This window comes from Chanodichthys erythropterus, chromosome 22 (assembly GCF_024489055.1).
Source record: "Chanodichthys erythropterus isolate Z2021 chromosome 22, ASM2448905v1, whole genome shotgun sequence".
Classification (NCBI taxonomy): Eukaryota; Metazoa; Chordata; class Actinopteri; order Cypriniformes; family Xenocyprididae; genus Chanodichthys; species Chanodichthys erythropterus.
The window spans coordinates 36,087,115-36,159,203 of NC_090242.1; the positions used below are offsets into that span (position 1 = coordinate 36,087,115).

Genomic DNA, 72,089 nt, shown 5'->3' on the forward strand with positions numbered 1-72,089 from the left:
CCTCTCAGCATGGTGGCCCTGGTTCCCTCAGAACAGGGAAAGAGACACTGCATCTCTTTGCCATGCCTCCGGCCTGCCTGCTACAGTCCCTTCAGACGGAAAGCAGATGACATGTTCTCCAGGCACACCAGTATTTCGTCATAGGCTGTCGTCGGCCAATAGGATTGCAGTGATTCGACTATTGCTTCAGACACCAGTTGCGTGGAGGCGTTTCCCAAACGTGTCTCAGGATGCAGTGTCTCGTTCCCTGTTCTCAGGGAACCAGGGTTACAGTCGTAACCCGAGATGTTTTCACAGATACATATGAAAAACTGAACTATTAAGACTATGATATTACTTAGAATCAATGTGACATGAATTGTCAAGTCATTTTATTCCGAGCAAATGGGACTCGACATCATGTTCCTGTATCTGAAGCTTCTTAAATCAGAAGAACTCAATCAGTGTTTACTGTAGATCTGTCATAATAAACATAAAAACACACTAATAATGAAATTGAGTAAATACAAAGTAGGGATATGAATACAATAAATAGTGAAATATTACAAAATGCAGCACATAAAAAATAAAAGCTAAAAGATTTACTGTATTAATTTAGCAGGTGCTTTTATCCTCTTATATGAGGAATATCACAAGAGATTTATCACAGAGCCACAATATTCACAATATATAATAGCAGGTTTTATAGAAAGATAGTTTAGGAGATGAGCAAGAGCAAATGAGAAATACAGACAGTTTTGCTGTGGTAATCAATCTCCCTTTTGGTTTGAGGTTGTGGAGTGTCATTGCTGCATCAGCAGTTATGATGAAGCTGACAGTGATGTTTTTTAGAGGAACATAAAAAAAAACAAGTGATTCAGCTCTTTCAGTGTGATGTTAAAAACAGGACGACTGACTGTGCGTTCTTCCAGTATATAAACATTCACACATGATTCATACTGATACTGCATCAGCACCTTAAGCATAAGCAGTGGAAGAGTTTAACCTGCTGTCTGACGGTCTTCATACCGAATAAAAGCTGAACTTTCTGATATCAGAGCTGCGGTAAACGTTTCCTCTTTTCAGCTCATCAGATGGTAATTAAAACACTTTATCTTTAATTGCTCTGTAAAGAGATTTTGTCATTTATTTATTTAAATCCAGACTCTATTTCAGTAAAACTGAATGATTAATGTGCAGTACAGGATTACATTTAACTATCATTTTAATCTTCACTCTAAACTGAACTATTGTATTTTTTAGACAGATGATACAGAAGCAAAATGTATTAGAAATAAACACATGAGAGAACTGCAGAGTAATTAAACAGATGACAAGAGAGAAAGAGAAAAATGAAGGAAAAAAAGTTGCAATCTAATGAACCAAAAAAGAAAAAGACTCTAGTCAGAAAAAACAGCATTAACAGCGGCATACCAAACTGTGAGTATTTATGATGTTTGAGATCAAACACTGTTATATTTCATCATTAATAGTGTTTCATCTTCTGTGTGTCTGAATGTGTGAAATCAATTATAAACCTTTTCAGTCAATATATATATCATCATATATAAATCATCATTTACTCTTACAGTTATGGTCATAAGTTTATAGTTATTTTGTCTGGTGAACTATGAAAACGTCTGTTATTATGTGAAATTCAGTTCAAGTCTGTTATGTACGGTGGCCGAGAGAGCTCAACATGCTGCAAATAAAGAAAACATCTTCATCAGTTTGACAACACATGCACTGCAAACTCCACAACACTTACAAATAGACAAAGATGTTGTGGAGTTTGCAGCGCATGTGTTGTGCGTTGCAGTGCGTTGAGCTCTCTCGGCCACGGTAGTTATGCTTATTTGTATTGATTTTGTTAACTCACATTTTGTGGATTCTGTAAATTCTGTAAATTTATATCCACAACTGTATCCATTTGGCAGATGCTTTCCTTTAAAGTGAAACTGATTTATGAATTAGCAAATGATGCAGATGAACCGATGATACACAAAGCTAGAGGAATTGCTATAATCTGATGTTCATGTTTTTCTCATTCACAGTTTCTCATGTTTCACAGAATCAGATCAATTAAATTCTCATTTATTTGTATATTTCACAATACATAACACATTCTGGTGTTCCAGAGTCACAGATGAGGTGAGACACACACATCTTATCCGGGGAATAAAAAGAGTGAAAACTGATGTAGAAATCTGGTGCTATATTAATTTTTGTGTTTAATTTCTGTTTTTCTCCTTTTAGAAAGCAGCAGTTCTGTTCATCTAACCTGCAAAATAATCTTCATAAAATGTGTGTGAATGGATTTCATATTTATATAGTACATGTTTTTCTGAATGAATCTGATCTGAATCTGTATTTTACAGTAATATTTGATGTAATCAGTTACTATAGACAATTTTTTAGAGTTATTTTACTGGAACACATCTGCTGCCTACAACTGTTGCAAAATTCTTGTAAAAATTAAATACAAAAATTATTTAAACTGTTTAGTGTGTTAATATTTTTGCTGAAGGTGGGGGAATGAGAAGATTAGATGTACTGCAGTTTGCCCAATAGTTTCTCCTAAACCAGACTCTATTCCCAACACAATCCCAGGAGAGAATAAGGCTTAAATAATTAGCAAGTCAATGCTGTGATCCACCTGTAGACCTTATTTAGAGCATATATAAAGAGTCCAAAATCTTTTCCCAATCCCGCTCCAGAGAGCCAGCATCCTGCTGAGTTTAGCTCAACCAACCCTAACCAAACACCTCAAAACCAGTGAATCAAGGTCTTCAGAATGACCAGAAACACGTGTGTTTGGAGATAAATGCTGCGTGACGTTGGTCTTTTATCTGCAGAATTGGACACCACTGACCTACAGCCTTTTCATGTGTCTGCAGTTTGTTTAAATACAAAGATTTGCTGAGCTATTCATCCTTTTTTTCCATTGACATTGTTCATTTCATAAAGAAGAGGTCATTTGATAAGATCAGCTACATTTAGTGAAGATTGACATCAAAATGACATCACTCTGGTGTCGCCCTAACAGAATAAACTCCTACAACATGATCAGACACTGGTTACGCAAGTTCTAGAAAATACGTTTTTACAAATACAAACAAACTAGATGATGATGTTTCATTTGTTCACTTGTACGCCCTTTCAATTCATCACTCATAGCCACAGATTATTGTTCTGAATTCTAATTAATTTATAAGAATAGTCCATTATTAATTTGTAATAATTGACATAGAAATACATACCCTATTAACAATTCTACACAAATTTAAAGGTAAACTAATCTGATGTCACTGATGACAGAAAATAAAATCAGTGTCTTTCTTGTAAAAGAAACTCATACTCTGTTTTAAAAAAGTATCTTTTTTTCTTAAAAGGTTAGTTCACCCAAAAATGCATTTCTGTCATTAATTACTCACACTCATGTCATTTTATATCTGGAACACAAATTAGGATCTTTTTGATGAAATCTCAGAGCTTTCTGTCCCTCCATTGACAATCTACGCAAATTACCACTTCAAAAAGTTCATAAAGAGGTTGTAAAACTAATCCAGGAAAATAGAAAATTGTTTATCTCACTATTTTCCATATCATGTCCTAAGGAAGACTGGACTCACACTTTTACTTCAATGAATAGCCCAAATTCCCAATGAAGTCAGTTTATGCACAGACTCAAATATTACTGTCTTGACTACAAAAAAAAAAAAAAATTGAAAATTTTCAATTATTGTCTAGGTCATTAAAAACTTTGACACTGTAGTGGAAATCACACCTAGAACATATACCAAATAATTTTGTTAAAGGTTGTTAATAGATATTTTTACCTCACAAATTCTACATTGTGCCTTGTTTAAAATTATTTATACTACGGGGCTGTTGAATGCTCGATTCTGATTGGTTGACCAATCAGTTCTAAGATATTTTCAGGGAAGCACATGGCTAAATTAGGTCTCGACTAGGGATGCTCGCATTGACCGTTTAACCGTTAACCGAAAGTAAGAATTTTAACCGATTAATACTATCAGTTAAACGATTTTTTTGTTTTTTTTGCTGCATGGTTAAAGAAAAATATGCTATATATATACATATATGCTTATTTGTTAACTCACCGGGCGTTTCACACGTGCCAGACATATTTCGCTAAGCAACAAGCAAAATGAAGCGAGCGAAAAGAAGTACTGACCATTTCCAAGCAATCGATCACAGCGTGCTAACGTTTTAGGACAGGTCGATGGTATATAAATCGTGGCCGAACGTTAGCGTTTGTCAATCAAGCAAAACCGTCCATTCAGAAACCGAGAAATTTGACACTTTAAGGTAAGAGGCTGATCTCTCAGATTGACGCGCGAGCTGGCTTGACAGAAGGATTTGTAGTTTATGGACTGTTTTGAGTTAAAAGCATTGATGGCATCAATAAAAGAGATATCTAAAAGCGAAACGAAAATTATTGCCTCGACCGGCGACACAGTGGGGAGGACGCACGAGAGGAGACCTGCGCGTTTAATTGGTATGTGTATGCTACTGTAATACTGCATAATACAAAGCTTATCAGTGGCATGCACTTTGATCACGAAAGTGAAAGTGCCTTTTGCGGTCGCATAGCGGTGCCCCCGCGTTCCCATTTCTCTCGATGTGAACCGTGAGCTCCAGTCCATTACAATTCAGGGCCATGGTATACTTCATTTCCCGCATTCCGCTTAGTCTTGTGCGCGAGCCTTTCAAAGAAACTCCTTTGCCCATGAGCGCGGAAAGACGCGTTCGGTGTGCACACGTGCACCGTCCGTGGTCATAACAATAACAATCCTTGAGGTAGGCCTGCTATTTTTATTTGACGGAAAAAATGTCTAAAATACCGGTTGTTAAAAGCTTCAATGGATTCACCGTGTTTTTGTTTTGTCATCTTAATTTGTTAAACATTTAAGTGAAAAATATTTAGTGTAGGCCTATTTATTTTATGCCTTTTATTTAAATTATTTTTTTCTGCTGTCAGAAACGCTGCAGGTGTAACCCCCTCTTTCTGGTTCTTTCATTTGTGTCAGCCCTCCCGGAAAGGATCAGACGGAGACATAGGCTGAGCTCACTTGTTTACTGGAATAAACAAAATGGAAACACCATACAGACGTGTAATATAGTCAATCCGGTCACAAAACGTTCTCCTCAAAAGCTTATTGCGACTGATTTCCAGTTCAACAATCAATAAATCGTTTTTTCCAAATAATTAAGAGCTCAGTTTCTTTTCTTTTTTTTTTTACATAAAACGTAACATTGAACAAACATTAGTGCACCATACCTGGAATAAACAAAATGGAAACACCATACAGACGTGTAATATAGTCAATCCGGTCACAAAACTGTTGAAAATAAATACACATGAGAGAAAAGACCCTTAAAGAGAAATAAAAACATTTATAACAACACGTTATTTTAATTTGACCAGAGAGAGGTTCTACACCTACCGTTCTCCTCAAAAGCTTATTGCGACTGAGGAGAAAATGGCCGACCTCCTGATAAATTACCCTAGTCACCTGCAGGTGTCCCTATATCCCTTCTTTTAGGTGTATTTAGTTTGTTCTGTTCAATTAATATTTTAGAATTATTATACAGGATAAACAAACATTTTGGCACAATTCATTACAATTTTCTTTTCCCCGTTACATTCTCCCCCACTGAATTTGCCAAAATGTGGTTAACTTAAAAAAACAAAACACAAACGAAACTTCTTGTCTTTTTTCTTCGAAAAACAGAGAAACAAACTAGAATTGCTATTCTTAGCATAATGCTTTTGATCAGTAATAACTGTTCATATAAAGAACTGACAGGAAAAAGTGCTGCGCATATCACTCCTCCTTAATCATGACCCAAATGAAGTGCCTTTTACATTTCATCTCTGCAATTCCTACACACGCACACAGGTTGACACTATTCACCAAATTTAATACTTCAATACTTCAGACTAAGAACAGAAATAGACAATTTACCCAGAGTTTGCTTTCTATTTTGGAACAAAGTGTGTTGATTCATAGAAGAAATAAGGCGATTCACTGGTTTCAACAACCTGCCAAATTTTGACCTTTGACCCGGTAACTCAGTACATTCAACCGTACCATCAACATTAGGGTCAAAATTACATACATTACTGTCATCAAGACTTCCCTGACAGACTGGGTGGTCATCGGAAACACTTCCAGGGACCACATTTAGTGATGGAACATCAACAAATTTAGCTGAGTCATGAGTATTACCTGACCCAACCATCTGAGCATCATCGTCGGTCACAACTGGGCCTACACCATCAGGTACAGAATCATCAGAAGATACAGAACAGCCATCAGAAACGTCATCATCTACAGAAAATACACTTTCGTCATCTTTTTTCCCCACAATGTCACTTAAAGGGAGGAAATTTACACACAAAAGAAGGTTTCTATGTACGACCTTTAACTGACCAGATAAAGGGTGTTTAATCTTGTAAATGTGGGTTTTAGGATCGTGATCAACCACAGTATACACCACATTTTCCCACTTGTCTGAAAGTTTGCGCTTGCCGCGTTCACTTTTATTGGCTAATAGGACCCTATCGCCAACTTCAATTTTCACACCCTTATTTTTTCGATTGTACATGTGGGCTTGATGAGACTGTTCTTTTGAAGTGTTAGACTCCGCAACAGCAAGAGCATCCTTCAAATCCTTACTCAGGGACTCCACGTACTTGGGAAGAGAGTTGTCTGAATCATTCCACAGTACACTTTTGAAAACAACATCAACTGGCAGTCTCGGAGTGCGTCCAAACATTAGATAGAAGGGAGGGTACCCCGTAGTTTCGTGCACCGTACAGTTGTACATGAATGTTAAAGTATGGAGCATCCGAGGCCAATCTTGCTTTGGTCGAGGTTCAAGGGCTCTGATCATGTTTCCTAATGTTCGATTAAATCTTTCTGTAATTCCGTTTCCCATAGGATGATACGGTGTCGTTTGTGACTTCTTAACACCGGAAAAATCAAGCAAGTGTCTAATAAGCTCACTACAGAAATTGGCCCCTTGATCGGAATGGATGCGTTCCGGGAAACCATAATAACAGAAGTAGTTATCCCAGAGCTTCCTTGCTACTGAGTTCGCTGACTGGTCTGGGCAGCGAAAGGCATGGGCCAGCTTGGTAAAATGGTCAGTGACCACTAAAACATCAACTGACTTATTCTGTGAATCTTCCGCCGTCCAGAAATCAATGCAGACTAATTCAAGTGGAGCAGAAGTCTTGACACTCTCCAATAGAGCTCGGCCCTCGGGCTCAGGTGTTTTTGCAAGCACACAACGACTACACACCTTCACATAGTCACGAACATCACGTTCAATGTCTGTCCAGTAGAAGCGTTGACGAGACAGTTGGAGAGTGCGATACTGGCCTTGGTGTCCGGCCTCATCGTGGCATCCTTTCAGCACGTCAGCTTTCAGGGAAGATGGTACCACATACTGGAATCTTTTGTGACGTGACAAGGGGTCTCTCGACACACGATAGAGGACACCATCGTTCAATAATAGCTTCTCCCACTGCTTCATGAGCTTCCGAACAGCAGTGGGGTCTCCCATGCGCTCACGTCTCGAAGGCCTGCGCTTTCGGTCAACATAGAACATCACCCTCTGCAAATGATCATCCTCAAGCTGTTTGTCTCTCAGTTCTTGGCGAGAGTAAGAAGGAAGGGCATCAAATCCAACGTCTGAGATCTGTTGGACAAATCCAGCCAGAGGAGTGGCCCATGTTCTTGTTCCTTCATCCCAAGAGAGGTGATTAGAGAAGACAGCAGCCACTTCATCACTCGAAAAGCTCCCAGGCGCGTCCGCATCCGATTTGACTGCCAAATGCTCACAAGCACTTGCTGGGACCTCTACACTGTTAAGCACTCGCTGACTGGCATTGGACAATCTGAAAACATCTTGGACAGCAGCGCAGGAATGATTATTTGACTCCGCCAACAGCTTGTCATAAGGTTCCCTTACTATGCGGTGACTGACACAACCGTTGACAAAAGGCTGCCTGCTCAAGGCATCAGCAATGGAGTTCTTCGGCCCTGGAACATATTTGATGTCAAACTCAAAGGCAGCGAGTTTCGCCACCCATCTTTGTTCACAGGCGTCAAGCCTTGGTTTTGTCAAGATGTGTGTCAAGGGGTTATTATCTGTCCAGGCTGTGAACTGATGTCCTTTTAGCCAGTGGCTAAATTTATCACATACAGCCCACTTGAGGGCGAGAAACTCAAGTCGGTGTGCTGGATATCTGGCTTGCGCTCTGGACAGTGACTTACTCGCGAATGCAATGGGTCGAGCCCTGCTTTCCCCAGGACTCAGTTGCGAAAGCACGGCACCCAATCCCTCAGACGAAGCATCAGTGGCAAGAATAAAAGGTCTGGAAAAGTCAGGATGTGCAAGAACAACATTGGACAGGACAGCTTCCTTTAATGCCGATAAGGCCGCTTCACAAGCTGGAGACCAGTCTTCAGGAGTGAGTTTTCTGGACGCAGGAATCCCTTTTCGCCCAACACCTCTAGCTTTCCTAACTCCGCTAGTCAGAGCAAAAAGTGGTCGTGCGAGGGATGAACAATTCTCAATAAAGCGTTGGTACCACATAACGAGGCCAAGAAAGGACTGGATTTTCTTAACCGATGGGGTGAAACCATCTGGGCACATCAGATCCGAGGAAGTAATTTTAGTAATTGCTTCAACTTTTCCAGGGTCCGTAGACACACCTTCCTTCGTAATTAAATGGCCAAGGAATTTCACTGAGCGTCTTAAGAAGTGGCATTTCTTCGGTGATAATTTCAAATTGTGCTGTTTTAACATACCGAAAACCATCTCTAGCCTCTGCAGTGCAATTTCTTCATCAGGCGCAAAGACCATTAAATCATCCAGGTAGCACAACAATGACAAGAAATTCTGTTCACCAAAGATTTTAGTCATCATCCGCATGAAGCTTGCTGGTGAGTTACAGAGGCCTTGTGGAAGCCTATTATATTCGTGTAACCCCACTGGTGTTGTGAACGCTGTATACTTTCTGTCGTCCTCATGTAATGGAATATTATAAAATCCTGAGGTCAAATCCATAGTGCTAAAAAACGTATTGCCACCTAGGGCCGCCAGACAGTCTTCCTGGTGGGGTAGGGGGTGTGCATCCTTCACTGTCCGCGCATTAAGCCAGCGGAAATCTGTGCATATGCGAAGATTGCCGTCTTTTTTCCAGCACAGAACCAAAGGTGATGCGAATTCGCTGACTGACTTGCGGATTATTCCCCTCTCCTCCATCTCGTTCAAAGCAACACGCAATTTCTGGTATTGCGAAGGAGGAACTCGCCTGTATGGCAGGCGAAATGGCCTTTCGTCAAACAGACGGATCCTGTGAACAAAGTCCTTGACTTCACCGCAATCAAGAGAATGTCTGGAAAAGATAGACTCATACTCGAGCACTAGATCACACAGTTTTGTCTTCCAGAATTCAGAAACTTCACACTTTTCCAAATCAACAGTTTCCAATCCACACTTACGGAGCCTGTCGCACAGTGCATCAGACTTATTTGACTCAGTTACTGACTGTTGAATGCTTGAATGAAGTGGAAGCTCGGGCTTTGTTTCGCACACATCCTCCAGTGCAATACAGGGGTAAACGTCAGCCACTTTAGTGTTTCGCTTCAGCGTTACTAGCTTATCGCTAGGATTGATTAGCTTAAGTGGAATCCAGCCATCGCCCCAAAGCGGAGTGACAACACGACACACTAAAACATTCCTGGAGGCCGAACGGAGTCTAGATGGTTCCACCATAACGGTACTGCCCGGTTGGCTACAGGACTTAATGGGGAGTTTACCCCAGACAAGATGCTCTTGGCCAGGCGAAAGTTTAACTGTGTGTTGAAGCTTAACTGTACCAATGACATCAGGAATCACTCCGCCCTTCCATCGACATACACCAGCCATCATAGACAGGAACTCGTCACTCTCTGGATTATGTCCGCTGGGAGTAGAGAGGAGTTCCCAATATCTGTCAGAATTTTTTAATCTGTGGACAAGATGTTTGATGACGTTTGTCCCCAAAATGAGATCATCTCCTTGGCCTGGAACAACAAGACATGGGACAATAACATCACAGCCGTAAACGTCCAGCTTAAGCTCAAGCATGCACTTTGGAAATGTTCTCTTGCCACCACATCCAATTAAAATGACATCTGTATCTTTTTCATTAACAGCATCCAAAGCACCATGTTCTCTTAGTTTACTGACAACTGAATCATTTAATGTACAGGCCATGGAGCCGGTGTCTAACATTGCACTGACTGTGAGTGAATCATTAATACGAACAGGCGTGTAGAAAAGTGCATCTGAGCATTCAACGCGTTGTGTATTTTGAAAGACAACTTTCTGGGAGTCGGGACATACGTTCTTGAAAGAGCTGAATAAAGCTTCGAAATCTGTATCAACATTGAGGGAATTTTCAACATCACCCACACCCCCCCTCTCCAAATGTGGGTGCATTAGTTTTCCTGACTGTTAGGTGGTATTAATGCAGCGGCCGATTTTGGGAATCTTGCTGTGCAGTCACGTTTTGAGTGGCCAGCACCGTGACATCTAAAGCACAAATGATCAGATCTGCAGTGGTCAAATGTAGTGTGAGTTGTGTCACCACAAATCCTACAGTTCCTTGGTCCAGCTGTGTTCCTTCCACGCACTCTCCCAGAAGATACATACTCAGGTCTACTCTCCTCCTTTTTCTTCAAAACTTCGATCAGCTGAGCCAGCATGTCAGCCATCCGATTCAGACCAGACTGGTCCTTCACATCTAGTTTAGTCTCACCAGGTCCAGTGGTTCCCTGCTTAAGACACATTAATGTAGACTCAGAAACAACGTTAGAATTTCCACAGCTCTGCACAGTTGTGTGGGCATTTTGGCTGACTGGGTAGGCGTTGGTGCAAGTTTTTAACTTAAGCTCACGTTGGAAGCTATCTAAAAGCTCCTGAACATCTTTCGCAGTCCAGCATTCTAACGGCCGTACTTTAAAAGTGCGCGCTAGATCAGGGTCTGGGCAATTTCTCACAAACATCATTGCAACTTCAGAATTCAAATTGTCCATTCTTCTGCCCTGCCCTCTGAGACACTCGTCAGCTATGTCTGCTGCTTTATTAAGGCGAATCCAGTAGTCAACAGGATTCTCACCGTGTCTAGGCACTGTACTGTAAAAGTCTGCGAGTGGCATGCTGGAGTAGGACACCTCACTGAAGTGTTGCTTAAGTATGCTGTATATAATCTCAGGGTGACTTGTGCAGTCAAGCGCAGGGTTGCTACGTAGGGCCACTTTTACAATGTCTTTGGCCCTGCCCATTAGACGACTAATGATCTCATCAGCCTGTTCAGTTACTTTGACATTTCTCTTTTGCAGGTAAACTTGCATCATATCAACCCACTCTTGAATGTCACATCTGCCTGAACCATCCCCCCTAAACACTGGTGGATCTTTTTCATCTGATTTCAGAATGACATTCAACTGCGACAAATCAAGATTAGCACATTGAGAGCCTGTGCTGTTATCTCCCTTATTGGTTCTGGCAAATTCACCCCCTGACAAAAGTTTGGCTGTAACTGAATCGCCAATTTGTCGGCCCAATTCTTTAACTAAAGCACCAAGTTCACTGACATCTCGATCACTAGAACTTTCCGCATTACATGGCTTTGGAGTAGAAGTAAGAGGGAGAGTCTTGTGTACATCATGACCCACACAATTTCCCCCATTACCAGCATGAATGTCAGTCTTATAGCCAAATTCACTCAACCCTGGCTTGTTAACAGAAAACTGCATTGGGTATTTACCCCGTCCAATCCCAAGAAAAGAATTATCTGCACCACCCTCAGCCATTTTTTCAAATGAAAAATACTCAGAATGTTCTAGAACTAAACTCTAAATCAGATTAATCAAAACAAAACTGCCATTCAATTATTCTCACTTATCTGCAGTCCAACGTTTTTTTTCTTTTCCCTTTTGAAAGTTCCTCGGAAAAAAGTGTCTTTAACTGGAGAATCTGGCAACCGCAGTCCACTCAACGAATGAAGCACGTGACGTCCGCGCTGCTCTTTCCGCTACAGGCCTAGTCGTCCGTCGTTCCCCCGGAGATCGGCTTTGCGTTGATCGCAAACGGGAATCACGGCACCATTGTAACCCCCTCTTTCTGGTTCTTTCATTTGTGTCAGCCCTCCCGGAAAGGATCAGACGGAGACATAGGCTGAGCTCACTTGTTTACTGGAATAAACAAAATGGAAACACCATACAGACGTGTAATATAGTCAATCCGGTCACAAAACGTTCTCCTCAAAAGCTTATTGCGACTGATTTCCAGTTCAACAATCAATAAATCGTTTTTTCCAAATAATTAAGAGCTCAGTTTCTTTTCTTTTTTTTTTTACATAAAACGTAACATTGAACAAACATTAGTGCACCATACCTGGAATAAACAAAATGGAAACACCATACAGACGTGTAATATAGTCAATCCGGTCACAAAACTGTTGAAAATAAATACACATGAGAGAAAAGACCCTTAAAGAGAAATAAAAACATTTATAACAACACGTTATTTTAATTTGACCAGAGAGAGGTTCTACACCTACCGTTCTCCTCAAAAGCTTATTGCGACTGAGGAGAAAATGGCCGACCTCCTGATAAATTACCCTAGTCACCTGCAGGTGTCCCTATATCCCTTCTTTTAGGTGTATTTAGTTTGTTCTGTTCAATTAATATTTTAGAATTATTATACAGGATAAACAAACATTTTGGCACAATTCATTACAATTTTCTTTTCCCCGTTACACAGGTGCGTGACAATTTGATAATGTGAATCCAGGTTCTGTTGTTTATCTGTTCTATGCTGCTGTTTGCATGTTAAAATAAACCCGTGGAAGACACAGACACTCGTCAATTGTATTTTTTATTTAATGTCATATTATATAGGCTATACAATATTATAATCTTATCAGTTAACGGTTAATAATCGAATAACGAGCGTCGGTTGTCGGTCGAGAAATTTAACCGAAATGAGCATCCCTAGTCTCGACTACATTATCACTTCACCAAATGATTTTGTACTGTATAGCACTCACACAGAAAGGTTTTGTCAGCACTGCTCTGATGAATTAATCAGTAAAATAGTATAGCAACTGAAAAGATACATGAAGCGAGCTAATAACTGTGCGGTTCTTCAGGTAGATAAACTTATAGTTTCACTATTAGTACAGACACATGCCATTAGATCATGTAGGCTAATTCACAACTTACAGAGAGCTGTCATGACTGTAAAAATGTAAAATAAAATGTTTAAGTATGACTTTTGCATTTAGTATGACTTTTCCAAAATGAATATGATCCTGTTGTTATAGTTTTTATAATGTTGCTGAAGGAGCCAAGTCTTATACTTTGGCTACTGAGAGGTTTGACCCCGGAGAAGTTGGTTTGACTCACTTTTGGTTGACGACGTGTTACCTTCTTGATAAATAACGCTGAGACCATTCTTCTTCTTGCATATAAGTTTAGCTTTATTTTCCTTTGTTATCATCGTGCAAAAGGTTCCATTGAAGCATAATGATGCCTAACACCACATCAAGCGTGGTTAAGCGGTCAAAAACCTGTTTGCCCTTCCGGGTCAAACACACCTGCTTACTCACACAATGCAGGCTGCTTATATACACGTACACACATATACAATTCCTAATAATCACAGCGCCTCTCAGTGGTCATAATGAGAATAACACATTTGGCTCCTACACACCGACTCCTAATTGTTAATGGTATCATAACAATTCAAAAAATAAAGGAGCCAAAAATATTACCATCTTATTTAATTGTAAACCCTTAGTTACACTTCGCATAATAGACAAAGCTTTGTTATTGGTCTGTCAATAATACTGCTTTTTGTTTGCAACCTTACAGAACGCACCAGACCATTTTTGTCAGGAAAAACCTCTATAACCCTGCCAAGAGCCCAAGAACCACGAGGAGCTGATGAGTCCATAACTACAACAATGTCACCAGCACTCAAACTCCTTTTCTTCTGATTCCATTTTTGTCTTTCCTGGAGTAAAGGTAGGTATTCCTGAATCCATCTTTTCCAGAATAAATCTGACAGATATTGTACCTGTCGCCAACGTCTTCTTGAATATTGATCATGAACTTCAAACAAACCAGGGGGTAAAGTTGGTTTCCCTTTCAAAAGAAGAAGATGATTTGGCGTGAGAGGTTCCAAATCATTAGGATCGTCTGACAGTTTGGTAATTGGTCGATCATTCAAAATGGATTCTACTTCACAAAGCACTGTATGAAGTCCATCGTCGTCTAGCCTTTGTTGATGTAGAACAGAGCAGAGAACCTTCTTTACAGAGCATATCATCCTTTCCCATACACCTCCATGGTGTGAACCTGCTGGGGGATTAAAGCTCCAACGAATTTCAACTTGTGACAATACTCCTTGAATCTTGTCATGATTTACATTAGCCAATGCTTCCTTCAGTTCTCTTTGTGCTCCAACAAAATTAGTTCCATTATCAGATCTTAAATGTTTCACTTGTCCTCTTCTACTAATGAAACGTCGTAATGCATTAATACATGCATCTGTTTCCAGTGAACTTGCAACTTCGAGGTGAATTGCTCTACTTGCCATACACGTGAATATTACTCCATACCTTTTACAGATTACTCTTCTGTTCTTTACTTCCACTGGTCCGAAGTAATCCACTCCAGTGTTGGTAAATGGCGGTAAGTCAGGAAGAATTCTCTCCTTTGGAAGGTCTGCCATTTTTTGTTCAATTGCTCTTCTATTATGGCGTCTACAAAATCCACATCCAGAAAGGATTTTCCTTACCAATGCATGGGAATTGGTAATCCAGAATTTCCTCCGAACTGTTGATACCGTATGACTTCGTCCACCATGACCTAGACTTTCATGTACATGCTTCAAAATAAGCCTGGAAATATGTTGATCATTACCAAGTAAAAGTGGATGCTTGACTTCTTCAGGCATTGCTGCTTTACTCAGTCTTCCTCCAACTCTTAACAATCCATTCTCCAGAAATGGATCCAACCGATAAATAGAACTTTGTCGTTTCACTGACCCTTTCCCAGATAAAAGAGCCGCAATTTCCTCACTGAATTTTTGTTGCTGGCAATACTGAACGATGGCTTCCTCAGCTTCCAATAGATCATCCAGTGTCAACACAGAACCTTTAGTTGTTGCTACAAGTCTTGAGCACTTAGACAGTACACTGCAATCCTGTGTGTTCATTGGAAGTCCATCATTTATAGTCTTTTGCTCTTTTCTCAAGCGAATCCTTTTCAACAAGATTCTTTTCAACTTGAGGAACCATGCCACTGCTACTCTAAGCCTCCTCCACTCAGAAAAGTAAGTAATTAGCTGGTCGGTGGGATTAGATATTTCATCCACACTAATAACATTTACTGTGGTTTCTCGTTTGACCTCTAGATCATCAGAATCAATTGAAACATTCAATATGTCCATAGGCCAATTCTCCTCTTGTAACCACAAGAAGGCTGGACCACCAAGCCACCTGTTGTTCTTTAGAAAAGTTCCAACTTTCATGCCTCTTGAAGCATCATCTGCAGGATTATTCTTAGAACAGACATGTCTCCATTGTGAGGGTTTGACTGTTTCTCTAATGGTTGCAATTCTGTTAGCTACAAAGGTATGGAAACGTTTGTCCGTGTTGTTAAGATACTTCAGTACTGCTGTACTGTCAGTCCAGAAGACTGAATCTTCCAACTTAATATTCAGTTCCTCTTTCAGCATTGTATCTACCTTGGTAGCAAGAACTGCTGCTGTCAATTCCAAACGAGGAATAGTTATAACCTTCAAAGGTGTTACTCTGGCTTTACCAAGCAAAAAAGCGACATGAATGTGATTCTCCGAATTCAACACTCTGATGTATGTTACTGTACCATATCCATTTGTACTAGCATCAGCAAAATGATGTAATTGAGCATACTTAATCTCTCCAAAATCTTTAGGCTTGATACATCTATCCACAGAGAATGCAGTTAGCAAATTCAAATCCTCCAACCATTCCTTCCACTGGCATAATATGTCCTGTGGTATGGCATCATCCCATCCACAACCTTTCCTGCAAAGTTCTTGTTGCATCATCTTAGCAGACAACATAACTGGCGCCAGGAACCCCAGAGGATCATACACAGAGCTGGTTATTGAAAGCATACCACGTCTGGTAGAAGACTGCCGTTTTACCTCCAACTTGTATCTGAAAGAGTCAGTTTCCACACACCATTGTAAGCCCAATGCTCTTTCGAGCGGAAGTTGATCTTTGTCTAAATCCAATTCTTTCAAGTCTTTAGCTCTTTGATTCACTGGAACAGTGTGCAAAACTGCACGACTATTACTGATCCATTTTTCCAGAATGAATCCCCCTTTCTGACACAAAACAATGAGAGCCTCCATCGTCTTTATAGCTTCACTTTCTGTAGCAGAGCTTTTCAAGCAGTCATCCACATAGAAGTTTTGCTCGACAGATTGAATCACATGAGCTGGAAACTCAGACTGATTATCATCCGCTGTTTTTCTCAGTGCATAACTTGCACAACTTGGAGAAGAAACAGCTCCAAATAAGTGTACAGTCATCTTATATTCCTCAAGTCTCTCAGAAATGTTTCCATTAGGCCACCAAAGAAAGCGAAGAAAATTCCTATCTTCTTCAGCCACCTTTACTTGATGGAACATAGCCTGAATGTCACCCATAAAGGCTACAGGTTCTTGTCTGAAGCGAGTGAGAACTCCGAGCAAAGAGCTGGTAAGATTAGGACCCTGTAAAAGTTGGTTATTCAAAGATGTTCCTTGAAATGTAGATCCACAATCAAACACCACACGAATAGATCCCTTTCTTGGATGATGGACACCATGATGAGGGATGTACCATACTTTCCCATTTTCACAGTGCAGCTGTTCTTGAGGTATCTGTTCTGCGTAACCCTTACTGATGATATCATTCATGTATCCTGTATACTCTTGATGAAACTCATGGTTATTAAAAAACCTTTTCTTCAAACCAAGTACCCGTTGCTTTGCAACAGCAAAGTTGTTAGGCAAATAGACTTCTTGGGTCTTAAAGGGCAATTTTAAACAATATTTCCCATCTTGAAGAATTGCTGATTTCTCCATAATGTCCATAAACCTGATGTCCTCCCTAGACATTTCTTTCTTCACATTGCTTTCATTGAAATCATGATTGTATTGACTGATTAACATTTCCTCCAATTTGCACACAGCAATCTTATTCACTGTAGCAGTAGAAATCTCCATACCTGATGCACCGTTTCCATTCAGTGGACCATTAACAACCCATCCCAAGACTGTTCTAACAGCATATGGACCAGTCCCACAGCTGTTGACTATCTCCCAAGGTTCCAATATCTTGGGAGCATTGATACCAATTAGCAAGTCAACATTTGCTTTTATGTTTGGAATGCACACCTTTGATAAGTATGGGAATTTTGCCAAATCCTCAGATGTTATCAAGTTGTCAGTACTTACTGGCATTTTCTGCTGAGTAAGAACCTCAGGAAGTTGATAGAAATCATTGTCATCCAAACTGGATACTTCCAACCCAGACAATGAGTAAGCCGGAACTATAGCTTGTTGCCCCATTGTACTTAGCATAAATGTGACCCGTTTACCCGAAATATTCAGTTTCTGCATGAGCTCTTCTGAGCAGAATGTAGCTGAACTACCCGGATCCAAGAATGCATATGTTTGTATAACCTTGTTTCCTTTGATGGATTTAACTTGAACTGGGAGAATAGACAATGCACATTGGTCCTTACCGACTCCTGTATGACCACATACTTTGGAAGAACCGAACTTGTCAGATGAGAACTGTTTCATAGATGCTGATTGCCTTTTAATATGAAGCACTGTAGGGTGAGCTTGATGACAAACTTTGCAATTCAGGCGCCCTTTGCAATCCTTGCTCATATGTCCAGTACATAAGCATGCAAAGCAAACTCCTTTTACCCTCAGAAAGTCTATCTTGTCTTTATGCTTCTTTGAACTGAACTGATCGCACTCCTCCAATGAATGATTGTTAGAACAGTATAGACAATCATCCTTATCAGCATTCCCAGAGTCTGTTTTTAAACTCTCAGATCCCAATACTGAGTCCATGTTTGCTACTGTAATAGCAAAGTTATTTCCCTTCATTCTTTCTTTAGACTGTTTAAATCTGGTCAATGTTTTCATACCAGTGACACCAAATGATGATTCCTGAATATCACCGAACAAAGGGTCAGAAAGAATTCGAACATGACGTTCTATGAATGTAACCAAGTCAATAAAACAAGCTCTACGGTTACATGTTTCCATTATGTCATAAGCAGTTGCTCTCCATTGATCTCTCAGCTTAAATGGCAATTTGGAAATGATACTTCGCATGTTTGCAGGCATATCCATTTCTTGCATATACTGAAGCTCCTCCATTACATTACAACAGCCACGTAAAAACAAAGCATAAGCTTGCAGTGACTTTACATCTTCAGACTTCACAGGTTTCCAAGCCAGAGCCTTTTCAATATAAGCAGTAGCAATTTTATACTCGTTGCCAAAGTGTTCTTGTAAAAGATTCTTTGCTACTGTGTAACCACGTTCTGGAGCCATATGTTGACAGCTACGCACCAAATCTTGTGGTTGTCCACGAGTAAATTGCACTAAATAGTACAAACAATCTGCTTTATTGGCCTTTTCTTCCACACCTTGTTCGAAAGCCTTTATAAAAGTTCTGTATTGAAGTGAATCTCCATCAAATGTGGGAATATCTCTTGGTGGCAATGACATTGAACGTTGTTGTTGAAGTAACGCATTTGAAATCTCATTTTGCTTATGCATGATGTCAAGTATACCATCAGGTATGTTCTGACCAGCGACGTCATCATTTTTGTTCCTTGATTGAGAGGTTGTATACAGTGAAGTTCCATTTGCAACTGTTGTTTGTTGTTGTTGTTGTTGAAAAGCATGCTGTTGGCTTGTAAAAGTATCAATTCGACTCTCACTTGTTTTAGGTCGTACATCAAGTACTTTGCCAGATGGTAATGAACAGACACTTTGTTGAACCATTTTCACTGTTCCTGGATTGTATTCAGTTGCCATAGGATTTAATCCATTACCAGACTTCCTTTTAGTTCCTTCCTTTTCCAAGTCAGAATTCATGACACTGGCAGATCCTTGAGAAACGCTCTTTTGTTCAAAAGCTTCCAAAACAGCCAGTTTAGCAGTGGATGCAGCCAATTCAGCCTCCAAATCAAGCTGCTCCCTTTTCCTCCTTATCTGCTGCTCCTGCTCCTCAAGAGCATGCCTAACCTTCAAAGCTGCCACACGAGCAACAAGTGCAGCTTTGTCTGCTTCTGCTTTTATCCTTGTAGAGGATGTAGTACTGATTCTACTATTGCTCATACTGCTTTTATTTGAACGTTTACTTTCTATATTAGACACACTGTCATTAGGACCAACACCATCATCAATAACATCACATTCTCTTTCAAATGCATTTCCTTCATTACACATGACCCATTGATTTGTATCAGCAATGCACTCATCATTAAACATCATTTTTGCATTAAACCATGTCTCATGTTCTTCCCTTTCATCAGGTGACAATAAACCCAACACAGATTTGTGAATGTTTTTTGCATGATCACATACATCAATGAGCTCTTTAAGCACACTTTGTACCTGTAATACATCACCCTTTTTAACACACTCCTGCAAAGATTTTCTTATATTATCAGCCTTATTCAATGTGGCTTTTCTACCAGCTTTCAACTTATCCAATTTATCAACTAATGCTTTATATGAAAGCTTAACCACACGTTTTTCAGTTTGCACTTCCACATTGCTAACCACACTGTTTGTTTTACTAACAGTTGACACACCAGAACCCACAGCTGTATTTGATATTTCTTTGCATGTCTCCATAAGAATTAGTATGTTTCAAAAGTTCGTTGCAACAAAACAACCAATACCCAAGTTTATCATCTGATCGCGTCGGCGATCAGACCAAATTATTGTTACGTGTGCACACAACTGAATGGCCATAAAACAGTGTAGCGCTACACATACCTCAGTTCGTTGGGCGCCGTTAGATGATCCGTTGTTGCGATGTTTCTGTGGACAACTTTAAAAGCATAATCCAGCATAGCGATGTCCTTTAGAATGATGACAAACAGCAGGCAGAAACACTCTTTACCGCAGGCATTAATCCAGCAACTCCTGTTAGCACCGCGTCCTCCTTCCTCTTCGATATTTCCAAACGTGCCGAAGTTTCACACAAAGTCCCACACGATTGCGAGGGTTTCCACAAAGTCCCACACGATAGCATAGGTTTTTGACTTAAAATTGAAGGAGCCAAGTCTTATACTTTGGCTACTGAGAGGTTTGACCCCGGAGAAGTTGGTTTGACTCACTTTTGGTTGACGACGTGTTACCTTCTTGATAAATAACGCTGAGACCATTCTTCTTCTTGCATATAAGTTTAGCTTTATTTTCCTTTGTTATCATCGTGCAAAAGGTTCCATTGAAGCATAATGATGCCTAACACCACATCAAGCGTGGTTAAGCGGTCAAAAACCTGTTTGCCCTTCCGGGTCAAACACACCTGCTTACTCACACAATGCAGGCTGCTTATATACACGTACACACATATACAATTCCTAATAATCACAGCGCCACTCAGTGGTCATAATGAGAATAACACATTTGGCTCCTACAGTTGCAATGTTCGTAAAATCATGTGATTGTATAGTCATTTAAGACACAGACAGTAATTATTTCTGTAGAAGATGTTCTGAAATAATTACAGCATTTAATTGTATTAATAAATATTAAATGTTAGAATTTTACTTAATAAATCTGTAGTGCTTCAGGGGAAAATGAACCTGCATCACTCCTTGTTAAAATAAAATAAAAAATATATATTTACTTTAACTGCTTATTTGTGTGTTTATTTTTATGTTACACTCACTTTTTTGATGGCCAAATATGAGTAATATCAAAATTTCCCCTTAATTGATCATGTTCTGTGATGCTTTGCCAGATGATGATGATGATGATGATGATGATGATTCAAAAGGTTTCAAAACAAAAGTATTTTTTATATAAAATAAACTCAAGTGAACAACAGATGATGATCAGGAAACATGAGAGCGTTTAGCACACAACAACACCGGACAATGAACTGAAAACAAAGAGGAACTTAAATATACAAGGATAACAAACTAAATGTTGAACAGGTGCTGAGTGAATGAGTGTCCATAGAAACTAATGGCAGGAAAAATGAAAGAAAGGAGCACAGGCCCATCTGTAAAACAACTGCCTATTATGCACATCTGTCACTCAAGTCACTCATCATTAATTACCTATCACTTATAAATGATTATACAGCCCTAATAGCGATTATTAAGATTGATGTGGATTGTAAAAGGTAAAATGTGCCGTGAAAAATATATTATCAGAATATTGTCTTGCCTATTAATTATTCACATGCTGTATGATATGATAGGCTAGGAATCCATTACCCAACTGGAAATGCATTATGTGGAGGAAAAGAGTCGCCCAGTATTTGCATTTAGATTTGAATGTGAACAAATTAGAAAAGCAGGTGTGGCAGAATGTAAAGTAAAGCAGAGGAATGTCATAGAGAAACATTCACTACAGGCTTCAGAACAATACCAGCAAAGATCTCAAGGTGATTAAAAACACTTTCACTCTGAGTATTTTTTATACTGGACATTGTTTTTTAGTGTAACTGAAATGTAATATACAACAAACATTAACAGGTGTTAAACTTTAACTCTAAATTTTATCTCTTTTTTTTTTTTGCTATGTATAATGCAAAAACAGATTTAAAGTTAAGTGTTAAAATTATATAATATCGTTTCACATCACAAACCGCAGGAGAACTGAACATTTGGGCAAGAGAATGGCAACCAAAGAGATACAATCTAATAAATCAAGAAAGAAACGGATCCTGAGACGGTTCAGAAGGAACAGCATTAATAGTGGAGCACCAAACTGTGAGTCTTTAAGATGAAACAGTGTTATATATATTTCTCTGGTGTCTAAATGTGTCAGATCAATCCTGAACTGTCATTTCATCTGCTATATGAACTGTACATGAAGATGATCAGATGATTGTGTTTTAGTTTTTCATGATCCAGACACACCTGCACAGATTCATTCAGATGGAGATGAGGTGAGACACACACTTTATTTACAGAGAATACTGCTGATGTAGACACTTGTAATATTGGAATGAAATTATTTATGAATTTCACTGAAATGAATCTGCACTACCGCAGGAAAGAATAACGTTGGTTCACACTTCTTGTAAAAATAAATGCGAATTATATTTCTGTTCACTTTTGTGTTTATTTTCACGTTGTACGTTGTGTTTCTATATGACCAAAGGTCTGTTTTGTTCATCACTGAAGCTTTAATAAGCTGATGCACACATGATCTCACACTCTCCAACTTCTGCAGGAATCTGTTATGACTGACATGAGTGACGACGTTTCTGGATAATATCAGACATGAGCTCCTCAAAAGGAACGTAAATGCTGTTAAGAGACTATTTATTGAAGACTTCTTTATATATTATATCACATAAAAATACAAAAAAAGAAAGGAAAACTGTTATTAAAAACAATTTGCAATACATTATGGTGCACACTGTAAGCATACAAAACACAATGAAACAAATAAGAAATAGAGGAGCAAGCAGGCATTGCAAACCTTTAAACAATAGCTTTACCTAACACACCACATAGTTTGCATTGCATTTTGCAAAACAAATTTTGTTTAGTCCTTTTATGCAAAGTTGACATTGTTGAACTGGTAATGAACTGAAGATTGGTATCCAATAAAAGAATTGTGAAATGTCTGAAAGCTTGTCTTAAGATGTGAGCAACATTTAGTAAAAACTGATACAGATGTTCACAAGTCTTTCATATTAGAGTCCAAGTTAAGTCTTTTGTCAAGAGTTCAAGTCTCAAGTAATATTATGCCTTGCTAAACAAAAATCCTATTTTTATCCTAGTTGTGATCTGTTTTGCTTGTACTAAAGGTCCTAAGAAAGAATGTACAGCCAGCCAGTGTTACTTTTGTTATAATCGTTTACACTCATTCGGGCAACAAGACAATTAGTCATTTTTAATACAGTCTCTAAGTAGACACAAGATGGGTACAGTTCTTCATTTATTACTTGTCTGTGTTCGTTCTTTCAAACAACATGCAGAAAAAATACTTGATATATTTGGGCCAATTTGGACAATGTAGAGCGCCATTTTGTTCAGGAGCACAGTGCGTTTTATGTCGATGACGTCAAATGGTTGCACTCATTGCTTTACTGACACTCCCCTGTTGTGTCAACTCAAAATATTATATATGATGCCACATTGTACAGCTTTTGGTTGTAATTTTCACTCAACGTCTTAACTGCATCTTTGTTCTCTTCACTTTAGCCCTGATGCCTTTGAGGCTTTTAGTAGATCACAGCTACTGACAGAGCTTCCAGTTGCTGATAGATGTAAGTGTGTGCTTTAACCAAGCGCTGTGCCTGTTGTGGAGACTGACCAAGGTAAGCCTATAACACATCTGGACTGAGACAGACCGCCTCAAAGCTTGTGTGTCCCGTGATGCACGAGATATCTGTGATCACATAAACAGCAGCATCTTCTCAGCATAACTGTGTGTATTGCATTCAGGTGATCAGATGAATTTAACACATCAATCATACAACAGTATAGTGTGAATAGCCACAGAGACATTGCTCAGCTTCGATGTCTTCATCCTCACTAATGTTGCACTCTGGCTCAAATTGAAAAGGCTGATCTGGTTTTAAAAGGAACCCTGCAGATATTAAGACCTGTAAGCGTTACTAGATCACCATTGCACCAAAACATACAGATAAAAAGCTTCAGAGTCATCAAGACTAAAGTGAAGAGAACAAAGACGTGGATCTTTAGGAAGTTTTTTTCATCAACATTCTTCACAACTTTCCATTTGTTTCCCCTCTTATCGCTAGTAAAGCAGTAAAGACTATCTTCTCTTGTGGGTCATCGACTGAAAATTACAACCAAAAGCTGCACAATGTGGCATCATTTATTATATTCTGAGTTGTGTTTTGGTAAAAATAGCCATAGAGTAATGTAAGTAGCTGATAGAGTGCAACCATGCAAAATGGCGTCCCATTGTCCAAATATTTCATGGATTTTTTAAATAACGTACATTTTTCTTGGGTTTTCTACTACATATTTCAGTAAGAGAATTCATTTACGTTATATTAAGCCATACAAGTCTTGACACACCAGGGGTTCCCTTTAAAATATGTCAGAGCAAGTTACTTTCAGTTAAACAGATCAAACATGCATTTTAGTCTCAGACCAGGGGTTAGATTTAATTGTAATGCCTGTTTGTTCTGAAAACCCATCAGTGGCTGGAGTCACCGTGAATCAATTTGTAAAAATCAATCATTGTCTGCGTCAAAAAAAGGATGTTATTTACAAAAACAAATTAAACATATTGTTCAATTTTACACTTAGTTTTTAGAATTTTCAAGTTTTCACATTTGCAATCATCACAGTAAATTCCAGGATGTCTCTGGTCCTAAACTGTGAGAAAAGCTGCAAAACTATGAAAATATAATGGGACATCTCCAAGTGCAGGGAGATCTAGAGAAACACGTGGTTCAGCATGTCATACAGTGAAGTGTTGCTCTCTGCTGGTGATCATCAGCATTACACCAGGTCATTACAGCAGGTCAACAGCTGAAAGAAGATCACATGATCATCTAAATCATATCTGACTTCAAAAAGGTTTTATTTCATAGTCAATGCATTGAATGACTTGTTTTAATTAGATTCAAAAGTTTTTATCTATTTTAACACATTTTTAACTGTCCTCAGATTAATTAGCACTAATAAATATATAATGTGCCTGGTATTATGCTCTACATTTAATTTATGTTAAAAAAATAATAATAATAAAAAAAAATAAAATACTGTAAAAAAAAGAACTATTTCAGGCAAGGGAATGAACTATCAATCAAGAATAAATAACATTCAAACACATACAGTAATGAGAATGTTGAGGTAAAATTTAATTTTGACAATAATGTCAGATGAAATCCAAGAGTTTTTTTCTTTTTTTTAAATCCTCAATAGAAAGCAACAAAATTACCACTTTCAAGGTCCAGAAAGGTACATCATTAAATCAGTCATGTGACTGCAGTGGTTTAACCTTAAAGGTGCCCTTGAATGAAAAATTGAATTTACCTCGGTATAGTTGAATAACAAGAGTTCAGTACATGGAAATGACATACAATGAGTCTCAAACTCCATTGTTTCCTCCTTCTTATATAAATCTCATTTGTTTAAACGACCTCCGAAGAACAGGCGAATCTCAACATAACACTGACTGTTACGTAACAGTCGGGATCATTAATATGTACGCCCCCAATATTTGCATATGCCAGCTCATGTTCAATGCATTACACAAGGGCAGCCAGTATTAACATCTGGATCTGTGCACAGCTGAATCATCAGACTAGGTAAGCAAGCAAGAACAATAGCGAAAAATGGCAGATGGAGCGATAATAACTGACATGATCCATGATATCATGATATTTTTAGTGATATTGGTAAACTGTCTAAATGTTTCGTTAGCATGTTGCTAATGTACTGTTAAATGTGGTTAAAGTTACCATCGTTTATTACTGTATTCACGGAGACAAGAGCCGTCGCTATTTTCATTATTAAACACTTGCAGTCTGTATAATTCATAAACACAACTTCATTCTTTATAAATCTCTCCAACAGTGTAGCATTAGCCGTTAGCCACGGAGCACAGCCTTAAACTCATCCAGAATCAAATGTAAACAATATAACAGTATACAATACTCACATAATCCCACGCATGCATGACAAACACTTTGTAAAGATCCATTTGAAGGTTACAGCTGTGTAAACTTTGTTTATGCAATGATGGAGTCGAGAGCTCAGGAGGGGGCGTGAAGCACGATTTTTAAAGGGGCTGCATAGCATAAATCGGCTCATTTATAATGATGCCCCGAAATAGGCAGTTAAAAAAAAATATTTAAAAAAATCTATGGGGTATTTTGAGCTGAAACTTCACAGACACATTCAGGAGACCCCTTAGACCTATATTACATCTTTTAAAAACATGTTCTAGGGCACCTTTAATGTTATGAAGAGATGAGAATACTTTTTGTGCGCAAGAACGAAACAAAAATAACCACTTTATTCAACAATCTCTTCTCTTCTGTGTCATTCTCATACGTTGCTTACATCCAGAATCACACACATGTGTCATGCTGATCATGTGATCAGCTTTGGCCAGTACTGAGCTGGTGTTCTGATGTAAACACTGAAGCTCTGCTATGTAAATACCCTAGGAGACTGACAGGAGAGAGGTGAATTTGTTGAATAAAGTGGTTATTTTTGTTTTGTTTTTGCACACAAAAAATATTCTTGTCTCTTTAACATTAAGGTTGATCCACTGCAGTCGCATGACTGTTTTAATGATGTCTTTAGTACCTTTCTGGACCTTGAAAGACAGTAATTACATTGCTTTCTATTGAGGATAAAAAATCTCATGGATTTCATCAAACTAGCCCTTTAACTAATGTTAACAAATGTAAAGTGTTACATTTAACATCACCTTCACTCCAGACTGTTTTCATATGTTTAAAGTTCTGCAATTTTTTACACAAAATTGGATTTCAAATGCAAATCACCATTTCTAAAGAGGAGGATCTTTGTTTGTCTTCAGTGCGTAGATATATTTAGTACTGTCTATCCAGTTTAATGGTATACATTTTTTTTTATTGCCAATATGAAGAAAGAAAATACACTTTTTTTAATTCATTGTTTTATTCCACAAAAAAAAAATGTTCTAAAAAAAGGGGTTCTAAATGTGGTGAGTAAATAATAATGGACTGAGTAAAGCTCTCTGCAAATAAAGTGGAATGTTTGAGTCAATATGAAATTATTTTTAAAAACATGCCCAACCAGAAATATTAAATCAACAATGATTTTGCGGTGTTGACGCAGACAGTACTGACAGTTGCCTGTGTAAGATGCCTTGAGGATATAGCAGAGCCGGGGCCAGTGTGAAAGAAGTTTGGGAGAGTTACTGTTGCTGTCCCGATCAGGCCAGTGCTGCATCATCACAGGTGATTACCATTGACACATTATTTTTTTAACATTGCCAATTTAAATATTCAAGCACAAGAAGATGCAAGTGCGTGCTCTGAAAGCCATGTCTCAGACAGTGTGAATACTGAATTGAGTTCTCTTAAATATTCTTGCGCTTGAACACACAAATACACAAATTATGTCAAAATGTATTGTATTGTATTGCTTGTAATTAGATTGTGCAATTAATTGTTCTTTAATTGTTTTAATCTTGGGCTAGTAGATTTTGCTGTGGGATCGAAATTGGAATGTAGAATTGTGAAATTTCACTGTCATCTAAAATTTATGAAAATTCTGATCAGGCACATGAAAATGTTAACCACTGGCCTGACTGGGCCAGCAGAAAAAAACCCTTAGTGTTGAGCGCTGATAAAGTGACTGTATGAATACAATGATATATCAGATGATATTTGGCCATTTTGAGAATATCAGTATCAGCCAATAACTGCATTTGCTTGCCTGATTAAGAGGTATCATCTCTTTCCAGTCAGTTCATTAAATATTTTGAAAGAAAAAAAATTTGTTAATTTTATTTCAGGAATCTGTGCATATTTGACATCATCAAATGATTATAAGAGTCAACAGCTACTGGCTCTATAAATATCAGTATCTTATATCATCAGGAAAGACTATAATTATTAGGGCTGGTTAAAAAAATTGATTTTAATCGATTCTCATTTTTACGAACCCACATCGATTGTTAAATCCCAAGAATCGATTAGTCTAGTCTGTTTTCAGTTGATGAATGAGCAGAATATGTAGCGCCTCCCATCCAATAAATCACAATAAACTTTGTTACTTTTGATATGAAGCAAAGTCTCAGATTTCAAATGACATCCATCTTATTAAGAGATTCAAAAAATAAATACCGTTTTGGTGCTGTTTAATGTGGCGTGACGGATCTCTTTAGCACCTCAGTTAAAGAGAAGCATGTGATCATCCTCTCCTCCGTGCATGAACATCTGAAGGTATTTTAAAATATACAGTACAACTTACTGAAATCCGTATCATGTCTCGTGTAATCGCTCAATCAGTGCTTCAACCTCGGAAAGACTCAATAAAACAGCTTGTAAACAATGTCACGTGATGTCACATTTACCTCAGAAAAACATATTCAGTGACCATAAACTCATTAGTCAGCTAGAAAAGTGCTCTAGAAAGCAACATTCTGATAAATATAGCTGTGCACCATTACATATTCATTATAATTTTTAATGTTCTTCAATATTTAATCATGTTTGAATAAATCAGTTATGACAGCTGTGATTTAAATGTTTATATCTACAAAAAAAACGAATTGGAGTAGAAATATGATTATGCAATTCTAAACAGTTATAATAAAAACATCATTAAGTGTAATTTAAGTGTTTGTATATAAATAAGTTATTTTAACCTTCAATATTATTATAGTAATATCTGACTCTCATGTGTAGTTTACAGCATTAGTTGAGAGATTTTTTCCTCTAGAAAATTTGCCATGTACTGAAACTGAAATACTAAATCCAAAATAATCGATATTAAATCGAAAGCATGTAAATAGTAATCTATTCGAATCGTGAAAATTGTGTCAATGTTACGTAATGGTGGTAGGTCGAGTAAAGTAAAATAAGTCTTTACTTGATAATCCACATGTGAGAAACACAGAATCCAGAACATACACCAACACATCATTTTCACAAACGAGACCCAACAAACAACTGAACACAAACAGGAACTTAAATACACTGACAAATTAACTCAAATTACAAGCTGTGATGAATGATGATTAATGTCCATGGTAATAGATTGTGGTGGGAAAAAAAGAAAACACAAAAAAATGAAAACAAACAAACTGAAAGTCCATGTGAATGTGATTACCAGCCCTTATAATCATACAGCCTGAAACTAATCAGTACTTGCTGATCACATCCTGTACACGTCCTAGTTTAAACACAATAACAAAGGGGAGGGAGTGTCTCTCTGATTATTAATCTCTCAGCCTCAGAATTCACAAACGGCAGATCTCAGAGCTACAAGAAAAATTCTTTCACAAGGTTAAAATTACTTTTATCTTTAAAAATGCATTTAAATCTCAACAATGAAACTGAAATGTAAATCTGTATTGCAAAAAAAAAAAAAAAATGCAAAAACAGAATTTAAGAGAAATTAATTCATGGCAGAAGATCTATGGAGCATCAAGAACTGCAGGAAAATTTAACATCAGGACAAGAGAGAAAGAGGAAAATGACAAAGAAAGAGGACGAGATGCTGAATCAAGAAAGAAAATGAACCTGAGACGAGTCAGACGAAACAGCATTAACAGTGGAAAACCAAACTGTGAGTCTTTGAGATAAAACACTGTTACATATTTCATCCAATACTGTATTCCTGCAATATGAAGCTGCAGTTTCAGGACGCTTTACTTGATAGAACTATCAGTAATTTGTGTTATTGCTTAAGTATTTGAAAAATGTATTTATAATCAGTTATCAAAGTATTTTGAAAATAATATTTTATCACCTCATCAATCTGGATTTATGCCTTATAATTCAACAACTACTGCTCTCTTTAAATAGACTAACAATGTATTTTCAGAATTAGATATTTTTAGCTATGTATTTTCTACTTATTTTCTATATACTAAATCATTCCTGAAAAATAATGAAATAAATACAGAAATGAATAGTAAGTGCTATAAAATAATATAAACTGCTAATAAATAAATAAATAAATAGGGCCCTAGAAATGTGGTCCTGAAACTGCAGGAATACTCATTTCAACAACTCACTGTTCAGCTTCATCTTCTGTGAATGTGTCAAATCAATCCTGAACTTCATCCACTTATAGAAAAGATAATCAGATGTTTGTGTTTTTAATGTCTAGTTTCTCAAGATCCAGACAGTTTCATTCTGATGTTTCAGAGAGATTTACAGATGAGGTGAGACTCACTGACACACACAGACTGAAATGAATTAAATTCTATTATACTGACAGTTACTGACTGTAGTGTTCATGTTCATCTTATTATCTCCAAACAGGTGCAGTTCCTTTAACCTGACCAGCAACATATTCCTTAATATTCAATCACTTATTAAAACGTGTATATATTATATTGCTTATATTTTAGCATTATTATAGACTTTGAGATTTATATAATCAACAATATCATGTTCATATTTATGAAACTGTTACAGAATAAGATGTGTATGAATGTGTTTAAAGAGTTAGTTCACCCAAAAATGAAAATTGAAATGAAAAACACCCACCACATACCAGCTTACTGGTGGAGAGGAGACAGAGAGATGAAGCCAGTCAGTGTATGGGGATGATTAGAAGGCCATGATGGACAGAGGCCAATGGGCAAATCTTTCAAAGGACATCCTGGAATTTTTAATGACCACAGAGAGTCAAGACCTCGGTTTAACATCTCATCCAAAGGACGGTGCTTTTTGACGGTATAGTGTCCCCATCACTATACTGGGGTGTTAGGACCCACACTGCTGGTTAATATGTACACACAGGACAAACAACTATACATAACTATAGCACAAATTGTAGCATACATACATATTATAGGCTATAAGTACAAAGGTTAGTGAACATCTATTTTATCTGTTCGTGTTTTATAGAAATTATAAAGTATTACTTTTTCCACTGATATGAATGAAGTGTATTACATATTATTTTTTAAAAAATGATGTAGATGTATGAAATAAAAACACAAAACAGTGAAGTGTCTCTCTCTACTGATTATCAGTACTACAGCAGAGCAACAGCTGAGACACACAGACAAACACACTCGTTCACAGCAGTAAATGGTCTGTACTGCATCTTATTTATTTTACACACATACTTATTTGTGAAAATATCAGACTACTTTGCAAGATAAACATATGACTTATTGGTTGTCATCTCTTGCTCTATTTGCTTAACATTTCATCCATTGTCATTAAGGATGTAGCGCTATCTGATCATTTCTGTATTTTCTTTGAAATATTGATCTGTCCGACTGTTGAAGCTAGATCTGTCTCGGTCAAAAAGCGATGCTTAAATGAGAACACTAGTGCACTGTTTATGAAGGCTATATCTTTAACACCAAGCATATCTGCAGACTTTGTTGATTTTCTCCTTGATTCTTTTAACTCAAAAGTACAGAATGTTATTGATAACATTGCTCCTGTGAAAGTCAGGAAGAAAAGTGGCAGACAAAAAGCACCATGGAGAAACTCAACAGCAGTGCAAAATATGAAAAGACAATGCAGAAAAGCTGAGCGCATGTGGCGAAAGACAAAACTTGAAATCCATTATAACATCTATAAAGATATTCTTCATGCTTTCAATGTGGAATTAGGCAAAGCTAGACAGACCTTCTTCTCAAATATTATAAACAGAAACTTAAACAACACCCGCACTCTTTTTGCTACAGTAGAGAGACTAACAAACCCCCCAAGTCAGATTCCCAGTGAAATGCTCTCAGACAGCAAATGCTGTGAGTTTGCTTCCTTCTTCTCTGAGAAAATTAATAATATCAGATCAGCACATCCTTGAGCTGCACTGGGGTAAAACAGATCAGATCACAACCTCAGAAAGTAGCTATTATGTCTGATTTCGAAGCAATTGATGGTAAAATTTTGGAAGAAACAGTACTTAAAACATCAACCTGCGCCCTTGACACACTTCACACATATTTTTCAAAAGAGTGTTAAACTGTTTAGAAGCAGATCTCCTAGAAGTGGTAAATGCCTCACTTCTCTCTGGGACTTTTCCAAAATCCCTGAAAACTGCAGTTGTTAAGCCCCTCCTGAAAAAGAGCAATCTGGATAACACCATATTGAGCAACTACAGGCCAATCTCAAATCTTCCTTTCATAGGCAAGATCATTGAAAAAGTTGTTTTCAATCAGCTGAACAAGTTCTTAAGCTTGAATGGATACTTTGATAACTTTCAATCTGGTTTCCGACCGCATCACAGCACAGAGACAGCACTCATAAAGATAATAAATGATATTCGCCTTAACACAGATACAGGTAAATTAACAGTGCTGGTTCTACTTGACCTCAGTGCTGCGTTTGACACTGTCGATCACAACATTCTTCTTGACAGGCTGGAAAACTGGGTTGGGCTTTCTGGGATGGTCCTAAAATGGTTCAGGTCATACTTAGAAGGGAGAGGTTATTATGTGAGTATCGGTGACCATAAGTCTGAGTGGACATCCATGATATGCGGAGTCCCTCAAGGTTCAATACTCGCACCCCTCCTGTTCAACCTATATATGCTGCCACTGAGCCAAATAATGAGAAAGAACCAAATTGCATATCACAGCTATGCAGATGACACCCAGATAGACCTATCACCTAACGACTACAGCCCCATTGACTCCCTGTGCCAGTGCATTGATGAAATTAAAAATTGGATGTGTCTAAACTTCCTTCAGTTAAACAAAGACAAAACTGAAGTCATTGCATTTGGAAACAAAGATGAGGTTCTCAAAGTGAACACGTACCTTCACTCTAGGGGTCAAACAACTAAAAATCAAGTCAGGAATCTTGGTGTGAACTTGGAGTCAGACCTGAGTTTCAGTAGCCATGTAAAGACAATAACTAAATCAGCGTATTATCATCTCAAAAATATTGCAAGAATTAGATGCTTTGTCTCCAGTCAAGACTTAGAGAAACTTGTTCATGCTTTCATCACCAGCCGGGTGGATTATTGTAATGAGCTCCTCACTGGTCTTCCCAAAAAGACCATAAGACAGCTGCAGCTCGTACAGAACGCTGCTGCTAGGATTCTGAGCAGAACCCGAAAACATGAACACATCACACCAGTCCTCAGGTCCTTGCACTGGCTTCCAGTTGCATTTAGAATTGATTTTAAAGTACTGTTACTTGTTTATAAATCACTCAATGGCCTAGGACCTCAATACATTGCAGATATGCTCATAGAATATAAACCTAACAGATCACTCAGATCATCAGGATCAGGTCATTTAGAAATACCCAGGGTTCACTCAAAGCAAGGAGAGTCTGCTTTTAGCTGTTATGCCAGCCGCAGCTGGAACCAGCTTCCAGAAGAGATCAGGTGTTCTCCAACAGTAGCCACATTCAAATCCAGACTCAAAACACATCTTTTTATCTATGCATTTGCTGATTGAGCACTGTGCTATGTCCGAACTGTTTGCACTTTATTGTATACATATTATCTTTTTATTCTTTTAATTCCTTTTCCTGTTTTTATTTCATTTTTAATGTATTTTATATCTTTTATGTATCATCTTGTTATTCTGACTTTTAATGCATTATTGCTGTCTGGTTGAAAGAGCTGGGAGAATTAGGAAGAAATTGATTAGGTTAAAATTTGGTAAATTTGACAAACCATGGGGAAATTTAAGCTGTGGTGCATGATTAAGATATCTCTGGATTACAGTCAGGACACTTTCCAAAGGGGGAAATTTCCAAAGGGGAAATTTGAACTGCGTTCCATAGGTAAGATATCTTCGGAAGGGGGATTAGGGCTGTGTGGTGCAGTTTGAGGTGTCTTGGCAAAAGGGGAGATTGAAACTATGTTTATCAGTTTGAAGTGCCTTAACAGGTAGCAGTCCTGTTGGATGAGGAAGATTCATTCTGATCTGCTCAGATGAATAGATCCGTTTAGATCCAACTCTGATGGACGACAACAACAAAAAACTCCCTGAGACTTCCTAGCTCTTCCATCCAGATAGCAAAATTCTCTGTTTTTACTGTTATTTCTATTCCTTATGTTCTATTTTTATTATTCTTTTTTATGTAAAGCACTTTGAATTACCATTGTGTATGAAATGTGCTATACAAATAAAATTGCCTTGCCTTGCCTTGCCTTAACAAGCTATAAATGTAAAGCAGGCTTAAATTTGCGTATAGAGAAAGATTACCTACAAGGAAATTTCAAGGGAACAAGTGACGAACCAGACTAAGACATGCTTATTGTTCAGTGTTACTCGTCAGTGGTGTTGTCGATTACCTGAAAGGTGAGTTTTTTGTTTATTTTAATATCCTGATCGTATATGCTTTGTGAGTATTTGCACCACATATAAAAACAGTAATTATAGCAGAATTTATGTCTGATAATTAACTATATTAACCCTCTGGAGTCTGAGGCTGATTTTGGGCCCTGGAGAAGTTTTGACATGCCCTGACATTTGTGCTTTTATCAGTTGGTTATAAACATATTAATGACAAAAGTGTCATTACACTGTATTCAGCACAAACTAGGCTACCATAATATGTGAGGAACATGTATGTACATGTTTGTGTTTTTAAAGGAATAATGTTTATGCGTGGTTATTGAAAAAACAAAAAAAAAAAGTAACTGAAACAATACCTAAAAATGCATACTAAATGTTTTTTCACAAGACTTTTGAGAATTGTATATTTTAGTGTAGAGTTTTTGCTTCAAAATGATGTGGAAATGATCCTCCCTACTCTGACACATAAAACATTGTATTGATTTTAAATTTCTAAGACACTTTTTGTTTAGGTAGGCCATATGCGAAGAGGTGTGACTCTTCATGAATAATGAAGTGATTTACACCTGGGGAGATTAAGACCCTGCCCCTAATGAGCCGCATAATGAGCCATTCAGTCAGGAATGTGACTGAGTCAACTAAGAAAATGCAAAGACAAGACATATCATTGTTTTTTTTCTTTTTTATTTAAAATAAAGTTAACAATATAATCCACATATAAACTAGGGTCAAAGGCACATTTTTTGTGTATACAGGCAAATAAAGGTAAGGTTTATAAAAAAAAGCCCACTTTTACACCCTATACATAACCTGCTTGATCACATATAGATAATCTTTGCAGCCCAATGGTCAGTGAGAGGTGGTGAACAGAGAATCTGAACAGTCACACATCTGTGTGCCATTTTTGAAAACAGTTCAACTGAAGACACAAGTAAATGTCACATGCCTGGCATTTCCAAGGTGTGTCTTGCTTTTTACCAAGCTGTACTTTGCAAAGCATGCAGTTCCGATGACCAGCGGTGGCATTATTCCTTGCATCTGATGTCAGCTCTGCTCCTGGAACCGGTACATGGTCACTTTTGGTCCGTTTTGGAGCTGCTTTCTGTGACGACACACCACAGAGCTCTGCAAATATATTATCATCAAATATGAATCTTATTAATATTATCATCAAATATTATCATCAAATATGATGATTTGCTACTTATGAAACATTTCTGAACAATTGTAAACAATAAATGTTTCTTGAGCTGCAAATCATCATATTAGAATGATTTCTGAAGGATCATGCGACACTGAAGACTGGAGTAATGATGCTGGACATCACAAGAATAAACGACTTTGTGAAATATATTCAAATAGAAAACAGTTATTTTAAATTGTAATAATATTTCACAATATTACTGTTTTTACTGTATTTTTAATTGAATAAATGCAGCCTTGGTGAGCAGACGAAACTTATTTTAAAAACATGAAAAATCTTACAGATTTCAATATAGGCCTACCATATAGTGGGTAAAAGTGTACTTACTCAACTGTGTTGCTGCGTGCCCTCCTAGTGGGAATTGCAGGTGAATGTGAGAGTGATGGATCCACATTCCTAAAAAAAAATGTAAAAAAAACCCTGTTATTATTAGCATATAAGATAATACTCTCATACCATTAGCTATGCATAACTGACAGGAAAGTAACAGGTATACAAGCATGCTGTATATGTCTGTCAATTGGCCATTACCGGACAAAGTGTGCGAATGTGTAAACGTTTACAGTCTGCTATATCAGTTAGCACATTTAGCAAATAGCAACATGTTCGCGCATTTCACAACCAAGCATATTTTAGCACATTCACGCCTATCATATACGGTACTTAGATACGCTATATATATATTTATAGATAGATGTAAATATAAGGCAAATATAGATGTACGCTTGTATATAAAAAAAAAACACGTCAAATAATTTGAGTATATCAACAGAAAAGCATTCTATTTATAAGCATTTTTATGAGATAAAGTTATATATTATATATATATATATATATATATATATATATATATATATAGATAGATAGATAGATAGATAGAAGTAAATATAAGGCAAATATAGATGTACGCTTATATAAATAATTTAAGTAGGCCCTATATCAACAGAAAAGCATTCTATTTATAAGCGTTTTTATGAGATAAAGTTATATATATAGTTATATAGATAGATGTAAATATAAGGCAAATATATGTACGCTTATATAGAAAAAAAAAACACGTCAAATAATTTAAGTAAAACTAAATCACTTACTCATCAGAAACTGTATCTTCAGCTGGATCAAGTCGCTCTTCAAAATGCAGACGTTCATCGTCAGAGTCGTGTTCTTCTTCCGAGGAAAGAGTGAACTTCCTCACTGTCCAGGACCATCTGAAGAGCCTGCTCACCTGTGTAGTGTGCCATCTTCCAAACGCGAAGGACAGCGAATGAATCTGATGAAACTTGATGCTTTTTAAGACGCTGTTAGGGGCGTTTACAGTTTGCATAAATCGCCTCAGCACATTATCTTATGAATAGAGCGCTCTGCGCGTGGGCGGGCACACATTAAAGATAATTAGGTCAGACAGGAGAAACAGTACCTCTCTTTACTTTTATACTGATTACATAAAGGGAGAATATTTGTTTTAGAATTTATTTGTTTTGTTTAAAAGTAGACACTTAAAGCTTTCCAAAGACATATCTCTCATGTCCATGTAGCATGTATAAGCCATCTATTTTAGTTACTTTTAGTGACGTTTTAGAACGATGTTTGCAGAGACGGAGACGGCAGGACAGCACACCCTGTATATTTTATTTATTTTTAAAAAGCACAAAGTTTTATTTTGATTGTGAGTGTACACAAAAAAAAGAAGACATTCTATAGTTTCAATTGATATATTACTTATGTCTCTATGACAAAAAATGACGGAGTATTTTAAGTCTGTTTTGCTGCAATGTGAAAAAAAAACTGCAAAACGCGCCGGCGCGTTTTTAGACCTCAGAGTGTTAAGCACAGCTATAAGCTTGAAGCCAATACGAAAGCGACTTAAACTGTAATTCATCGACTGGCCGCTATGGACAGGCTCCAAAAGAGAGCATAATCTCATTGAGTACCATGATAAAATGGCCAACTATTACTGCAGAAAAAAACATGTTTACAGCTTGGTACAAATTGTGGTTTTGGTCTATACCACTTATTTTGCCCTTCATGATAACTGTGAGGGTGGTGATATATTTGACATCTGTTTTCAAGCCTTAAAGTTTTGCATAATTAAGGGCGTGGTCAAGAAGTAAAGTCAGCTCTGGCCCTTTCTGAAGTTCGCTTCAGTGTTCTCTGTCCAGTCAAATCTGTAATCTATGTAAATCCCCAGATACTGACAGGAGTCCACTATCTCAACTCTTAAAAATAATGGGCGTGTCAGTCCTAATTTTAGGAGTCCTAAATTTTAGTGCTAAAACTAGCTCCTAAATCTGTGAAACATTAGGAGTAGTCAAGAGGACTCCTAAATCACTAAGACCAAATCACAAACAGTCCTAATCCACCCAAAGACACTGAACACCATTGAGACAATAGCAATAGAGCCTTGGGTATTGAACCTTTTCTTCATAAATGCAATACATTTTGATTTATAGATTTGAATCTACGATGAGACGTCAAAAATAAATCTTTGACAAATAAATAAATATTGTCTGATTACCTGTGGCAGTGGTTTTCATGAGTTCACACTTACAAATGATTGAATAGAGTTGAAAAAGCGTATTTGGTGTGCTGTCCAAAGGGATCGAGGGCTCTGAGCTGGAAAAATTCAGCCCAAACCCAAAGTTCCCATTCAGTCAGTCACGTTCGACGTTACGTCGATACTGACGTAATGGGGTCTCGCTAGGGAGCCCAATCACCTCCAAGGATACAAAACAAGCCAATGGGAATTGGCCTGTGAGATTTACATGCCGGGCCCCTCCCCCGGCATCCGGGTATAAATAGGGCCGGCATACTCACCTTCATTCATACTTTTGCTTCGGAGCCGATCGGCTGATCATCCTTTCACCTCCTCAAAGAGTGAATTTCTGAACTAAGAGAGCAAACAGCAATTTTAATTGCTAAGGACTCGGTCCTGAAAACAGCAATTTTAATTGCTTTTACTGTCTGTTCTCTGGTGGCTGCTTGTATCTCTCCAGCTGGTTGGGAAGGCACGCTCAGCGGTGGGTGTGACGGTGCGCTGCCCACAGGACAGTGCTGCACTCATCCCTGTGTGCTTCGGTTGGTGAGGTATTCTAAAAGAGCAAGCACGGGCGATCAGCGTCTTTTTCAAGATGTCTTTTCGTCCGTGTGTTTCTGGATGCGGACGTTTCCTGACTTCCTCTGACGGCCACGATCACTGTCTCACGTGTTTGGGGAAACCCCACGCTGAGGCAGCGCTCGTGGATGGTACATGCCCTCATTGCGAGAGCATGTCCATGTTGGCATTGAGATCGTGATTCTTTAACAGATTCTTTAACTCTTTCTTTAACAGAAATGAGAGTCCCCTCTGTTACTACCCCAGCGCCAGTGGCTGTAGCGGCCGCTGGCCAGGTTAGTACTCTGGGAGATCTGAGGGTTACAGTGGGAGCTACTTTGTCGGGTCCGTCCCCACAAACCTCCCACTCCTCTGCAATGCCATGTGCCGTCGAGCTGCCGGCTGCTGCCGCGGGGCCCTCCTCGGGGGTGCCTCGTGTCACTTTCGGCGCTCCGGAGGAGGATCAGATGTCGCTCGCTGCATCGGGGAGTGGGTTTGCTGGTTCAGAGGAAGACGAAGACTTCGAGCTTCCGCCCTCAGGGGCGGTCGCTCAGTCTGAGGCGGACTCTGAATTGGCGGCCATGCTTGCCCGGGCCGCCGCAGGCGTCGGTCTCGTGTGGAACCCTCCACCGTGTCCTGAGCGCTCGCGGTTGGATGATTGGTTTCTGGGCTAGGGGCGCGGTTCTCAGCCGCGTCCCGCCCCAGTGCCTTTCTTCCCGGAAGGGCATGAGGAGCTCCAGAAGACGTGGATGGCCCCTCACACGGCCAGAAACCGTTCTTCTGCCTCCTCCACTCTCACTACCCTCGATGGTGGGGCTGCCAAGGGGTACGCGGAGGTCCCGCAGTTGGAACGTGCGATTGCGGTGCACTTGTGCCCGCAGTCCGCGGCCACCTGGTGGAACCGTCCGCGTCTCCCGTCCAACGCGGGTAAGACCACGGCCGCTCTCGCGGCCGAGGCTTACTCAGCTGCTGGACAGGCAGCCTCCGCCCTGCACGCCATGGCCATCTTGCAGGTCCATCAGGCGAAAGCTCTTAAGGAGCTGCACGAGGGTAGTGCTGATCCAGGGTTGCTGCAAGAGCTACGCACGGCGACCGACCTCGCCCTCCGGGCGACGAAGGTCACGGCGCGCGCCCTGGGTCAAACGATGTCCACCCTGGTGGTCCAGGAACGACATCTTTGGTTGGACCTGGCTGAGATGAGGGAGGTCGACAAAGCTCGCTTTCTTGACGCCCCCATCCTCCAGGCCGGCCTCTTCGGCGACACTGTCGAGGACTTCGCTCAGCAGTTCTCGGCAGTGCAAAGGCAGACAGAGGCCATAAAACACATCCTGCCCCGGCGTGATGATGCCACCAATCCGCCACGGGCTGCGCCTCCGTCTGCTCCTCGCCGAGGGCGTCCTCCTGTGGCTAAGGCTTCCGGGAGATCGGACTCGTCCCTTCCTCCCCGAGCTTCCTGCAGGAAGACCACGCCCCCCGCCCAGACCGCCAAGCCTTCTTCTAAGAAGAAGAAAGGCGAGAAGCGGCCCTGAGACGGGAGACCCGGTGGTTTTTGGAGACTGCTCTGTGGGAGACGGTGACCGCACCGCTCCTTCCCCCGGGAGAGGGCCCGGGGGAGAATCCTGTGTTCTGTTCCGCCCACATTTTCACAAGAGCAATTTCCAAAAACCTCTGGGTCATATAAGAAGGTCTGCGCTGGGGGTGAGCGAGCTTTCGCTCCCTCTCTCTCAGCCGTTCCTTCCTTCGCCACGGGCAGGCTCTTTGCGCCCCGGGAACGCACCGCCTTCCCACGCCACCCTGCCCACTCGGAGCCATGTGAGTGGACTCCACTCACAGCCTCGACCTCGGGGCGCACTGCCTCCCGAGTCAGGCCACAGTGCTCCATGCTGCCCCCCCGTGGGTACTTCTGTTGTCCGGATGGTTCCACTCGTACGGTGCTTGGAGGCGTGGCTACGCCTTCCCAACCCGTCCCGTTGGCTCATTCGGACAGTCAGACTCGGCTACGCGATTCAGTTTGCCAGGCGTCCACCCAGGTTCAGCGGCGTTCTGTTCACCTCAGTGACAGGTCCCAACGCTTCTGTCCTGTGGGCGGAAATTGCGGTTCTTTTGGCGAAAGATGCAATAGAGCCTGTCCCTCCAGCCGAGATGGAGTCTGGGTTTTACAGCCCTTACTTCATAGTATCCAAGAAAGGCGGGGGGTTACGGCCAATCCTGGACTTGCGCGTCTTGAACCGGGCCCTTCACAGGCTCCCGTTCAAGATGCTCACGGTGAAACGCATTCTCACGTGTGTTCACACCCAGGATTGGTCTGCAGCTATCGACCTGAAGGACGCGTACTTTCATGTCTCTATCCTTCCTCGACACAGACCGTTCCTACGGTTTGCGTTCGAGGGGCGGGCATATCAGTACAGGGTCCTACCCTTCGGGCTGTCCCTGTCTCCTCGCGTCTTTACCAAAGTCGCAGAGGGGGCCCTTGCCCCACTCAGGGAAGTGGGCGTTCGCATCCTCAACTATCTCGACTACTGGCTCATTTTGGCCCAGTCACGAGAGCAGTTGTGCGAACACAGGGACCTGGTGCTCAGGCACCTCAGCCAGTTGGGGCTTCGGGTCAACCGGGAGAAGAGCAAGCTCTGCCCTGTGCAGAGCATCTCTTTTCTCGGTGTGGAGCTGGACTCGGTCAATATGACAGCACGTCTCACCAACGAGCGTGCACAGTCGGTGCTGAACTGCCTGAACTCGTTCTCGCGGGAAACAGCGGTCCCACTGAAACAATTTCAGAGGCTCCTGGGGCATATGGCATCCGCAGCCGCGGTCACGCCGCTCGGATTGCTTCATATGAGACCGCTTCAGCACTGGCTGCACGACCGGGTCCCGAGGTGGGCATGGCACCGTGGCTCACTCCGTGTGGTCATCACACCGAGTTGCCGCCACACATTCAGCCCGTGGGCGGACATTGCTTTTCTACGGGCCGGGGTGCCCCTAGTGCAAGTGTCCAGGCATGTGGTTGTCACAACAGATGCCTCTGCCACCGGCTGGGGTGCCATATGCAGTGGCCAGTCGGCGTTGGGGTCCTGGACGGGATCCCATCGCCATTGGCATATCAACTGCCTCGAGTTGCTGGCAGTACTCCTTGCGCTGCGCCGGTTTCGACCGCTGCTGCAGGGCAAACATGTACTGGTCCGGTCGGACAACACATCGGCGGTAGCGTATATCAACCACCAGGGTGGTCTACGCTCCCGTCGCATGTCGCTGCGCGCCTCCTACATCCCGGGCGAGCTCAATCGTGCGGCCGACGCGCTCTCACGACAGCTCACACTCCCGGGGGAATGGAGACTCCACCCCCAGGTTGTCCAGCTGTTATGGAGCCGGTTCGGGGAAGCACAGGTGGACCTGTTCGCTTCTCTGGAATCCGCCCATTGCCAGTTGTTTTATTCGCTGACCGAGGGGACCCTCGGCACGGATGCACTGGCACACAGCTGGCCCCGGGGCCTACGCAAGTATGCGTTTCCCCCAGTGAGCCTCCTTGCACAGACACTGTGCAAGGTCAGGGAGGACGAGGAGCAGGTCTTGCTAGTTGCGCCGTACTGGCCCAACCGGACCTGGTTCCCGGAACTCATGCTCCTCGCGACAGCCCATCCCTGGCGCATTCCCCTGAGGCAGGATCTCCTCTCTCAGGGGCAGGGCACCATATGGCACCCGCGTCCCGACCTGTGGAACCTCCACGTGTGGTTCCTGGACGGGACGCGGCAGACTTGAGTGACCTACCGCCCGCGGTAGTCGACACCATCACTTCGGCCCGAGCCCCTCGACGAGGCGCGCTTACGCTTTGAAGTGGAGTCTGTTCGCTGAGTGGTGTTCCTCCCGCAGGGAGGACCCCCGGAAATGCCCGGTCGGTGTTGTGCTTTCCTTCCTTCAAGAGGGTTTGGAACGGAGGCTGTCCCCTTCCACCCTGAAGGTCTATGTGGCCGCCATCGCAGCACATCACGATGTGCTCGACGGCAAGTCACTAGGGAAGCACGACCTGATCATCAGGTTCCTCAGAGGCGCCAGGAGGTTGAATCCCCCTAGGCCTCACCTCATTCCCTCCTGGGATCTCTCCATCGCCCTCTTGGGCCTTCGGGGAGCTCCCTTCGAGCCCCTTGAGTCAGTCGAGCTGAAACATCTGTCTCTTAAGACAGTGCTCCTGACCGCGCTCGCCTCCTTCAAGAGGGTTGGGGACCTGCAAGCATTTTTGGTCAGCGATTCGTGCCTGGAATTCGGGCCGGACTACTCTCGAGTCACCTTGAGACCCCGGCCTGGATATGTGCCCAAGGTTCCCACCACTCCCTTCAGGGACCAGGTGGTGAACCTGCAAGCACTGCCCCCGGAGGAGGCAGACCCAGCCCTTGCGTTGCGGTGTCCCGTTCGTGCTCTGCGCGTTTACGTGGACCGCACGCAGAGCTGCAGAAGCTCTGAGCAGCTCTTAGTCTGTTTTGGAGGTCAGCAGAAGGGGAAGGCTGTCTCCAAACAGAGGCTGGCCCACTGGATAGTGGATGCCGTCGCCTTGGCGTACCAGTCCCAAGGCGAGCCGTGCCCTCTCGGGTTGCGAGCTCACTCCACTCGGGGTGTTGCTTCCTCCTGGGCGTTGGCGCACGGCGCCTCTGTTGCAGACATCTGCAGAGCTGCAGGCTGGGCGACACCAAACACATTCGTGAGGTATTATAACCTCCGAGTGGAACCGGTGTCCACCCGTGTGCTTTCTACTCGTAGTTAGCCATGGGTGTTCGCTTGCTGTGCCATTTCCCTCGGGAGAGGGAATGCGAGCACTTTTTCTGCTCCTCAGTTCAGTTCCCCGTAACGGCGAACCCTGTGGAGTTCCTCCTGCATCTTGCGGCGGCCAGACGTGGCGGAGGTGTCCGGCGCTAGGTCCAGTACTCGTGTGTATGCCCAGTTGGTCTGCCCTTGTACTGGGCTAGATGCCCATATGCTGTGATTCCCCTCGGGTAATCCCATATGAGATTGTCCACGGTAAGGTTTCCCTGACGGTAAACCCGTGTCTTTCCCTGGGCGGCTTCGCTTTTGCCCTGTCTCTGGTTGCTAGTCGTTCCTCCCGAAAGGTAGGACCTACATCAGAGATCTTCCATATGCGTTACTGTTCTCAGACCAGTCCATATGTGTCTCCACACGTTACCTCCCTTCGGGCAGGGTGTGGTCTCCGTAGCTTTCCCCTCCTCGGGGAACGCTTTCCTGGCGTTTTTGTCGTTGCTGGAAAACGAGGGATTGAGTTCCGAAGCACTCTCCCCCGTGGGGTAGGAACAGCAGCTTCGACTTCTCCACGGTAATGCCCTGTCCTCTCCATCCCACCGGTATGGAAGACATTCCTGGGCTTACTCTGGGCGCTGGAGGGTTGCGAGTATGGGCCGCATTTGCACTTGGCACGCCTCAGCCTGCCAGCACCTGCCTCCCTAACACTCGTAACGTGGTTCAGTTGCTATGGCGTTTTCCACGGGACCCCATTACGTCAGTATCGACGTAACGTCGAACGTGACTGACTGAATGGGAACGTCTAGGTTACTAATGTAACCCCCGTTCCCAGAAGGAGGGAACGGAGACGTTACGTTCCCTTGCCATAGCTTTGTGCCACCGCTGAGCGGCCAGATACCTATCTCGGCTCCTCAGCAAAAATATGAATGAAGGTGAGTATGCCGGCCCTATTTATACCCGGATGCCGGGGGAGGGGCCCGGCATGTAAATCTCACAGGCCAATTCCCATTGGCTTGTTTTGTATCCTTGGAGGTGATTGGGCTCCCTAGCGAGACCCCATTACGTCAGTATCGACGTAACGTCTCCGTTCCCTCCTTCTGGGAACGGGGGTTACATTAGTAACCTAGACGTTCTCTCCATATCCCCAGCTGAGTGAGGAGCGGGGTGGCGGAGGGATACAGAAAACTGTCTATAGGTGGGTCGGATCTCGTCTGTGTATATATTCCTCCTCTCGAGCTGATTAGAAAGACCATTTGAATGTGTTCCTCCAAAACTTTGTTTATAAAACTTTGTCACTTGAATTCTGCATTCTCTTGAGATGCAGACATCCAAGAGGCGGACAATTAACTGTATATACTAGTTTAATTAGTGACACTTAGCCTACATTTTAAAACCTTTATTTGAATATGGCAACATTTTTATTAAAAATATTTATTTGAATAGGGCAACATTTGTATTTTAAAACCTTTTAATATGGAAACATGACACCTCATTCTACAATGTTTCTATGATTAAATCACTGACTCCTCCCCCATCAGCCAATCACTGTGTGTATAGTCCATTGCAACGAGGTCAACCCCGCCCTTACTCTTACCTTAAGACTTCAGTCGATTCCTTAGTAAAAGTTTGTCTCAGCAGCTTTGTGAATAGGTTTTAAGAGAAAACTCTTAGCTAAGAACTTTAACTGCTATTTAGGAGAACTCTTAAAGGGATAGTTCACCCAAAAATGAAAATTCTGTCAGTAATTACTTACCCGCATGTTGATACAAACATGTAAGTCTTTCTTTCATCTTCGGATCACAAATTAATATTTTTGTGATTAAATATGAGCGGTGGAATACTCCTCCATTGGCTTTAAGGGGGGCCAAACTTGTCCGTCCAGAAAGTCAGTGAAGAAAATGTTTAAATAGTCCATGCCACTACAGTGGCTCAACCGTACATTTCTCAAGCGACGATAATATGTTTCGTGCGAAAAAAACAAACAAAAGAACGACTTTATTCAACTATTCATTTTCTCTCTTGTAGGCCTCTGACGTTAGTTCAGGAGAGCTCCATGACGCATGTGCGAGAACTAAACTGACGACGGTCTTCTTCTACTACTTCTTCTAAATCTGGGATACCAGTATAAGACTGCACAATTTATCAACATTTTACTAAAGTTTATACCAGGGCTTAAAAACGAAAAAAAAAAATTAAATCACTCCACTCCGAGCAGAATCGGTATTTTAACGTTTCTGTTCCAGCGTTCCTTCTGTATTATAAACGTTGTGAAACTGGTTTGATTAAAAAAATAAAGGTTAATAACATTTGATGTTATTATTGAATAATATTTGGCTAGTAGGCCTATATATGCTATAATGTTTAGTGATTTGATATCACAGACTAAATACCGGCAGGCAGGAATAACTAGCTAATTTACTCATTAAAACCAAAGGTGTTCATCAGTGATTGTACGTCAAGAGCAAGGACACGTTGTGTGCATTTTGTTTTGTGCTTTTACCAGAACGAAACGCTCGATTGTCTGTGTGAAAACTGCGCGTGTGCACGAGCACCAAGAGAACTGATAACGGCAGCAACGAGAACTGGCCATGATTTCAGAAACAACACGTTCCAGCGGATTGATCGCCTTATTTAAACCAGACCTATGAATTTCTTATCGAAAAATGTTTTTGTTTTCTTTTAGGTACAATTATTCTCTGAGTTTAAGTAAAATTTCTTAGACGTTCCAGAAAAATTCTCGCAGAGAGACAGCTGAAAGCGCACGCAGTTTTTTTCATTTATTTATTTTATTTTACAAAAGTACAATGGTTTGTTGTTATGGTGAGCGCACACAAATAAAAGTAGACCATTTGTAGTCTTGCACTAGTCTATAGGCTATCGCCAAAAATGAGGGAAGGCCTGTTTTCAGTTGTTTCAGCTGTCATGAGGAAAAAATCCATCAGAAAGCGCCGACGCGTTCGTCGGCCAGAGGGATAAAATGTAGCAAATTTTGTTTAATATTTATAGTGGGCTATAGCTTATTATTATTATTATTTAATTTCATCTCGATGATTATGATAATTGAATAGCATGACGGATGCGCAATGTTGGGAGACATGCAGCGGGTCAGACTTGAGTTTGACCACTTCATTAAGTTTTGTTTTATAGTAAGTCTTTCTTTAAAGTGAATTTCGTTTTGTAGAAATTGTATCTTAATTTCAATCAATGTTTCATCAACCAATTGCCTATATTTAATAAATGGGAAGAAAACCAAGAACGTCGGGTGTGGAATGGATCGAAGTGCGTAGGAAGCCATATTTCCGCGGCCTTTGAATAAGACTGAAGCAATAGACGTCTTTCTTTCCTTTTTTTTTAATTAATTTATTTTTTTATAAATTTCTTTATTACTTTATTACATGTCTTTATTACTTTATTAATCGATAAGATTTTTTTGGTCTAACAATATAGGCTATTTTAGCTGGTCTAACAATATATTTTCAGTAGGCTAATTTCGATCGGAGCATCATGATAATTCATGTATAGTAAAAAAAAAAAAAAAGAAAGAAACAACTCTATACTTATTGGCTAGGCATGGAAAGTCCCGGTAGCTGACCATTAGCAGAGCTGGCGATGGGGTAAATACGCTTGGGCAATATATAATAATAATAATAATAATAATAGCCTAATAATAATAATAATAATAATAATAATAATAATAATAATAATAATGTCTCAGCAAAGACTGAACATTTTTCCCCTTTTTGTAATTTAGCACTAGCCTATTTTCTATGATCTTCTGCTTTCATTTTTGGGCTTCAGTTGGATGCTTAGGTTGCTTCTTATGTCCCCTTTCTTCTTCTTGGGTGGCATCTACAAAGTACAAAGAGGGGCAAAAAAACCCAGAATATTAAAATGTTTTTTACTCTGGCCTTTGTATGTGGCAGAGAGACAGCCCTGGTAACTTACCGTCGGCGTCGTCAACATGCGCGCGCACACGCACACACACCAACCGCTCGCTGCTAGTGCAAGCACAAAAGTAGTCCCGGCCCGCGCGTGTAGCCTGTCAGATACCTCGCCGCCAATCAAATTACGGCGTTTCTTGTACTGTCGTCGTCCTGACTCATGGCCGTTAGAATCGATCCAAAAACCAATGCAAAGATCCAAATAGCAGTTCAAAGGAGCTTGCTAAATATTGGTGGGGACAAATTTGTCATCTCAAAATATTGATAGGGACTAGTACCTAGCGTCCCCCCCTAAACCTACGCCCATGGACTTCACTCACGTGGAGTGCGTCCTTGACTCATTTCGCGTGTTTGAGTTCGTCGAGGTAAGATCTCCGCGAGTGAAAACATGAACACGCTGGATAGCTGCTTTATAGTACAAAATGAAGTTGTGCTTGTAAAAAAAATGAGGCACCAACACTGGTTTTCATGTTCGATACTGTAAATTAGCTGCTTGATTTTAAGCAATCTATTGAATAAAGTGCTATATGAAGACGTGACGTGACTGGAGTGCTAATTTGCAGAGCTTGTGCTCCAACATTCCCATGCGGTTATGATCAGACGTTTTTCTTATGCTTTCTATAATAAATGCTTACTGTTTTCTCATTTTTGTTGTGTTTATTTTGTTACTGAGAAGAAAGTGCACGGCACATATTTACATATTCATCTAACCGTCGATCTCAGCAGTGTGGGCGGCGTCAGATTTTCGTTTACTGTATATCACTGCTCAGGCATTTCGAACTTCGTTTTCCCCTAAACAAAGAACGAAAAAGAACTTCGTTTGAAGTATACCAGGCCTTTAGTGGTAAGATCAAATGTTTTGTGCATATGGCCCCTGAAATCTATGTCCAGCTCCTTTGTTTTAGTTACATAAATGATTCACTCCACACCACCACACGAAGGTTTTTGAATTGTGCACTAAATTCCATTTCCTGTCTGCCCTCAATTCAACCAACCAAACTTCTGTAGATGGCATGACTTTAACACAGTTAAAGCTGTAACCCAGTGTCATTGTAACACACAAAAAATATTTTAATTTAATTATTATATCAAATGATTCTACAAATAAAAACATTGTATTGTTAAGGACATAGGTTTGAGTTAGAATATCAAGTGAATGACAGGATTAGGGGATTATGAATAAAAAATAGATTAATGTATATTTATTATTTTAATACACACATTAACAAGATTACAAGTTTTTTGTTCAAGATTACAAGTTCTTTCATTACCATCTTTGACCACTAGATGACCATTAGATTAGTTTCATGTTACAGACAGTAAAGAGAAATGGGGCCGTATTCACAAAACATTTTATCTTACCACTAAGAGTTCTCCTAAATAGCAGTAAAAGTTCTTAGCTAAGAGTTTTCTCTTAAAACCTATTCACAAAGCTGCTGAGACAAACTTTTACTAAGGAATAGACTGAAGACTTAAGCTAAGAGTAAGGGCGGGGTTGACCTCGTTGCTATGGAGATTACACACAGTGATTGGCTGACTGCAGTCAGTTTCATTGTAGAGAAACGGAAACTGCAGACCGTGCAAGCTTGTGCTTATCTTTTGTCATGCAAACTTTTGCTTATCTTTTATTATGCAAACGGATTAATACCGGATGACTGAAAGGTCATGTAAGACTATTGTCATACAGAGTTGAAGAAAGAACAATACAATGATGATCTAGTTTCAAAAGTCTTTAATAATCAACATAAAATGCAGTCCAAACAGGCAGGCAAACAAAATACAACCTTTAATATATTTTATGTGTTTTGGCCATTCATTTACACGACAATGGCATTTTGGTGGCCTGAAAAGTTTTTAAAAACATCGTGGTTACATATGTAACCCTCGTTCCCTGAAGGTGGGAACGGAGACGTACGTCGGAACTGACCGACGAATTGGGATCACTTTGGGAGACCAATCTACTTTGAGTGTAAGAAAAACGAGCCAATGCATATTGGCATGCAATGATTGCAACAGCTGCTCTGTGCTGTGGTGCAAGTATTTAATGAGCAGCAGGTGCGTCGCATATTTGCTATTCCGCTGAGGAGTCTGACTGTCGGGGGTGACGGAGGAACTCACAGGGTTAGCCATTTCTGGGGAACTCTACTGGAGAATAAACACACATATCTGGCCCAGTGGGCGGGTGTGGCGTTGCAAGCCAAAACTTGAACACAGAATGGGTCCTTCGCACGTCTGGGCACTAGGGGTGATTACACTGGAAGATACCAGCTCTAAAACCTAACAAATGTGTTAGGTGTCACCCAGCCCACAGCTCTACAAATATCTGTCAGCGAGGTGCCTTGAGCCAGCTTGTACTGATATGCCCGACCCTCGAATGCAAACTGTAGGGACGGCCTGTGTCGAGGGAGAATCAAGACATGAAAGTACATGTCCTTTAGGTCAATCACTGCAAACCAATCTCAGGGACGGATGCACTCAAAAATGCGTTTCTGAGTCAACACTTTGAACTGGAGCTTGTGCCGGGCCCGGTTCAAGGTTTGCAGGTTCAAGATTGGCCGTAACCCACCCCCTTTCTTGGGTACAATGAATTAGGGGCTGTAGAACCCTCTCTTCATATCAGCTGGAGGGACTGGCTCGATCGCGTCCTTCACCAGTAGGACGTCAATCTCTGTCCGTAAGACGAGCATCGCAGATCCGCACAGAGGTGAAATGGATGCCCCTGAACTTGGGGGAACGCCGGGCGAACTGAATTCCATAACCTAGTCTGATGGTACGGATGAGCCAGTGAGACGGGCTGGGGAGTGCTAGCCAGGATCCGAGACACCATGCAAGCGGGACCTATAGAACCACTGAAGTACCCGGGGTGGGGCAGCAAGGTGGAACACACTGAGGCGGCCCAAAATGGAGTCTGTGTGCGCTACGCGAGACTTACCTGGTTCCAGGGTGGGTCAAAGGGTCCATCCTCAAACCACACATTGCTGCTTGGTGGTAAAGAGAGAAAGGGAAGGAAGTCGCAAGGTGTTTCACACGTTGCACACTGCCAACCGTGCTCTCTTGTGACCCAGAGATAGAGGAAATTGCTCTTTTTTTGAAAATGTGGTTGAAAATGTGCGGAACAAAAACAAAAGGAAACAAAAGATTCTCCACCCGGCCCTCCTCCGGGGGAGGGAGTGATGCAGACACCATCTCCTGGAGATCTTTCCATCTTTGGGTTGCCTGTCTCCGGGCTGCTTGCCCTTACGCTTGCCACCTGGACGGGCTGGGTGTTCCCCTTGTGACCACAGGGGGGCGCCCTCAGTGACAAGCAGGTGGAGGCACTGCAGCCAATGACTGGGTGGAGGCAGCAGCTGGTCATCAGGGCAGGATGTGCTTAATCGCCTCTGTCGGGCAAAGTTTTCAACGAAATTGCCAAAGAGGCCAGCCTGACAGACAGGGCACTAAGGAACCAAACTTTGTCGGGCTCATGCATATCTGCCAGGTTCAGCCACAGGTGGTGCTCCTGGACCACTAAGGTGGACATTGCCCCACCCAGGGAATGTGCAGTGACTTTTGTCGCCCATAGGGCGAGGTCCGTCGCCGTACGCAGTTCCTGCATAACCCCTTGGTCCGAACTACCCTTGCAGTTCCTTGAGCGCTTTGGCATGCAGTAGAGGGCTGCATTGGGTTTGGGCTCCCGCGGGACCCAACGCAAATCTTGCAGGAGCGGGCGGTTTTACCTTTGCTGCGGGAGTGGGCAGTCAACACATGAAGTTGAGAAGAAAATTAAAGCGGCTGTTTACTTGACAAAAGCAAAGCAAGACAAGTCAAACACTTCTCAAAATTTGCATGTTTTATTTTGAGCACTCTCGCATCTAGAGCACCATCAGAGAGGGCATTCGGTGTCTGTGGGCGGATTTTGGAAGAAAGACTGGGACCGCAGACAGTCAGCAATATAGGATACTTTTCCTTTATGGAGTAAGCATTGCAAGGCTCAGTGATTTAATTCATTTGTTTAAGTAGGCTACGTTATTTTTATTTATTAATTTTTTTAGTATTATTTATTTTCTTTTTTGCAATAGCCTGTTAAGCAAGCTATTGTGAATGTGAAATTTGAGATTGAGGCATTCTATTTATTTCGTTTTGTATTTGTTTAAAGTATATAGTATTTAAAGTATATATATTTTCTAAGTCTTATGTGTTTATTTAATAAGTTAAAGTTGTTTCTTATTGTGCTTTGGCTTATTTACTTAAACTGTTTGTTAACAGTTAAACGGTTTGTTTAGTTAATCGTTCAGTGAGTGTGTATGCAGTAGCCTGCATTTAAAGGTGCCACTAGCTGTGGTTTTGTTTTAACGGTTAATGTTTTATAACACTAATAAATGCAATCATGTTTAAAGTCTGTTATTCTGGATGTTAACTTGAATGAATTTAGTCTGAGTATTGGTGTAGGCCTACATCCGCCGGAGCGGGCGGGAGTGGACACAATCATTGCGGGTCGGAGTGGAACACGCAGGTTGCGGGAGCGGGCGGACTGGTCAGACATTCAGCGGGAGTAGGCAGGTGCAGGTTTTAGAAATCAGTGTTGCGCAGGGCTCTAGCATGCAGGGCGGAAGCGGCTTCTTCACAAACCTTGCCCGCCAGAGAGGACGAGAACTTACACGCTCGGGAGTGGAGATGCAGATTACCCCACCAAGAGGTAGCGGTCTTGGGACACGGGTGCATCGCCACAGACCGCTCCACTGGGGGGAGCTCCACGTACCCCTTAACCACCCCACCATCAAGTTTAGTGAGGGTGCAAGAGGGACCAGACTGGCTTCAGGCAGAAAAAGGTGCTTTCCACGATTTAGTCACTTCATGCACTTCCGGAAAGAAAGGTACTGGGGTGGGGCGCTGACCAACCAATCCCCAGCTGCGAGGGTTTGGGACACGGTGGAGAATCTCTTCAAAGAAACACATGCAGAAACAGCACACGTGTTCGGCTCCAAAGAGAAAAGCAAATATGCGACGCACCTGCTGCTCATTACTCGCGCCGCAGTGCAGAGCAGCTATTGCAATCATCGCATGCCAATATGCATTGGCTCGTTTTTCTTACACTTGAAGTAGAGTGTAAGCAATCCCTTATTCGTCGGTCAGTTCCAACGTACGTCTAACGTGACCAACTGAAAGGGAATGATACTGTTTTCAGTGTCAACTGCAAAAACGCAAATCTGTGAAAATGGTGATGTCATGCACATGTGTATTATGTGTTTAGTCTATCCACTTTATTTTTCAATGCGGAAGTAACATGTTTTCTGTGAATGTGTGAGACTTCCGATTTATTAGCCGCTACAGGGAAATAACGAAGAATATTAAAGTGCAGTAAACTGTAAAAATAAGGTGGCGTGAGTGCTCTGTATAAGAATGCGTATGTGTAGCCGCCAACTACTTGTCAGGCATGTGTAATACAGCGTTTTTAGTCATTTTTGTGGATCCGTGTGAACTGGAATAGTTGAGATAACATTGTCATCTGTACAAAAAAAAAAAACTTTTCCATTTTGAATACATCGTTGTCATGTAAACGTACCCCTAAATACATAGCCAAGTGAGGATTATGATAAATAACACCTGTGCATATTAAATGAATCTCCATGATTGTTACAATATTTACCAGTCGGAAACTGAAAATCACAGTTCAGGATGTTTATTGGAGACAAGCAGCGATAACAGGTGAGTTGGCAGTGGTTGTATAAGTGAATGATGATAGAATGAATGGTAATACTGTCCTTTGTGGGTTGCAGGTTGGATGCTGGAGAATAGCGGTAGCAGATCGGAGACAAGGATGGCGGACGACACTCACACACAGACTTGAATACAGGAGGGAGCTCGAAGACACAGGAGACAGGTAAGTACCAATGGGAGTCCTTCAGGTAAGCATAGAGGTAAGTTCCTTGATGCGAACGAGACCGGACAGTGTGACTGAGTGTGTCAGTGTCTTTTATGTGAGTGCTAATTGGTGTGATGATGAGGTGCAGGTGTTTGTGATCAGTACTCAGGGGAAGGCGTGCGCTGTGATTGGTGGGTGCTGGAGCCTGCCATGTCTGTGACAATGATAACTAAAGAGTAGCGGGAAACTGAACAAAGAAACACATGTGACAGAAAATGAAACTAACTACAGAGAACCGAGACAGCTATATTTATATGTATAGATTAACTAATGCAAATGTTCTGGTGGTAAAAGTGATACAAGAAGAAGCAGCAAACACATTTTGAGAAATAGAAATGAATAGTGAATTATCTAGAATATGTCAAATCATCTCAGCAGATCTTCAAGGAAACAGTAGATTATAGACTCACATCATTGTTCATGAGTTTTCCACTCTTTCTGAAAGTAAAATACTTCTTTACAGTCACATAAACCCCAATAAAGCAATAAAAAATGTATGGATGCCACATGAACTTTTAAGCGATTCTTAGATTTATATTTTTTGTGGTTTTAAGTGAATTGTGTCTTTATCATTACATTCTTCTATCCTTTTCATGTATTTTTGTCATATTTTGTATTGTTATCATTGGGAGGTTTTGAATGGATCTGTCCTCCACAGTGTTTCTCTGGTGTTTATGTAAGAATTGTCTTCAGTGATCCGTCTTCTCTCCATCCATACTATACTGCATTGCCAACAAACATGAAGTTAAAGGATTAGTTCACTTACAAATAAAATTTTCCTGATAATTTACTCACCCCCATGTCATCCAAGATGTTCATGTCTTTCTTTCGTCAGTCGAAAAGAAAAAGAAATTTTTGATGAAAACATCCCAGTATTATTCTCCTTATTGTGGACTTCAATGGACCCCAAATGGTTGAAGGTCAAAATGACAGTTTCAGTGCAGCTTCAAAGAGCTTTAAATGATACCAGACGAGGAATAAGAGTCTTATCTAGAGAAACCATCGGCCATTTTCTAAAACAAATACAACTGTATATGCTTTATAAACACCAAATATCGCTGTGGCAGGGAGGGCGTGGTTGAGTGAAGTCTGCAGCAGGAGAGAGAGTCGGGAGACGCTTGGTAAGTGAGTGGGTTAATTGTAAATCACGAACACCTGTTTCTAATTCCAGTAATTGGCACGGAGACAGGATAAAACACCAGGAGAAGCAGGAGTGTGTGAGAGAGAGAGGGACTGCTGACTGAGAAACACTGGGACTGAGCTGGAGAGCACTACTGGAGTGAAGCCCATCTGTGGATGTGGATTGTTTATTGTGCGTTACACAGACTTTTGTTTGGACATCTTGTTATTGAAATAAAAACTCAGTCAGCAGTCAAAGTCGACCCTGTCCTCTTCCTTCCCTACGAACTTGAACTTGTTACACTGGTGCCGAAAACCCGGGAAGGAAGAAGGGAGCCGCCGCCATGCACTCGACCTCTGCCCAGCCGTTTGCGGAGATCATCTCATCCCTCGCGGTCATGCAACAGGAACATCATCAAGCCCTGCAGCAGGAAGACCGCGAGAGGTTCCGGAGCTGGATTGACCAGGAGGTTCGTGCTAAGACCACCAGCACACTCGCTGCGCCCACCCACCTGCCGCTGAATAAAATGGGGCCACAGGATAACCCAGAGGCCTTCATGGACTTATTTGAAAGATCAGCTGAGGCTTCTGGGAGGCCCCGGGGGGAGTGGCCGGTGCGCCTGATCCCCCTGTTATCAGGAGAAGCGCAGGTGGCGGCGCAGCAGCTCCCTGTACAGAACCTCCTGGTCTTCGACGATCTCAAGCGGGCCATCCTACAGCGCGTCGGCCGGACCCCGGAACAACATCGCCAGTACTTCCGCTCATTGGCGCTGGGGGAGTCCGGCCGGCCATTCCTGATGGCCCAACAGCTCCGGGACTCCTGCCGCAAATGGCTGCTGGCCGACAGAAGCGACGTGGAGCAAGTCATCGATCGGGTGGTACTGGAACAGTTTACCACTCGGTTTCCGAAGAAAACGGCCGAGTGGGTCCAGTGCCACCGGCCCACGTCGCTGGATTCGGCCATCCATCTGGCAGAGGACCATATGGTGGCGTGCCCAGGGGTCGGCGAACTTTTACCATCAATCTCTCTCTCTCCTTCTGTTCCCCTCTCTCTCTCTAGACCTGTCCCTCTCCCCAGGTCTCGTCCGCCCGGCCCGTCTTGTGTTCCGCCCCGGGGGCGGAATTGGATACAAGCCGCATGGTTAGGGTGCGGTGTGTGCACGGGGATGTGGTGGAATATCCTATGGTGCCAGTTATTATTCAATTCAGGGGTCAAAAGCATAGTGTTGAGGTGGCAGTTAACCCGCACCTCCGGCATCCGTTAATTTTGGGAACCAATTGGCCAGCGTTTACTGAATTATTGGGGGCTTTATGTACGGATGCCTCTTGGGAAAAAATGCACTGGAGAGGAACGCGAGTGTGCAGGCGGGAGAGACTGAACCGGGACCACTGGGTACTGCCTCAGGGGAACAGAGCGAAATCGAGAGACTTATTCTCTCGGAGCGCAATGATTTTCCCTTGGAGCAGTCTCAGGATGAGACGCTGAAATGTGCGTTTGAACAGGTCACCACCATTGACGGTCAGCCTCTCCATCCTGGACAACCGCTTACTTATCCATATTTTGCAATTATAAAAAATAGGTTGTATCGAGTGACCCAAGATGCTCAGACAAAAGAAGATAAAACCCAGTTGTTAGTTCCTAGGAGCCGCAGGGAAATGCTTTTTCAAGCGGCTCATTCTAATCCAATGGCTGGTCATTTAGGACAGGTGACGACACTAAATCGCCTCATGACCCGATTTTTTTTGGCCGGGCATTCACGAGAATGTGCGCAGGTGGTGCGCGGCTTGTCGTGAATGTCAGTTGGTAAACCCACCGGCCACCCCAAAAGCACCTTTGCGCCCCCTCCCATTAATGCAGGTCCCCTTCGAGAGAATTGGCATGGACCTCATCGGGCCATTAGAGCGATCAGCAAGAGGACATCGTTTTGCATTAGTCATTGTGGATTATGCAACACAATATCCTGAAGCAGTGGCTCTCCGCAACATTTCCGCTAAGAGTGTTGCTGACGCACTGTTTTCTTTAATCTTCCGAGTGGGGATTCCCAAGGAAATCCTCACTGATCAGGGCACGGCGTTTGTCACGGACGTTACGTGAACTTTATGAATTATTGGGCATTAAAACGATTCGTACCAGCGTCTTTCACCCACAAACAGACGGGCTGGTCGAACGTTTTAATCGCACGCTTAAAACAATGATTCGTAAATTCGTACAGGAAGACGCCAAAAATTGGGATAAATGGTTGGAATCTCTGTTGTTCGCTGTGCGAGAGGTCCCGCAAGCCTCCACGGGGTTTTCCCCCTTCGAGCTTCTCTATGGTAGTCAGCCTAGAGGGGTGTTAGACGTCATAAGAGAGGCTTGGGAGGACGGACCGTCTCAATCAAAAAACGAAATTCAGTATGTGCTGGACCTGAGAACAAAACTCCACACTTTGGGGCGGCTCTCTATGGAGAATTTGTTACAGGCCCAGGACAAACAGAGCCGGCTGTATAACAGAGGGACCAATTTGTGTAAATTTGCACCGGGAGATAAAGTGCTTGTATTGCTCCCAACGTCAAGTTCAAAATTACTTGCAAAGTGGCAAGGACCATTTGAGGTCACACAGCAAGTTGGAGAGCTCGATTATGAGGTAATACGCTCAGATAGGAGGGGAGCACGTCAAATTTACCACCTCAATCTCCTTAAAAAATGGAATGAGGGAGAATCAGTGATGCTGGCGACAGTGATTAGCGGAGAGGATGATCTTGGGCCAGAGGCGAATATAAAAAAAGAGATCATCTCTCGCCCTCCCAGCTCATTGATTTAACCAAATTACAGGCAGAGTTTGCTGACGTGTTTTCTCCCCTACCTGGTCGTACAAATCTTATTCAGCACCATATCGAGACAGAGCCGGGTGTGGTGATTCGCAGCCGGCCGTATCGCTTACCTGAACACAAGAAAAAAGTAGTTCAGGAAGAATTAGGAGCGATGCTTGAAATGGGGGTAATAGAAGAATCCAGCAGTAACTGGGCGAGCCCGATAGTTTTGGTTCCCAAAACGGACAGCTCAGTTCGGTTCTGTGTGGATTACCGCAAGGTGAACGCTGTGTCGAAATTCGACGCATATCCAATGCCACGGGTGGACGAATTGCTTGACCGGCTCGGTACGGCTCGCTTTTATTCGACATTGGACTTAACAAAGGGATATTGGCAGATCCCCTTGTCGCCATTATCCAAAGAAAAGACAGCTTTCACAACACTGTTTGGATTACACCAATTTGTTACTCTTCCGTTCGGGCTGTTCGGGGCACCGGCCACCTTTCAGCGTCTCATGGATAAAATTTTGCGGCCCCATGGTGCATATGCTGCTGCTTATCTGGATGATATTATTATCTTCAGTAATGACTGACAGCGGCATATGCAGCATTTGAGGGCCGTCCTGAGATCGCTGAGTGGGGCCGGGCTCACGGCCAACCTGAAGAAGTGTGCGATTGGGCGTGTGGAAGTAAGGTATCTGGGCTTCCACTTGGATCATGGACAGGTGCATCCCCAAATTGATAAGACAGCAGCGATTGCGACCTGTCCGCGCCCTAAGACCAAAAAGGAGGTTAGACAGTTCCTCGGGCTGGCGGGATATTATAGAAGGTTTGTACCTAATTATTCGGACCTCACCAGCCCCTTGACTGATGGCTCCCCGGCCTGAGTCGGGCGGTGGGGGTATGTGGCAGGGAGGGCGTGGTTCAGTGAAGTCTGCAGCAGGAGAGAGAGTCGGGAGACGCTTGGTAAGTGAGTGGGTTAATTGTAAATCACGAACACCTGTTTCTAATTCCAGTAATTGGCACGGAGACAGGATAAAACACCAGGAGAAGCAGGTGTGTGTGAGAGAGAGAGGGACTGCTGACTGAGAAACACTGGGACTGAGCTGGAGAGCACTACTGGAGTGAAGCCCATCTGTGGATGTGGATTGTTTATTGTGCATTACACAGACTTTTGTTTGGACATCTTGTTATTGAAATAAAAACTCAGTCAGCAGTCAAAGTCGACCCTGTCCTCTTCCTTCCCTACGAACTTGAACTTGTTACAATCGCCTTGAACGTACTTCCGGTTTTCGTATTCTTCAAAAGAAAGAAAGAAAGACATGAACATCTTAGATGACATGGGATTGAGTAAAGTAGTCCACTTTTAAATAAGCTTTTCCTGATAATCTTTTAAGCAGCTGCTTTAGAAATGAATCACCTGTTCTTCTCATCTGAAGGTGATTCATATTGAAATGTTGTTAGCAGTGTGAATAACAACAACAACAACAACAACAACCCAAAAAAAAAAAAAAAAAAAAAACCTGGTGAACCAGATTGGTATTAAACCCTTACATAAACTAATTATGGAAATCTTTCACTACAGTATCTGTATCTGTGTTTTTCATTTTTCATTTTTTCAAGTTTTGTTCATTGTGTTTATTTGTCTAAACTTCCTCCTGTAGGAGAACACATGACTCTTGATAAACCTGTACAGGAAACATTATGACAGAAACAGACATACAAGTGTGGTGGAAATTCTACGGAATACACCTGAACCATTAGTTTTCTTTATAAATATTTATGGCATGACTATGGTTTACCAGGTTTCCTTTTGTTAATACAAGTTGTTATCCAGTTCATCTCAGCTTAGGGTTACATTAAAGGGCCATAAAACCCCCCTGTTTTACCCTGGTCGTTCACACCTCAAAGCTTAAAAACTCTGTTAAAATGGACGTGTAAAGCTCTGGAAAAGTGGGAGTGTAGAGGGGAAGAAGAGGGGGGAGAACAACCAATGAAGCACAGACATACAACACACTCATCATAATGAATATTAATATATGAGCACGGAGAGAATGAAAACAAACTCCCAAGCACAAGGGAGAAATGTGCAAGAATATTTAAAAAGGGCTAATAATACTTTGATTACGTTTATGAGCACACAGAAAGAATAAAGACAGTTTAATTTTCTTTGAATTTTCAATCTAAATCAGTCTTTTGTCTTTTAGAATAATCGTGTCATCACATTCACACCACTGTATCAGTGTCCAGTTTGCACATTTCACAAGTTCACACTTACAAATAATCAGATAGTAAATAGTATGTGTAGAGGAGAGGGCTCTGAGCTCGGTATTTTGGTCCTAACCCAGAGTAACCTCCCCCCTTATTCTGGTTAGGAAAGTAACCAGGCAGGTGTGAGGAGACGGGGTGGTGGAAGGATGCTGTCAAACTGTCGAGGAATATGGGTGAGTTGACTGTGTCTTATATACATATCTACCCAATCAGCATGACTGAAAGCATATATATATATATATGCTTTCAATCATGCTGATTGGGTAGATATGTTGATTACTGATTGCTGACAGCTGGCTGAAGTGACATGATGATTAGTCAGATTATTTGAACGTTGCTCCTCCCAAATTTTGTTAATAAAACATCATATAAATAATTTGAAGAAGACTTGGTGAAATATGTGTGCACACACCATGCTGGTTCATGTTTGGTGCAGGAGAATGTGTGAAATACGTCTATAAAATCTTTAAACACATAATTTATTCTGAATATGAGATGATCCACGTGGCTAGTGTTGTTAAACTCATCGCGGAGCTCTGCGCTGAAACAATCCTATTTTTCATGTGTTCGTATTAAAAAACTCCTGTTCTAATCGCATCATGGGCAAAATACAAACAATTCTCATGTGCTGCTGTGCTGAGGGAAACATACACACGGCTCACGTGTTCGAACGCAGAGGTGAATGAACAACACTTTTTTGACATTTGAATTCTCCGCTGTAATGCAATCTCATGCAAACATATTTTCCATTTGTGCTGGTACATTACAGCAAAACAATCCACATGCACACAAACTTCTGCTCTGGTCGCTTTGCAGGAAAATACATTGTGTTGAAGCACTGAGGAAACGAGCACCAACGATATGTCTCTGAATGACAGGAGACCGAGGTGAGAGAAGTGATACTTCCTCATGCATAATACCACAACTATAATCTTGTGCATACTACAGCGCAGTGATTGGATTGAATGAGCTTTAAGTCATGAATAAACATAGAAACTGTTGGTTGTGCACCCTCCGCATGATGTCATTTTCGTGCAGCCCAAATTTCCAGACCGCGCAGACGGTGCACGTGCAACAGTGCATGCGCAAACAGGAAAGAAGAGTCCATTAGGTGGCAAAACTACTACTTTTTGTAGTAGTTGATCACTGAATATGTTTACCTCCAAGTTTTTTATAACTTATAAACACTTTCTACACCCCTACATTTTATTTTATTTGTATTTATTTATTCATTTATTTATTTTTCCTCTTTCCTTTGTCTTTAACTTGAGAATATGTAGAGTGAGAAATAACAATTGATTGTAATCTCAGTCCTAGCTGTAAATCTTTCAGTTATGATTGCCTTTTTGTTTATGTTCTATATGCATTTGAAAAAAACTAAAGAAAAGTGCTAGTTGTTGAAAATTATATTGTTATATTGTCTCCGTGAAAACTACAAAAATGCAAATTTGCGAAAACGGCAACAGCATGTGTATTATGTGATTAGTCTACAGGTGTGTAGGGTTTCTTCTTCAAAGAATACAGTGTTTTTAGTGATTATCACAGATCCTTGTGAAAAATTGAATTAAATGATTAAGACAATTCGTATCACATTATTGATTCTGAGCAAATGGGACTCGACATCATGTTCCTGTATCTGGAGCATCTTAAAACAGAAGAACTGAATTAGTGTTTACTGTATGTAGCGCTTTGTTGACTCTGTGAAAGAGACAGCGCCCTGAATTCGTCAAATAAGTTATTTACCGTTAAATGTATTCTCCTCAGGTTTCCTAACTTCTATTAAAGTATAACTAAAGTAATGCTATTTTAATCAACTGAATTAACAAACTGTACCTCCAGGTGACTCAAACCAATCAACCGCCGTTTCGGTAGATGATGAGGAGAGCAATGACATTCAGGAATCAGAACGATGATAGTGAAATAGTTGCTTCGATCCAGTTAAACAGGTTTCCTCACTCGTGCAGACAATCGATGACTCGATGACAACTATCAGGGAAATCCCTCGCCGCCAGCGGAACTCCGAGTGTTGCTAAGTAACTCAGAGCACTGTCGGATGTCCTCACGAGTTCCTCGCGCTGTCCTTGTTCGTTGGTAAATAGATTTAGTCTCTGCGCAACACTCTGCCTTGCGCATGCACTGGGTTAGATCATGCTAACAGAGTATCTGATCAGAACGCCCGAGCTGCGTTGTCCACGCGAACTCAAAATAGGGAGAAATTGTAGAAACTTTGTTTTAAAGTCCCCTCTCTCCTTTCAAATTATAAATTAGTTACTCAGCTTTCGTTTTGAAAACCACTAATCTATAATAACAACACACAAATCTATTTGTTTAATATACAGATCGCCAGCTCACGCTGTCACGTTCTTTCTCATACCCCTTCTCCCCTCTCTCCTCTAGCTCCTCCCCTTCACCTCTGCCCTGGACATCTGATTGGCCACACATAAGGTAAGAAATAAAAATAAAACAAACTAAACACATTTACACTTAATAATTGAAAGTTTTAACATATAATACCATCATAATAAATAAACCATGAAGAAAGAAATGAACAACAAAAGAAATTTAAACCACATTTTCCTATTGGGTTACATGTAGATCAGATATTCATAATACACAAAACTACAAAAACAAACACATTAATAATGAACAACTGAGCAAATAAAAAGCACAGTTATTAATAAAATACAGTGAAATCTGTATTAATTAATTAAGCAGGTGTCTTTATACACTTACATATGAGGAATATCACAAGAGATTTATCACAGAGCCACAATATTCACAGTATAATGATATAAAAAATAATATAAATAAATATAAAAATACATAAAAAAAAACATTAGCTTTTTCATTGTGATGATCAAAAAAGTATTGAGGTGACATGTGACTGTGTGACTGACATGAGGCATGTGACTGTGACTGTGCATTCCTCCAGTATATAAGAGCAGCTCACACATGATAGAAGAAGCAGAGGCGTTTAACCTGTCTGACGGTCTTCCTACCGTATAAATGCTGAACTTTCGGAACTCTCAAGAGTTGCAGTGGATGTTTCCTCTTTTCGGCTCATCACAAGGTAATTAAAACACTTTATCTTTAATTGTTCTGTAAAGAGATTTTTTAACATTTATTTATTTAAATCCAGACATTTATGTCTCTATTCTAGTAAAACTGAAAAATAAACCAGTACTGCACAAGAATCATTAACTATCATTTCAAACTTCACTCTAAACTGAACCACTAACCACTGTATCTTTTAGACAGATGATACAAAGGCAAAATATATGAGAAATGAACACATGAGAGAACATGTATGAAGAATAATTAAACATATGACAAAAGAAAAATAGAAAAATGGAGATCAAAAAGGACAAAATTGTACAATCTAATGAAACAAAAAAGGAAAAGAGGCTGAGTCTAGTCAGACAAAACAGCATTAACAGCGGCAGACCAAACTGTGAGTATTTATGATGTTTCAGATCAAACTCTGTTATATTTCATCATCAACAGTGTTTCATCTTCTCTGTGTCTGAAGGTGTGAAATTAATTATAAACCTTTTCAGTCTATATATATATATATAGAGAGAGAGAGAGAGAGAGAGAGAAAGCATAATTTACACATGGTCTTAGTTCACCAGACAAAAAAAAAAAAAAAAGTATATGAAAACATCTGTTATTACGTGAAATTTAGTTAAAGTCTGTTATGCTTATTTGTATTGATTTTGTTAAAAATACTCACATTTTGTAGATTCTGCAAGTTGTATGTAAATTTATATCCACAACTGTATCCATTTGGCAGATGTTTTTATTCAAAGTGACACTGATTTATGAATTAGCAAATGATGCAGATGAACCGATGATACACAAAGCTAGAGGAATTGCTATAATCTGATGTTCATGTTTTTCTCATTCACAGTTTCTCATGTTTCACAGAATCAGATCAATTCAATACATTTCACATTTATTTGTATAGCACTTTTTACAATACATAATACATTTTGGTGTTTCAGAGTCACAGATGAGGTGAGACACACATCATATACGTGGAATATAAGAGAGAAAACTGATGTAGAAATTGAAGTTGTATTAATCTGTGTGTTTTATTTCTGTTTTTCTCCTTTTAGAAAGCAGCAGTTCTGTTCATCTAACCTGCAAAATATTCTTCATCATGTTCCTTCTTCAACAAATATCAAGTTCATGTTTGAGACGGGCTCTGTTACTGTATATAAGATGAATGTGTGTGAATGGATTTCATATTTATATAGTACATGTTTTTCTGAATGAATCTGATCCGAATCTGTATTTTACAGTAATATTTGATGTAATCAGTTACTATAGACACTTTTTTAGAGTTATTTTACTGGAACACATCTGTACCCTACAACTTTTGCAAACTTCTTGTAAAAACTAAATACAGAAATTATTTAAACTGTTTAGTGTGTTAATATTTTTTGCTGAAGGTGGGGGAATGAGAAGATTAGATGTACTGCAGTTTGCCCAATAGTTTCTCCTAAACCAGGCTCTATAACCAACACAATCCCAGAGGAGATTAAGACTTAAATAATTAGCGAGAGTGACAAATAAGAGAATGGGATGCTGTGATCCACCCGTAGACCTTATTCAGAGCATGACCGGTGTGAAAGTGAGGCTGTGAAGAATAGACTTACTGTGTTTTCAATGGTATCCGCTGTCAGACCTGTATAAAGCTCTCAGATCACTTATAATTGTACACAGCTCATATTGTTGTTTTTTGTATACTAAAATTTCCCAGAAAGATATTTCATGGTGTTTCATCAGCAGAACAATCCAAAAATATTAAATAACAGAACAAAGCACTGAAGAAATGTATTCTCATCACTTCATAACATTAAGGTTGAACCACTGTAGTCACGTCAACTGTTTTAACAGACTTTTACTACCATTCTGTAATTTTCTGGGCATTTTAATTTAATCTTTGTCCACTAGATGTCAGCAGTATATTTGAGGTGAAACTCAAAGGCCTTTAGTTTCAGATTCAGAGACAATGAAGAGAAATCAGAGATCTGATCTGAAGCTGAATGAGGATCATCATGTGTCACATATCAAGCAGAAACTCACTGACACTCGTTAAAATAGTGATCTGCCTGAAACTGGATCATATTCTGCTACATGATCAGCTTTTTGTGGCATAATCCTCCTTGGTTTTTAAGTGAATGTGAATGTTATGTGAAGTGCAAACTATCCAGATTACATGCAAGTTACTATACATTATATATGCAAACCAGAGAGGAAGCTATAGTGAAGACTGACGTTAAAATGACACAATGAACATTCTCAACACAGTCTCAAACTAGATGATGATGTTTCATTTGTTTACTTGCACTCTTACTTGAAAATTCCAATTTATTTGTAAAAACAGTCCATTATTAATTTGTAAATTGTGATAAATTTCATAGAAATATATATCGTATTCACATTTCTCCACTAATTTAAAGATAAACTAATCTGATGTCACTGATGACACTGAAAATAAAGTAAGTGTCAAAGTAAGCTTCACAGGTTGCCACTGGAGTCCTCTTCCACTCCTCCATGATGACATCACGGAGCAGGTGGATGTCAGAGACCTTGTTCTCCTCCACCTTCTGTTTGAGGATGCCCCACAGATGCTAAATAGGGTTTAGGTCTGGAGACATGCTTGGCCAGTCCATCACCTTTACCCTCAGCTTCTTTAGCAAGGCAGTGGTCGTCTTGGAGGTGTGTTTGGGGTCATTATCATGTTGGAATCATGTTGGCTCTGCGGCCCAGTCTCTGAAGGGAGGGGATCATGCTCCGCTCATTTTTGAGCGTCATTTTCCACCAGTTGAGATCACGGTGATTTGATTGCTTTAATTGAGATACACGTGAATCATACAAAAGAATAAAGTCATAATGTTATATTAATAATAATAAAATTATGTATTTCCATGCAGCGATAGAGATATGGACCGCGTTATACTCTGCCAGCCACCGCTGACAGACCTGCCAGAATCAAGACTGGCAGCTGCCACCAGGTCACGTGACCTGTCAGCGGCTGCTACTGCCAGCCAGTTGAAGATTGAACCCCTACTGGAAACTGTCCTACATTTGATCTAAGATCATTTCTCAAATAGGCTACGTGTGATTCTGAAAAACGAACGTATGCACAGAAAAACGTGCGTACACCTATCTTTCCCCTGTGAAATCTATAAATCACAAATGATCTTTAAAGGGATAGTTCACCCAAAAATGAAAATATGATGTTTATCTGTTTACCCCCAGGGCACCCAAGTAGGTGACTTTGTTTCTTCAATAGAACACAAATTCTGATTTTTTTTTTTTTTTTTTTTTTAACTCCAACCGTTGCGGTCTGTCAGTCGTATAATGCGTGTCAATGGTAACACAATTTATAAGAGTCAAAAAAAACATGCACAGACAAATCCAAATTAAACCCTGCGGCTCGTGACGACACATTGATGTCCTAAGACACGAAACGATCGGTTTGTATGAGAAACCGAACAGTATTTATACTGCCTTCATGGGCATCCGAAGTGTAAGGTCTGAAATCCCGTTCTGATGACAGAAGTGATGTCTCGCACTGATTGAAGTATGACATGGCTCTAAGCACTATTCCATGTCAAAGACCATTTTTATAAATATGAACTTTGGTGTGGATTTAAGCGTATGCACACTAAAGCCAGGCACACATTTAACGATTAGCTAAAGGCGGGCGTACACTGTGCGATGTTTGCTGTCGTACGAGTTTGCATGCAATCGTGTGGAAATCGTGTATGCTCGTATGGTCGCGCCTCATATCATGCGCAAGGAATTATGAGCCGAGCAGGGTGCCTTATGAGCGCTTCCCGACCTCCCGATTATTTTTAAACATGTCAAAAAAGTTTGGGAGCTATCGGTTTGAATTCGTGACGTGTGTGCGGTTAAACAAGCCGATTTTTCTATCTATCTGAAGTTGACCAATCAGGAGCTAAGAAAAACCACAGAAGAAGAAGAAAGATGAAGATGACAGCGCCACGGCGAATTTGAAAAGGAGAATAAACTCGCTGAACTTTGGGCGAGTGCTTTATGATGTGTCAAGCAGTGTGTACATGACAGGGTCTTCCGAGATGATATTTTACAGCGGATCGCCCAGGAGCTACAGTTATCAAGTTAAAAAATAAATTATGCTTGATCCGACTCAACTCATGATCCGCTCTTGATCACGACATGACATTTCTCTGTACTACTGTAGCTACTATAAGTGTTGGTAGCCATTAAAGCCAATTATAATGTTTATTTATTTTTTAATTTCATTCAATTCATTCGTGATGTTTTGTGATTGCTGTAACCCAGTGTCATTAGAACACACACAGATGTTTTATTTAAAAAAAAAATAAATAAATAAAATAGCATTACAAATAAAAAAGTGTATATACAGTAGCTCTGAGTTCAAGACTACAAAATATTAATAGCATGAAACAGAATTAGGGAATTATGAATAAAATAATCATGAATGTACTGTATATTATTTTTAATACACGGAAGATAAACAGTAGTTTCCATCTCTGTCCACTAGATGGCACAAGTGGATTATAGACTCACATCATTGTTCCTGAGGTTTACACACTTTCTGAAAGTAAAGCACTTCTTTATAGTGAGATAATGGTTCTTCAAGGCCAAGTCACACCGCACCGAAAAACGCCAACAAACTCGTGGATAGGATACCCCTGTTGGCATTTGCCGTTTGTCGGTGTGGTATGAATTGGCCTTAAGATATTTTGATCATTTTTTGGCATGATGGTTGGTCTTAAATTAATTGTGACTTTGTTTAGAAATGAATCCTCTGTTCTTCTCATGTCTGCACCATGTCTTTCCTTCTGCGCTGGAAGCCGTTTATGCGCGCTGTCCTCTCAACAACAAAAACAAAGGGGTAGAGGCTTGAGCACCTGACCCTTTGATCGCGAAAGTGACCTTTGGGGTCGCATCGGGGTGTCTCTGCGTTCCCATTTCCTACTTTATATGTATAAAGAGATGTGAGATGTATAAAGTACTAGAGACCCAGAAGTGCTCTATCAAAAAATTGACTTGAGTAGAAGTTGAAGTGCTCTTTAAGCACCACACTTAAGTAGAAGTACTAAAGTATTCAACATTTTTTGTACTTAAGTATTGCAAGTAGTTTATTTTAAAATTTACTACTCAAGTACTGAAAGTAAAAGTACAAGTATTGTGTTATGTAGTTATTAAAGAAAGTAGTCAAAAGTTTGAACATCATATTGTTTTTATTATTTCAAATGATTAACCTAAAGGACAATCACAATTCCTTTGGCTGTAACTTTTTGTAAACAAAAACAGATTAAGTATGTCCGTCCTCCTTTAAAGCATCCCTCCCTTCTCTTCCCTGCTTGTTTTTTTTTTTTTTTTCTCCACAGCTTATTACCTTCTTAAACTAGTGTGCATAAAGCAGGCATTTTTGGAAGTTATTTTCTTTTCACCCTCAACTTGTTAGGGCAACTAAAAGATCTCAAAGGCCAGAAGGCCACATTCAAGTATTTCTTATGTAAAAACAAAAGTGATTGGAGCACCTAAAAACACTGATACTGTAGTTCATTAAGATTAAATCTTACTAACCACTCTTATTTAAAAAAAAAAAAAAAAGGGGTAAGCACACTTATATTCTCATTTCAAGAGGTGTTCTAAGTAAATGATTTGTTTGTACACTTTATAATATGGTTTGATTTGTTAACATTACATTAGTTAAATGTATTAGACCGACATTAACTAACCATGATCAATACATTTGTTAATGTATTTATTAATCTTTGTTAATCTTAGTTAATAAAAATACAGCTGTTCATTGTTTGTATATGTTACTTCACAGTGCACATTAACTATGTAAACAAATAGAGAGCAATTTGAGAGCAAGACAGCGCTCGTGTTGTTTTAAAGGAACACTCCACTTTTTTTGAAAATAGGCTCATTTTCCAATTCCCCTAGAGTTAAACAGTTGAGTTTTACCGTTTTCGAATCCATTCAGCCGATCTCTGGGTCTGGCGGTACCACTTTTAGCATAGCTTAGCATAGTTCATTGAATCTGATTAGACCGTTAGCATCGCGCTTAAAAGTGACCAAAGAGTTTAGATATTTTTCCTATTTAAAACTTGACTCTTCTGTAGTTAAATCGTGTACTAAGACCGACGGAAAATAAAAAGTTGTGATTTTCTAGGCTGATATGGCTAGGAACTATACTCTCATTCTGGCGTAATAATCAAGGAATTTTGCTGCCGTTCCATGGCTGCAGCAGTGCAATGATATTACGCAGCGCCCGTGAGCCCCTGCTTGCACAGGGAACGTGCCTTGCAACCATGGAGACGTTTGTGAGAGACGCTGCGTAATATCATTGCACCTGCTGCAGCCATGATACGGCAGCAAAGTTCCTTGATTATTACGCCAGAATGAGAGTATAGTTCCTAGCCATATCAGCCTAGAAAATCGCAACTTTTCATTTTCCGTCGGTCTTAGTGCACGATTTAACTACAGAAGAGTCAAGTTTTAAATAGGAAAAATATCGAAACTCTTTGGTGATTTTTAAGCGCGATGCTAACGGTCTAATCCGATTCAATGAACTATGCTAAGCTATACTAAAAGTGGTACCGCCAGAACCGGAGATCGGCTGAATGGATTCGAAAACAGTAAAACTCAACTGTTTAACACTAGGGGAGTTGGAAAATGAACCTATTTTCAAAAAAAGTGGAGTGTTCCTTTAAGACGGTGAATGCGCGCGCACTCTCTCTCTCTCGCTGCTCGTTCTTATATGCGCCCTGACAAGCGCAGCAGTCATTCTGTTCTACATCACTCACCGAACAAATAAGGCTTCGGCGGCCGCCAAAAACATTTAAATGCAGGAAAACTCCTGCATTAGTTATGTCAGTGTAAATCTATACTACCATTAACCTATAAAACACTACTACACTATAAAAACGGGCGTGTGATTAAGCAGCACCAAAGGAGACATCCTCTACGATTTATTTTTGGCAACAGTAGGCTGTCATAAAATAAGAGAAAGTTGACATTAGTGATGGGTCAAAAATACCATTCAACGCGCTGCGTGACAGCCTTTATGATAGCCAGCTAGTTAACGTTAAGTGAACACCACAGCCATATACCGTTCTGGCAGTTTTTATAATTGTAACGAGTAACGATGCAGAACATAAAAAAATATCGGAGTAAAAATATTAAACTCATCGAAAATATGTACTGAAGTAAAAGTGGAAGTAGGAGAAAAAAATAATACTCTAGTAAAGTACAGATACCGCCTTTTAGTAGCCTACTTAAGTACAGTAGTGAAGTAGTTCTACTTCGTTACTATACATCTCTGCCGCGATGCGACCACAAATGACAAGTCTACTTGTCATACAAACATGAAATATATGCGTAAATAAATAAATAAAACAATTCTCATTGAAAAACAAATATTGTCCAATGTCCAGCAATGTAATTTAAAGAGATGCACAGTTTCGCCTGTAGCTCAGCAAATTATAACATCCACTGAATATACAAGGTGAAGCAAACTTTTTGTCACAAACAAATTGTCACTGCAGCAACAGTAGTTTTTTCTGAAAACAAGACAAATAATTGTTACTTGTCTAGAAAATGCTTCTTGATTTAACAATTTTTAGATATTAGGACTAGAAACAAGACAAAAACTCTAAGTAATAAAAGCACTTTTTGCTGTGGCTGTAACAGTTTCTGTAGTGGAAAATGACCCTCAACATCAGCCACAGACTAAAGTTAAAATGGAAATGCAACACATATGGTGTGAAACATAAAAATAGAAAAACTGCACACTTCCTGTTAAACAGTTTTAACTCTTCATCAACAGAAGAGACCGTTTGCTTGTAAAGCATCATGTGATGTGATGAAATCTAAAAAAAAAAAAAAATGGTTCTGAAAAAGAGATATTTTGTTGTCCAAAAGTCATTACTTTTATTAATCTAAATCTTTTTATGGTATCATGTCGTTCCACACCCATAAGACCTCCGTTCATCTTCAGAACACAAATTAAGATATTTTAGATTTAGTCCGAGAGCTTTCTGTCCCTCCATTGAAAATGTATGTACGGTAGACTGTCCATGTCCAGAAAGGTAATAAAAACATCATCAAAGTAGTCCATGTGACATCAGTGGGTTAGTTAGAAGTTTTTGAAGCATCGAAAATACATTTTGGTCCAAAAATAACAAAAACTACGACTTTATTCAGCATTGTCTTCTCTTCCGGGTCTGTTGTCAATCTGCGTTCACGACTCCGCAGTGACGCTGCTGAGGGAGAGTCTGAGGTAAACAAAACAACCTTCGCAAACATTTCTAAGGATTTCGACACAGAGGAAGATTTGCATTTTTTTGCTTAGCCATATTTATTTTAACCCAAATACATGCATGGGCGCACCAGATAACACGTCAGCAGCGTCACTGCGGAGTCGTGAATGCGGATTGACAACAGACCCGGAAGAGAAGACAATGCTGAATAAAGTCGTAGTTTTTGTTATTTTTGGACCAAAATGTATTTTCGATGCTTTAAAAACTTCTAACTAACCCACTGATGTCACATGGAGCAATGGAGGTGGAAACAGAGGGCAGCGGTCACTAAATAAATAATGTCACACTGGATGAGGGATGCCATTGCTCTTGTGAGGCGTACGGTCCAGCTTCATCTCCTGGAATTAGGACCCATTCCACCAGGGGGTTTGCTTACTCCAAAGCTTTGGCAAGGAGCGCCCCCTTGCAGCAAGTATGTGATGCAGAAGCTGATTTTATAGCTTGGATGTTCATGTTACTCTGGGCTCACAAGAACTTCCAGGGACCTTCAGAGCGATGGTGTGGGTATTATCGTTCCCAAAGCGCTCAGTGCAGCATTGCATAACTTTTGAAATGTTTCTGGTTACTTGACTGAACGACTTGTTGCACTTCATTGCTGCACTGAGTTCATGCCTGGACGTCTTTTCAAACAGAGTGACACCTGAAGAACACATCTGTTTATACCCGCGTGTTTCAGTGACGTCATTGTCAGAGCTTCAAGTTTAAGTATTTCTATTTTGGATTATAATAAATTTTGTTTCTCTGCTGCTTCATCGGACACTTCTCTATAGCCACTGTTTTGTGACACAAAGCCACTTAAAACATTTTTAGAATGAAAATAACTTTACTGTAACAAACCTGTTTAACTCCAGAAGAGAACAAACCTGTTCCAAACTTGTTTGTTTTTAAATAACCTAAACTTGTTCTTGTAATTTATTGTACTTTTTGGACTGATCAGTGCTGTGGGTATTATGATCTTTAATATTCACATAAGATTTCTAGGGGATTTCCTTGTCATGATTTTTTGTTTATTATTTTGTTATAGTTGGATGTTGTTACTCTGCGTGTGCCTGTTTTTTTGTTTTGTTTTTTTGTTGCTTCTCATTTGTTGTCATGCACATATATTAATAATCTCGGTTGTTAATCATTTGCCCTGTAGCCTGTTTTAGTTGCTCTGTTTTACTCTTCAGTTGTCAGATGATGTGTATAATGTTGATGATGTATAAACTGTTACACCTGAATGCCTTCTTGATCTGTTCAATAAAGATTATGTATTTTTCTACTATTTATTGTCTTATATGATAGATTTGTTTTTTTGTAGGCCCTATTGGTGTCACAGAGACAACATATTTGATCTTTATATGATCTGTTTTGTCTATAATAAAGGTACTAAGATGAATAATGTACATCCAGTCTGT

General features: G+C 40.6%; 3 long non-coding RNA genes across 3 annotated transcripts in view; 2 read left to right on the top strand and 1 right to left on the bottom strand.

Annotated features, from left to right (window-relative positions):
• LOC137012539 (uncharacterized) overlaps window positions 1-2,846 on the top strand; it is a 5,796-nt gene extending 2,950 nt beyond the window's left edge. The window contains exons 1-3 of the long non-coding RNA XR_010893580.1: window positions 1-1,419; window positions 2,034-2,130; window positions 2,236-2,846. The exon at window positions 1-1,419 is cut by the window's left edge and continues 2,950 nt beyond it. This is a non-coding gene — a long non-coding RNA (uncharacterized lncRNA). The remainder of the gene's footprint in view (window positions 1,420-2,033; window positions 2,131-2,235) is intronic.
• Window positions 2,847-26,708: 23,862 nt separating this feature from the next.
• LOC137013168 (uncharacterized) lies at window positions 26,709-30,760 on the top strand. The gene is made up of 4 exons (XR_010893671.1): window positions 26,709-27,274; window positions 29,456-29,612; window positions 30,159-30,213; window positions 30,314-30,760. It is a non-coding gene; the product is annotated as an uncharacterized lncRNA (long non-coding RNA).
• A 3,481-nt stretch (window positions 30,761-34,241) lies between these two features.
• On the bottom strand, window positions 34,242-38,118 carry LOC137012898 (uncharacterized). Its single transcript, XR_010893629.1, has 3 exons — window positions 36,571-38,118; window positions 35,807-35,875; window positions 34,242-35,400 (listed from the first exon to the last, which is right to left on the bottom strand). It is a non-coding gene; the product is annotated as an uncharacterized lncRNA (long non-coding RNA).
• Between the last annotated feature and the right edge of the window lie 33,971 nt (window positions 38,119-72,089).